Source organism: Pinus tabuliformis, chromosome X (assembly GCF_031772625.1).
Source record: "Pinus tabuliformis cultivar Carrire ecotype Pingquan chromosome X, CPIR1, whole genome shotgun sequence".
Classification (NCBI taxonomy): Eukaryota; Viridiplantae; Streptophyta; class Pinopsida; order Pinales; family Pinaceae; genus Pinus; species Pinus tabuliformis.
In genome coordinates, this window is record NC_142308.1 from 735,441,404 (window position 1) to 735,513,492 (window position 72,089).

General features: G+C 35.2%; 1 pseudogene; it reads left to right on the forward strand.

Moving 5' to 3' along the window:
• Positions 1 to 1,949: 1,949 nt before the first annotated feature.
• LOC149142027 (GABA transporter 1-like) lies at positions 1,950 to 39,064 on the forward strand (annotated as a pseudogene).
• The last annotated feature ends 33,025 nt before the right edge of the window (positions 39,065 to 72,089 follow it).

Consider the following 72,089-nt stretch of genomic DNA (forward strand, 5'->3'; position numbering starts at 1 on the left):
CTTTTAATAAAAATGGAAAATATCTCATAACTTTATTAAAAAAATTATACATGCGAAACTTCTCTTTGATAATCCATTTCCTCCTTTGTTTGTTTATACGCTTAGATACCCGGCTGTCCTACAGATACTCACAGGGAGGGACTAATCCAATGGGAAGCACTCTTCGAACCTATCCTCAGTGAGTGCATGAACCTATGGTCGATGCATGAAGCTCTGGTACGTCGGTACATGAATGAAGCTCCTTTCAGTGCAGCAATTAGCTCTAGCTAGTCAGTGCAGCAGCCCCCTCCACCGTAATTTTTAATTAATGACCATCATAATTATTAATTAATAAAATATTTTAAAATTTTACTCTAAAATTAAAATAAAAGACAATTTCTAACATTTTTGTCAAACTTGCTTTTAAAATTGGAGTCATCTAACCAGGCTCAAGAAATCTTGTGGAAACAGTGTTTGAATAATATTTTTGATGATGGAAATAAATTCAGCCCATCAAAAATGCCTAGGACATCTAAAATTTTGAAGTTCAACAATCAATACTATCAACCTGTTGTGTTAACCACCCTTTCTATACTACTTCACTTACAAAACTTACTCATTGCCCTTCCAAACCATTTGCTTGAGGAATCTTAGTGGGTAGGCACTATTTCTTTCTCTTGTTGGGCCGGGCGAAGCCCGGGATACCATTGATTCTTTCTTACAGCGCGACTGGTGGATCATAACCTTACCCGATAGGGTTAACTAATACTGGGACTATGCTTATGGGAGGACCTAATCTCACAATGTTCCTGGGATAACTTTGATTTACAAAAATTTTTACTAAATTTTTTCTAAATATAATCGGAATTTCTATAACTTTAGGATCAACTCCTCGGCGGTTAGACTACGCGCATAAAATTACTTGGCAAAAGATACACGGTAGATAAATGATATTAAATATACCCATGGTCCTATCCTAGTTGGGACATCTCTACATTTGACTTGAATTTTTAAATGGTAGTTCAAATATTCAAAAATATAATATTGGAATATACAGCTCACCGTATTCTTGGACCGTATCGGTGGAAGGCAAGCTCTGAAGAAAGATAAAAGGCCACGACTCCGATCCTCCCACCCTCTCTTTTCCTTGGTAAACTGTTTGCTCTCTCCTTTGAACAAGGATTAACGCAACCGGCCGAATCTTGAGATGTTGAAGTTGGAGTTTTGGGCAGAAAAACTATATGGAATCGTTGTCCTTCTCTCACTTCATTCGCATCTTTACTCGTAAAAAGATGGATACCTCCGCTTTCATATACCACCCGCATATTAAGTCACTATCTGCCCGGATACGTGAGAGAATCTAATTTATTTTTATTTTAAAAGAAATTTGTATTTTAGTAAATTTGAGATTTAATTTGTGTGTATATCTAATAAAAAATTATTATAAATAAAATTAATAACTATCAAAATTTAAAGCCAAAATATACGGATAATAAATTGACTATTTGATTTGATTTTAATTTTAATTTTTAATTCAACATTTTTTAATGTATTGTGACACTTAAACATGAATTTATTAAATCTCGACTTATTAAATTAACAAGATGAATATAATAATTAATTTAATGCTTTTATAGATGAAATTATAATATCTCTACCCTACAAGTTAGCAGGATGAACAATTAATTTAATGGTTTTAGACATGAAATTATAATATCCCTACTCTACTAAGGTGGATGAGTATAATAATTAATTTAATGGTTCCAGCGAAATGGAGTGTATAGAATAGTTCTGGTATATTCAATTGGACATAAAACTCAATTCAGTATTTCCATAGAACAATAGATTCTCTAGACGATCTCTATGACACTGTCTTTTTTCAGTTTTGTGGAATTTCTGGGGTTGATGGAAGTTTATAGATACTGAAAAAGAATAGAACATTCGATTCTGGGGGGGAATAACTTCAAACAATGACGATGGGAAACGTTGCAGAATCGGGAGGATTGAGAAACGGCAATACTGAAATGGGATCAATGGATTTCCCGAAAATGAGTTGAGCAAATTTGGAAGGTCCCAAAGGTGATCCCTTGATCCTTTAAAAGTGTCAAGTGTTTTTCCAAAGGTCTGTTTTCTGGTTTTTTTTTGAGTGTACATTTCCATGGCTGAAAACATTAAATAACAAATTATGTTTATATTTACTGTGCAGGGAATTCGTTACATGCCGGTTACCATTTGACTACAGCCATAGCAGCACCGGCCCTGCTGAGTCTGCCATTTGCATTTGCAGCATTGGGATGGTTTGGGGGGATTGCGTGTCTCATGGTTGGAGCTGCCGTCACTTTTTATTCATACAATCTTCTATCCTTGGTGTTGGAACGCCTGGAATCGGAAGGCAATCGCCACCTCCGTTTCAGAGACATGGCCAGAGACATTCTAGGTTTATTACTTATTGACCATCATAGCCCTTTTCTAATTTGTTAGAACCCTCGCATGGAACTTTCATCTATTAAATAGACCATGCGTTTCTTCTTTGGCGCAGGACCCCGATGGGCTTGTTTGACAGTGGCACCGATGCAATTCGCAGTTTGCTTGGGTGCTGTCATTGGCTGCATTCTGCTTGGGGGTCAGAGCTTGAAGGTTTTTCTCTCGATTCTGCCCTAAAGACCTTAATTTTGGCTACCATTTGCTGGACGTTATATGATGAGAAATAAAACCCCCTGTTCATGTACAACAATGGTAGATTTCCACAGGCTTTACGGAACTCGAATCATTAACTAAACCAAACAGATTTTCCTGAATCAAAGCTAAATTAATCTGTAACATTAATGGACTTTCTGCTAACCGTTTGGCATATGTTTGTGAATGTGTGCAGTTCATCTACTTGATTTATCATCCAAATGGAGTGATGAAGCTGTATGAATTCATCATCATATTCGGGATTGTCATGTTATTCTTGTCCCATATGCCATCTTTCCATTTTCTTCGCCGCTTAAACTTGCTTTCCGTGATTTGGGCTTGCTATACAGCTTATGTGTGGTTGGGGGATCCAGTCATGCAGGTTGGTTGTTAATGACTCATCTGCCATCCCTGGGATAAATATGCCTACATAACTTGGTGTTTTTTTCACGCACAAGACATTCAAAACTGAAGGCAGAAAAGGATTATTCTTTCACTGGTAGCAGTGTCAGCGAGGTCTTTGGAGGTCTTTGGAGCCTTCAATTCTGTAGCAATTATTGCAACAACATATGGTAATGGGGTTATTCCAGAGATCCAAGTCTGCTACACTCATTTTTATACATTATTTATTCCACCACATTTAGAATTCTAGATAAGTTTTGTTTTGTGTTTTTTCTTTTTTTAAATACTATATACAGTACCTACCGTGTAAAATATAACTATTGTTAGTAAACAAATAGGGCATTATGGGATTGTTTGGAGTCATGCTTTATCATTCATTAAAATTATGGTAAAGAGTACGAAACAATGGAAACTTTGAAACGGGCACTGATATTGTTACCCGTTAAAATGATTTGATTTTGAAAAAGGTTATGTAGAACACACATGTTTTTTTAGATCATAGTTTTTGGCACTTTAATTTTTTTATATACATTACGTTTTAGAATGGTAGTGATTTTCAAGCTGATCTAAAAAAGTGGTAATTGTGCATCAGATTTTTTTTAAAAGGACCTATTTTTTAGTTTATTAAATGTAAATAATTTTTTTGTAAATTTAATAATTTTTGAAGTGATTGTTTTCTTCATATTTTATTGTTTTTATTTTAATATAGAAGGTCAATATTTTGAATTTAGATATTCCACCTATTTATACATCTTTAATTAATTTTTCAATTCATATAAAATATTTTTTTCTAAAAAACAATATTTTTTAACAATGGACATAAAAATAACCATTTTTAACATAAACATAACTAAAAAAACTATATGTTTTGATAATTTTTTTGCTAGAATCGATATGTCAAATTTTAACTGAAAATGGTTAAATAATAGTTTTTTTAATGAATTTCGTGTCAAAAAAACAATAATAATCATTTTTTTTAAAAGTAATGATCAACTTAAAAATTAATGCGAAAATCACATATTACAAATATTGAACGAATGTTCCCATGATCGGAATCGAATAACTACTGCCCCACTGCCCATGGGGGTGGCTATCCGATTCTCGAAATAGCCACCCCCTCGCCACCTGTGGGTGTGGCCGAGCGGTGGCTATCTCAGAATCAGATAGCCACTACCTGGCCAACCCCACGGGTCGCTCGACGGTGGCTATCTCATTCCGAGAATCGAATAGCCACCCTTATGGGCAACTAAGCGATGGCTATTTGATTCCGAGAATTGGATAGCGACCTCCATGGCCATTCAGGTGATGGCTATTTGATTTCGAGAATCGGATAGCCACCCCCACGGTGGTCGAACGATGGCAATTCGATTTTGAGAATCAGATAACTACCCCCACTTGTGGCCACGCGGTGGCTATCTGATTCTTGGAATCAGAGAACCACCCCCTGATCGCCCTTGAGGTAGATATTCGATTCTCAGAATCGAATAGCCACCACGCACAAGCAGCTCACCCATAGCTATCCGATTCCGAGAATCAAATAGCCACTGCCCAACCCCGTGGGGGTGGCTAGGAAGTGGCTATTCGATTCTCAAATCGAATAGCCATCCCCGTGGGGGTGGTGGCCCATAAAATTGTTTTTTTTTAAATAAAAAAAAAATTCTGTTATATATCTATATATATTTTGTTATATATATATATATATATATATATATATAGATATATATATATTAAATGTTTTTGTTTTTTATTTTATATATATTTGTAAAATAGATATATTTTAAATATTTTAAATGTTATTTAAAAAATATCAAAAATATATTTAGGTTTTTTTTTTTTTTTTTAATGTTTTTTTGAAAATGATGTTTAATTGGAAAATATGTATTTTTTAAAAATTTTAATTGTTTTTTGGGTTTTAATTTTATTTTTAATTTCAGCATATTTTTGTTTTTTAAGGTTTTTTGAAAATGCTTTTAATCTTAATTTTTCTAGTCTTTTAATTTTGTTTTTTTTTTTTTTTTCTAGTTTGTTTTTAATTTAATTTAATTTTTTTAGTTTTTCTTAATGTTTTTTTTAAATTTCCTATTTTTACTTAATTTTATAGTTTTTTTATTCTATTTTTTTTCCCAATTTTTTTTATGATTTACCACATTAAAAAAATGTTAGTTTTTTGAAAATACCTTTTTCTTATTATTTATTTCTTTAAATTTTTTTGTTCTTATATTTTATAGGTCAATTTTGTTTTTTTTTTTAACATTTTTATGATTGATTTTTTTTTTAATTTTATGTTTTGTTTTTAATATATATTTTTATTTATGTTTTGGTATTTTTTTTAACTTTTTTTTGTGTTTTTTTTGTTGTTTTTATTTTTAATTTTATGTTTTCATTATTTTTTTGAAATTTTAATGTTTTTCTGAGAGAATAAAATTTTTTACACTATTATTTGAAAATGTTGAAAATTTACCCAAAAAAAGAAAAAGTGTTATTCTAGCATCAACACTTTTCCTTTTGAGTGTTTTTTGCACAATTTTTGTCCATAAATATTTGGTTTTACTTGCATTTTTTTTAAATGTTTAAAATTAAGCCTAAAAAAATCCATTTTTCCATTACTAGCACTTTTCATTTTCAGGCTGCTTTGTTCACAATTTTGTACAAAAAAATTCATTTTCACTATCATTTTTAAAACATGTTCAAAATTTACACTTAAAAAAATCATGATTGTAATATACACACTTTTCGTTTTTAACAATGTTTTATTTTTTTTGAAAGTTTTTTTTAGGTTAACAATGATTAACCTGATTTTTTTAATGGAAAAAGGTGAATGCCTTATAGTGTTTTAAGACCTTAAATGTAAATGCCTCCTATACCGAGGTTGTTAGACTAAGGCGGGATTTATGTTCGTAGACTGCCAAACAGATCCATAACAGTGTGATTGGGCGATTGGCTCACGAGTCATGGTGTACTCACACAGTGATCCATTTCCGTAGTGGCCTTAAATCTGTTAATCTTTTTCTTGTTCGCTCAGCGAATCCCCGCAGGGTAAGGCAAAGTGAACCCCCTCAGGCTCAGGCTCAGGCTAAGCGTTGGCGAAGAGGAATTGGCCTCCACGATTGGAACAGTGGATGTCAATGGTGATGGGTAAGTGGATCCTCACCAGTTCGTTACATTGTAGGAATTAATGAGTCGTAAACCGGGCAAGAAGAAGACGCAAAAGGCGGATCAAGAAGATGCGGATTTGGCCGAGGCATTCAACATTTTCGAGGAGAATAGTCACTGTTTGGTAACCGTGGAAGAGCTCCAGGCGGTGCTCAAGTCCCCCAGTGTCAAGGAAGGCCGAGCGATTGGGGAGTGCAAGAAGATGATACAGAAAGTTGATAAAGATTGTGATGGGATGGTCCATTATATGGAGTTTAAAGAGATGATGAGCACGGGATTTGGGAGAAATTAACTTTAGAATTTCATCTGTGCTGATAAAGATTACATCACTTAATGTGAAAAGTTTCCTTCAACGTACAAACCAAACCAAAACTACTTTAAATCATTCTATGATTATTTTAGAGGCGGAGTGTGTGGCAATTTCAGTTTAACTGGTTGGTGTATTCTTTCTTGTATATATCCAGTTTTTGAGGAATGTATTTTCACTGTATATATACAGTTACCCACAAGTGTATCGTTCCCTGCTCGAAGAGTTATGTTCAGTACTAGTTTGATTGAGCTTTAAAACACAACTTTGATTGTCACTCAGATCAGAACCATTCGATCTCCATCCCAAACATTTGTTAAACACCCAGCCTCTCCTTGTCAGGTTCGTCCTTTCTGTCGCCTTGGCTACCTCTCAACCGTGTGAAATGCGATATAGTTAGTGCCTCTTATTGGTGAAGAATTTTAAATCTCAGGTGCATAGCCGCTCTGAGGTCTTTTTATGGACTCTCAAATATTTGTTCCATTAATGCTTCACTTTCATTTCTTTTGACCGTGATCTACATGGCTTAGATGCGAGAAATCCCAGCCAACATTGATAAAAGAAATGTAAATAGTTGCCTGCAACAATCTCAATGGGCGTAGAATCTCTTTTTCTGAGAAGAAAATTTGGATGCCTGCCCTATAGGAGATGAGGAGATTTCAAGTTTTGTTTACATCAAACTCAAGACTCGCTAGCAAACCTTATACAGTTAAATATGGGAAATGGAGACAAATGGCTTACAGCTTAAAGCTATTATGATATAAACATTAAAACCTCTTTTGATATAAACATTTAAACCTCTTTTGTCACTTTAAAAGCTAAAAAATATTCCAGTTTGGTCAAACTTTCTCCATCCTACTAAAAACATTTTAGTTTTATTTTATAAATATTAATGATTCATGCTGGGTTAGTAAACCAGAATTTTCCAAATGGGCTTCTTGAATTAAATGAGAATCAAATTTATTTCAATTTCACAGTTGAGTATGAACTCTTGGTTCATTTTCCTCAATTTCAAAATTTCAATGGCCTTTTTTGATCATTCTTACCTAGATGAAAAGCGACCTTTGAAATATTTTGTCTTGAATCATTGTCATTCTTTTTATCTTAAAAATAAGCTTGAAAACATCTCGGTAAAGCAGCCATTCATATTTCTCATTATTCATTTCTCTTCCAATTATTTTAGTAAACACATTTGAATTGTAATCTGCTCATTATGCATTTCTCTTCCAATTATTTTAGTAAAGACATTTGAATTTTAATCTGCTGTTATCAATATTAGCAAGATTTTGTTGAACTTCAATTTAAATACGAATGGGAGCGGTAAAAATATATAAAAATTAATAGTTAAAATAAATATTAAATATTAAAATAAATTAAATATTTAGAAAACAAAATGCTTGAATTCACTTGTATTAATTTAAAATATTTGTTAAATATTTTAAGAATTATATTATTTAAAAAAAACAGTTGCTAGAAACACATAAACTGTTTTTTTATAATATATGTCTGTATATATGTATGTTAGACTCTATAAATGTGCATAAGTAAAAGTTAGATTGTATAAATATGCATATATGGATGTTGGCTTCCATATATTTATATATATACGAATGTGATTTCAATATATAATTACGTATAAGATTTTCTTTCCATTAATGCATCCATATATGTGCATGCACAACAACCTATACATATATCTATATTTGTAAATGTGTATTTACAAAATTGCACATATACAAAGGCTAGTGTTTGTTTATGTGAATAGATTGATACCCATTTCTATAATTACATATTTATATAAGCATGCTTTCATAAATGCACACATACAAAAGATTATATACTGATATATCTAGAAATGAAAGCATTATGAACAAATAATTATATTATTAAAAAAAAAGTAGATTAAAATATTTTTAAAGATAAAATAACTAAAATATAATAAAAATGACAAATTGCTAGTGCAAATAATATATCTAGAAATGAAAGCATTATGAACAAATATAAAAAGTATTATAATAAAAATAATTATATTATTAAAAAAAAAGTGGATTAAAATATTTTTAAAGATAAAATAACTAAAATATAATAAAAATAACAAATTGTTAGTGCAAATCTTATTTTTGAAAGGGGAAAATGTATAAATATAAAATGATAGGTTTTATATATATATATAATTAATTAATTTAGAATTTAGAATTTTAACCATTTTATAATAAAAATACTTCTAATGTTTTTATAAGTTTAATAAAATAAATAAAATAACATTTTTATAATAATTAATTTATAAAAAAATAAAATACTTTAAAATTTTGGATAAATAGATGTCAAGATAAAGTGATTATTTTGCCCCAATTACAAGCACACTCACTTTAATTTCATAAAAGTAAGAATAAAATTAATTATAATACAATTTTTTTAAAGTATAACACTTTATGTGGATACCACAATATTATGATAAGATTGATTATTTAAAAAATAGTTATGTTAAAATGTATTTTTCCTAATTAATTATTTATGTGTAAAGTTTAGTCAAATTAGGGATGCACACCTTGTAGGTGAGTCAACCTATCATCCATCCTAGCTCCAGAAGATATAGTAATAATGAATAGTTATAATAAATTTTAAGATAGTATTATTAGTAGTGAGTTGTTTTAATTATTTATATTGATTTTTTTTAGTGATTATTTATTTATTCTCTAACTTTTTAGGTGAATATAATATTATTCATCTCTATCTTGATGATGAACTATAAGTGATTCTAAAAGCATCAACCTTGAAATTTCTATGTGATTTTTCCAAAAGTGACTTGATATATGATCATAAATCACAGAAGCTTGCATCCTAAGTTAAATTGAATTTAAATGGAATAAGAATAGTGTTAAATCTATATTTCAATTATTATACCAAATATTTATTTTAAAAATATTATGATTTAAATAGAATTATTATAAAGTTAATCACATTTTAATGATGATTAATGAAAATGTTAACTTTTATTAAAATGATTTATTTTAGAGTTATTTTATATATTTTTAATAATAAAATAGGTCTTTCCAACTATTACATTGAATCTTTATATTAAAATATTATGATTTGAATATACTTTTTATAAAATTAATCATATTCCAATGATGAATAAGGTAAAATGTTAACCTTTATTGAAATGATTTAGTTTATGGTTGAGTTGCATATTTTTAATAATAAAAGGAATAAAAAATGTCACCAATGGTTAAGGTAGAATGTTTTCTTAAAGAAAAAAGTTTGTTTTCATGCTTTTATGAAAAGAATAATAAAAGATGCCTTTATAAGTATGTCTTATCCCATAACGTGTTTAGAGTATGCGGAGGAAAATGTGAAGGCTTGATAGATATTCTTTGAAGTCATTTTTCAAATAAATCATTTATTTAATGTAATGAGAAATAAATAAGGTGTCATATTAATGTGGAGGAAAATGTGAAAGCTCGATAGATATTCTTTGAAGTCATTTTTTTATTTAACGTAATGAGAAATAAATAAGGTGTCATTATTTTAGAAATAACAGGTTTAAATATAATTTGTAAAACATTAAATGATATGAATTTAGGAAATGTATAGAAATTACTTTCATAATCTACCATTCCATGACAAGTAGTTTTGGTCATAACAATGGGACATTGTTAAATTAAAGGGAACATACTCACTTTTAAACGAGGAGGGAAGCAATGTTTATCTAAAATAATGATAGAAGATAGTCATGCTTAAGTTAGGAAGGAACTCAGAACACACTCTTTTACTTCATATGGAATAGAGCGAAAGCACCGATGCATCACACTTTGAAGGGTTTAGCTTTATTTAACTATGATACAATGCCTTTATCATTAAATATGGATTTGGAACATAAGAAATCTGCAACACAAGGACATAAACGAAGAAGGTAGTTAAGTTGATAGTTAACCGAGAAAGAAGAGCAAGGAGAAGAAGAGTAAGAAGAAGGATGGAGGACTTATATCGCTTAATGGAGGCCTCACTTCTACATATATCGGGAATGATTCGAGGAAATCACTCCTCCAAGACACCTAAGAGAGACTCGAGAAGAGATCCCTCCTCCGAGACACCTCAAATAGAATCAAAAAGTGAACCCTCCTCCAACTCCATGTTGATCTCATCCATATTCTTGCCTATAAACAAAGCTAAGTCGACGTAGGATGTTTTTTTATTTTACAATCATCTTCTATAGATCCTAGAGATAGCAACAGTGGTGGTGCAAATTTTTTGTTCCCTTCAAAAGGTTGAGACCCATTTCATTCACCGAATTGCAGGTTGGGGAAGTCCACTGCGATTGGGTAGTCTATGGAACACTTTGCGCGAAGGTGTACAAGATGTGCATTGTCAGGACTTTTCTCGACAATGAAAATGGTCTTGCAACTTGGTTTGAAATTTACGATGCAATTCCTCCCCAAGTGGACATCAAGAAGCTTTACCTTATGGGTGCCAAGGTGGCCATCAAACAACCCTATATAAAGATATCCAATGATGATGGCTTCACCATCCACATGGACAACCTCGATAACATTGTGAATCTCATGACTGAGAAGGGGAAGCCAACTGAGAGCCTGTTGCATCTAGATTTGGAGGACTTGAGAGAAGAAAGAAACATATGCTTCAGAGAACAAAGTTAGTTCACGACAACCGAGCATTATACAAAACACATTGGCACCACTCTACTTCAAATTAGAACTCCTCCATTTCCAATGCTAATAATCATATCATTAATGGCCTTTTGTGTTCTTACTCTAACAGGACAAAGACGTGGTTGTAGATAAAATAATTGAAATGGGAATTGGAGGATTCAAATGAGGCCCTTCGAATCGATGCTAACCATCTAAAAGAACTCTACAAGAAAGGTGGGGCTCTACTTAAGTTGAGGCATTATAGTGCACCATGCAAATGTTGGAAGCATGAGAAAAGGACTAAAAGTGGGAAGACATAAATAAAAAAGTCACTAGGTTGGTGTGTAGGAATTGGGGCTTCAATTGCAAGTGTCAAAGATGCATTTGGAGCACTCTCTCAAGACATCCCTGAAGCACATAATTACTACACAGTTTGAGCAAATGCATGACCAAGAAGAGGATTAATTGATGGCTAAAAGGTATAGTAAAAAACCCTTTGATCTAGATCTTTTGGCATGCATAGAATTCACAAGGATTTTTATAGAGGCAAAGAGGTTCACTGAGAGATCCCAACTATTAGAAGAAGAGATTAATTGGATTCGTGCACCCTTTATGACTACATATTTCAGAAGAGCACAGTCCAAATGCTTCACTCCTATGATGTTCAATAAATCCTTTCCCTCTTATCAGAAGCTTATGGAGTTCATTTCACTATCTCATGGAAATCAAACTCAAACAGAGTGGGTGGGTGAATTCAAAATGTAAAATATGGGCAGGAAAATTCAAATTTAGTTGGACCTTTGACTTAATTCAAAATATATAACTCATCGCACACATAAATATCATATGAGGTAGTTTGGATCCATCCTCAACATGGTTGATCCATTTTCCATAAGCCATGCCATGGATGATGAACGTCAAGTATTGTCTAGTTGTAGTGTCCCAATCAGTGCATGGCAGATATAAATGGCAGGACAAACACATTGACACCCCTTGAATATTTATTAGGAGCTATATTTTTTTTACCATCAAGTTGTGTGCAACTTGTTTTTATTAGTCATAAAACCTTTGTTGAAATTAAGTGTAGGCAAACCAACTATGTACATGACCAAGGGTGTCATATCATTTTTCAATGCATTACCTTTCTTTATTACTACACCAACATGTACACATTCATCATGGTGGTGAAATTGTAATGTGTATGTAATTATTTTTCATTCATATGCGTATTACTTGATATTGGTGATGTGTCTTTGGAAAGGGATCATGCTTGTGGTTGTTTCACTTCATTCTTATACATAGAGTGAGCTAATCACTCCAATTTGGAATTGGATTAGAAATTGATGACCATGACCTAGGACTAATTAATCTTGTTTTGTTCCTTGAACAAACATGTATAAAATAAGACTCTTAATCAATGTCATGATGTCAACTCCAAGTCGACATGTTTAATATGTAGGATGTTCAATCTACATGTCTCACATGGAAGACATTCCTTCTATTTTAAGAGCCACAAAGGGAAAGTTTGGATAGGTCTCTCTTATTGTATGATTTTAGCAACCTCCCTATCATTAAAAGTGACTCAATGCTCAAAATACTAGAGAAGGATATGCGATTCAACTAATTTCATATATGGTATAAATGTAGATATTTCGTATATGCATAACTTCTGTATATGCACATATCTTATGTATATACACATTCTTTCATATATGTGCAACTTTTGTATACGCACTTACGTATATGTGCATATATAAAAGTAGCATATATACACAAGATATGTGCATATACATATGTTGTGCATATATGGATATCTTGTGCATATATGGAAGATATGCAATACAAAAGATATGCATATATAAAAATTTTGCGACTTCCGTATATGCACATCTTTCGTATATGCAGATATATTCCATATATTTAAAAATTCCATATATGTGAAACTTTTGTATATGCACATATCTTCCATAAATGCACAACTTTCGTTTAGATGCACATCGTTTTTATATGCGCAACTTCTGTATATACACATATCTTCTGTATATTTGCATATATTTTGTATATGCAGATCCTTGTGCACAACTTCATCTTTCATATATACACTACTTCCATATATGCATATATTTTATGTATATGCACAACTTCGATATATACACATATACAAAAGTTTCCTATATACAAAAGATATGCGATACAAAAGGTGCACATATATAGAAGTTGTGTAACTTCTATAGATGCACATCTTTTATATATGCACGTCTTTTATATATACACAATTTTCGTATATGCGCATATCCTATATATGTGTGCATCTTCCGTATATGTGCATATAGAGAAGTTGCGCATATACGGTAGATGCGCATATATGGAAGATATTCACATATATGAATGTTGTGCATTTACAAAGGATGTACACGTATACAAAAGTTGTGCATATATCATGGTTGTCATATATGCAAATTAATGAAGTTGTGGGAAACTTCCATATATGTGTAGTTTTTGTATTTGTGCATATAGGGAAGTCACACATATATAAAATATATGTGCATATACGGAAGTTACACATATATGATATATGTGCATATATGGAAAATGTGCGCATATATGGAAGTTGTGCATATATGGATGATATGTTCATATATGAAAGTTGTGTAGAACTTAGTGTCTATTTAAGCGCAAATTCTGTATATGCACATATCTGTCATATATGTACAAACAAATATTTTCATATACAAAAGTTAGGTATATACAGAGGTTGTGTATGTACAGTGGCTGGAGTTGCACCTAAATTATGTATATGCACAAATTTTGTTTATGTGCATCTACCGTATATACATAAATTTCATATATGTGCAGATACGGAAGTTGTGAATATGCAGAAGGTTTGCACTAGTTCAACCTTAGTATATGCACAACTTTCATATATGTGCATATCTTCCATATATATGCAAACTCTATATATGCACATATATGAAAGTTGTGCATATATGAAAGATATGTGCATATATGGAAGTATGAGATACAAAATATATGCATATATAGAAGTTGTGCGACTTTTGTATATACATATGTTTTATATATGTGCATGCCTTATGTATATGCTTTTGTATGTGGACATGTCTTTTGTTTATGCGTTTCTTTTATATATGTGCATATATTCTGTATATACGAATATCTGGAAGTTGCACATATACATAAATTATGCATATACAAAAGAAATGTGCATATACAAAAGTTATGCATACATGGAGAATGTTGTATTTACATATTATGGAAGTTCTGCATAGTTTCATGCATTTAATTTTAGTTTCAAGTTACTAGGAGTTTTGATCTGGAACAAAACCAAGTCAATATGTCTTTTCTATGACAATCAAGTTTTTTCTAAAATTAGGAAAGAATACAACATTTTATGGGAGTATCAAACACAGTGATGTATTTTGCCATCATCAGCTTCATTGTGTGATATATCTCTCACAGACTCTCTTTTAAGGGATTCTTTGGTTGTGTTTCCCATCTTCTAGTCTTGGAAAAACTTAGCGTTTTATATCACTGTACCTTTGTCACGGTCTTATACATATGCTATGATATTATACTTGTGTAGGTTTCTTTCTTCATGAATGGAATTTTATGTAATATCCCCTTATTCGATAATGTTGCTTTAGTCATTGTGTGGATAAAAATGGCAACGGATCCATAATGATACTTTGGATATATGATTGTAAATAACTATTTTCTTATTAATAAAAAAAATATATTGAAGGAAACCTATGCACATGGAGAAGACACTCGAGAATGAGATGGGATAAAATATTCATGATAAGCATTTTAGAAGACTCTAGATAATACTAAGGGGGAGAGAGAAAAATCCCTTAGCAATGCTTAGCTACAGAAAGATGCTAAGCCAGTTTCATTTAAAGCACAACAGGAAAAAAAGGTGAGATTTAAAGGCAAAGGCCTAGGAAAGAAAGTAATAAAGCTCATAAAAATTGGGACGTCATTGAAATGGAAACAGTATCATGAAGAAGGGTAATAATTACCCATAGGGAGAATCCAAGAAGGTTGTTGATTCTCTGGACAAACAATCTCGGCTCGGGGCATACTGGAAGGAAGTTCATGGTTGGGGGGTCGATGTCTTGCTCTCATTAGGGGAGTTTTGAGGCCTAAAATGGGCCTCCTAAGGAAAGTATAAAATAATAGTGGAAATAATAAAATAAGATTACATTGCATCATCAAGTTTTAGAGGGAAAGAGGAAAAAAACTTTTTCAACTCGTATTTTAAACTTATGTGTTGATGGGTTTACTCAAATTTCAAGCGACAACACTCTTTGGATGCAAAATTTGATTCCTTATCCAAGGAGTACCCATGTTTCATACTTATGATGGAACCTCCTACATGAAAAATGAGAAATACATGAAAAACGTGATTGCAATCACTTGTTTCATGTACTTCTCATTTTTAGTGTAGCAAGGTCCATCGAATGTAGCAACATGCGTACTCATTGGATCAGGAATTAAATTTTGCATGCAACGAGTACTCCCACTAAAAATTTGAGTAAACCCTTAGAGAGATAAGTTGAAAATAAGAGTTGAAAAGGTAGTTTTATTATTTTATTATTTTTTAATTTATTTACCTTTTTACTCCAAAAATAGTGAATCATCCCCCATGGTTGAAATCATCATCTTGAATCTGGTTCTTATAAACTTTATTTTGGCCTATTGGTTCTTATAAAGTTTATTTTGGTTGTACATTTTTCTTAGGAGGCCTATTTTAGAACTCAAAATTCCCCTTATCACTGCATGTTCCACAGTGAACATGACTACAAGTTGTTGGTTAGATCTGTGAATGTTAATTAATTTAGTCATTTCTTTTACTGAAATTTAAGTAGTGTAGATTGAAGATAAGATCGGTGAATGTTAATTAATCTAGTCATTTCTTTTACTGAAAATTAAGAAATGCAAATTAAAGATAAGATCAATGAATGTTAATTAATTTAGTCATTTCTTTTACTGAGAATTAAGTAGTGCAGATTGAAGATAAGATCTCTGAGTGTTAAGGAATTTAGTTATTTCTCTTATTGAAATTTAAGCAGTACAAATTTTAGATTAGATGTTTAAATGCTAAGGAGTATATGCAACTCCCTTCTTGAAACTTAAGCATCATAGAATTAAGGATAGTTCTGTGGATGTGAATAGGAAATTGTTTCAGATTCTATTTGATCGTAGAAATTGCTAGCTATTATAATTGGTTACTAATATAGAAGCTAATAAGAAGAATTGTTAATTGTACTCTGATTAAGGTATATGCAACTGTGGTATGGATTGAATGCATTATATATAAAAGAATTTGTGTAACTAGTAATAATAATAATAATAATAACAATATATATAATTATGGATGGGAGATATATAAGCCTTCTACTGTGTGCAAACCCTGTAGAGAAGGAGGAAAGCATGAACCGAGTTCAATTTGGTGCACACAGAACTTTAGTAGAGAGAGAGAGAGAGAGTTTGTTATAGCTAAACATAATTGCAAGGAGTGCATTCGACTTAGAAGTTGTGAGGACGCTAGGCCAACATGTTAGGAACTTGGTCATAAGTAACAGACAAAAAAGATTATGAATAACAAAGACTAGATAGATGATGTAATTAAAATTCTTTCATATGATAAGGGTGAAAAGTGGTATGCATTTTAGAACTGTGCATGAACCTAACCACCATACAACGCATGATGTAGGAAATACGACCACGTAAAGTGAGTATAAAAAATGCTGGCATATTTTAGGAGTATATCCTGGCATAGATATAGAACTATTTATTTACGCAAGCTTGTATAGGCATAGCATAGTCCATCGAGATTTTTCTTATGCGATGATCAACCCATGTCGATAGTCAGTGCACACTTTCATTGATAGTCTCTCACTTTTTTTTTGTGATTGTGCTTTAATTTTGGTGAGTTTTCCAAACTGTCGCTTTTGCGTGTCTTCACTTTCGTGAATGTCGCTTTCATGTTTTTTATTGTCACCTTCACTTTATTTCATCCTAATTAGTGTCTTTTTCATTTTATCTTGGCTTTGGCATGTGTTTTTTTCACCGTTGTTCGCAAATTACAAGTGTCATTCACACTTTTATCTTTATATAGAAAATGTTGTCTTTTGGCATGGGAAGTGTCGCTTATCATGTTAAGTGGATTTTTGGCTTGTTTCAAGGGCTAAATTTAGTGTTGATACGTCCCTCTATTCACGTAGATATTGTTTACACTCATTCCCAAAGTTTTATGCATTGTCTCACAAGTGTCGTCACTGTCATCGCAAAGCGTATGTTTAGTGTCACACTTACAGAAAGTCGTTGCAATGTCATTTCATTGAGGGAAGTATGTTGTTCATGTAATCCAAGTGATCAATGTTGTGTATTCAAATTTTCTAAGTGTGTGATGACACTCAAATTTTTTCCTTGTTTACTTTGATCTCACTGATTACACTCTTAGCCTCATCTAGAAAATCCACTTCGAGGCAACTTGACTTCACTTAGCCCTCTTGAATTGTACATTGCATAGTCTCAATCCTCAAGCCTTGACCTTGCCTTTTAGAAATGTGCATTGTGTAGTCATAGTGCCCAACCTCGACCCTTGAGCCCTAGAACTACGTAATTTTCTTCCTCCCAGACAGTCTTAACTACGCACTATGTAGTGTCAAGCCTAAAGCTTCCAACATGACACCTTGAGCTGTGTAACTATGTAATCCTTGAGGCTATTCTACCTCCATAACTATGCATTGGGAAAATTCAAGCCTCAATCTTGACCTCTTGAGTCCCCTAACTATGCAATACCTCTACGCAGACCTCCAGAAATGCGCATTGAATAGTCTCAAGGCTCAAGGCTCCAGCCTGAGTCCTTGAGTCCCTCAACTACATAGTCCTTTGACCCTAGCCATATTGAATTGCGCATTGTGTAGTCTCAAGCCTCAGTCCCAAAATGTGGCCTCTAGAACTATGCAATCCCTGAGTCAGGAAATCAACCAATCACCATTTCCAGTTCTTAAAAGTGATTGCATGAAGCATCATAGACTATGGTTTTATTGAACTGATGTCGTCTTGTCATGAGTGGATTGCAGTCACAGGTATTCTATTATTTCATGACATGATGATGATGAAGGAGATGGAGAAGGAGACAATGATAGAATACACCTAATGAGCTAAAGAGATAAGATGATGGAAAGGCGAGAAGATGAAGGAACATTGGATCATAACAAAAGACCAAAGATCGAGACCACATGAAGACTCCATATGATTCAAAACCCTTTGGAGGGAAGATTTGAATAGAAAAGAATATCTTTCATTAAGATGAAGTGTTGGATACATATCTTATTGAAGAAAAAACAACAAGAGGAACAACTCAACACTACCACCTTCTCATGAAGTCCATATTTTCATTTTCAAGTTGTGACCTATGCAAGTGTCAACATAATTCCATGTGTGTCCATGTGTCTTGCCACATCTCTTGTGGATGTAATGATGTAAACATCACAAGTACAAGACAAAATGTAATGTAAATTGGAAGTCTGAGAGTCATCCATAGAATGTGAAAAGTCATCTCGAAAGTTGAAATGTCACAAGAAGTCAAACAATCTTGAGGGTAGCGAAAGGGTCACAAGGAAGGTGATGGATCACCACGTGTTATATATACACACCCATTGCTCATGTAAAGGAATTTTCACCTTGTCTCCGCCTAATTGGAATTAGAGAGGAAGATAGTTGTTTCATAGGAGCTAGTGACTGCTCTAATGCTTCACTATTGAGGGTAATGGTGTTCATTGTCTTAATGTATCTTGGATGTTTTACTTGATTCAAAAGCTTGTTGAGCCAACATGCTTTCATGCATATGTCATGAATATTGTAAGACCATTCTTTGAATGTTTGCAATGTATGTTGTTTTCATATGTACTAAGGAAATTAAACTATTTCGGTGGCTTTGGTAATTATCTTATTGAAGGTGTGTTGTATTTTCTTTAATGATCTGTATTACAAACTTGAAGGTTTATTGAGATTTTGGAAGACTTTTTTATGTGTTTTAGGCAAATGGAAAAATTTGAAAAAGTAGATAAATTAATGGCTTTTAAACTCAGTTTGCAGCATAATGGGTCGGGGTTCTATGGAACCTTGGGTTGGGGCTAAGCTCAAGCCCTATTCTCCTTTTCATCCGTGATCTCATGGGTGTAAGGTGACTGGGGGCTAGGGGCTTAGCCTTAGTCCCATTCCCCAATGGTCAAACGTTCAAAGTTTAAATAGCGTTGGAGAGCTATAGAGGTTAAGAAATGCCTGCAATGCTCTGGTGAGGTGCTAATATGTCTTGTGATAGGTCTGGTGTTTGATCCCCATGGAGGTGAGTTCGAGCCATAAAAAAAAGTTAGTCAACCTCGAGGTGCCACGTGGCAACCCGTGATTCGGCCACATGGAATGCTATAATTTATCCAACACATCATTCAACAACCAATCAAATATTGACATTTCCAAACCAATCCAATCAGGCCAAATGGTAGCCCACCATTGGCCCGAAAAACACAGTAAACCTGTCCAGTTAGCAGTCTTGCACTTCAACTTGCAAAAATTTCCCTGTTTGTGAAAACGATCAAAACATGATATCTGGAGCATACAATATTGATTTTGAGCGATACAAGTTGCATTGGATTTAGGTTAGTGAGATCTACATTTTGGTCCTAGTTTCGAGCACTTTTGAACACTTTAATTTCTCAACACTTCACTAATCCCTTGGATCATTTAACGATTGTTGCTTCCTTGTGAACTATTTCACTAGTTGATCAATGACTCATTCATATGTATATGCTCTTGTGCCTTTTATAGATTAGTACTATTACTTGTATTTGAAGGGCCCACTTTTATCTTCCCTATTCGATAGAATGACCTTGATACTTTCCATAGCTGAACATTTCACAAGGCATCCTCACTTCCTGATCCAATAATACCTATGTATTACTCTCTTGTGTTGAACTTTGTATCCATGGAAAATCTACAAGGATACATAGCAGCCGAGTCGATACTCCAGATGGGGCTCCTACTCCAAATTTCATGAGGTCTAATTGGTACTTCACATTAGGGAGACCCCCTTTGCTGATGAATTTCCAACACCATTAACAGAACCATCAAGTTATTCATAATGAAATCACAGTATGTCACTTACATATGGACAAATAAAGAGCATACACCATTATTAACTCTTAAGTACTTAATGTACTCTTATTTAGATAAAGTAAATTAGTTATTAGTATTGAATGACATTACTGAAAATTAGATTGGCATCCTCCCTTTATGCTTAGCCTAAAAAATACACCAAGCTTATCTATAGATTTGAAAATTTATTTTGTCATAATCAATTGGTGGAGATGTTTTCATTATGGCTATTTTGTTAAAGATTTGGAGTTCAACCTCTTCATCTTCTACAAGTTGTCTAATGACATATCATTAGATAAGATAATATAGGACAATATTATTGATGTTTGACAAATGACCATAAAAGTAAGGTCAATTAGACGAGAGAGAGAGTACAACCAGTGTGAATACAATGTGATAGTGTCAGCACAACTCTTAGAAAATTCCATGCATGAAGAAAGAAACCTACAAAAGTATAATATCAGAATATATGCATAAGATCTGTTACCACCCAAACTAGAAGGGGACCTAAAAGGGGTTCTTAAGAGGGAAATTTTTAGGTCTAGGGAAACTACGAAGGCTTAACCCACTGTCATCACACCTAATCTCCCTGCTCTTTACATAATTTCATGGATGGTGGGAGTCTCGGTATTGTAGGGATCACTTTGTAAAGTAGATGTCAATGGAGAGGTGAGCAGTGACCCTAAAAACCCTTTCCCAAGGATGGAATGAGGAATGGAACTTGCTTGTTCTTTGGGAAATGGACTTGGTCCACTAGGTGTAAGGGTTAAGGATTGGAGGGTTGAGGCAGAAAGGATAGGATTATAAATGATTTTCTCAATCCCTATAATCCTTGGAAACTTGGATTCCCAAATGGTCCTTGAAAAATAGTCTTTATTGAGAAGTGGGACCATACACGATAAAGTGGATCCAGCTCAGGTTCGGGGATGGAATGTAGTAGTCAATGATGTTCCTATCATGGACAAGGTGAGGGGAAAGGACCAAGCAAGGGTATTTACTTCAAAATGTTGAATTGATCGTATTGAGGTCTAGCCTTGGGGATGCCTAAGAAAATGCCGGTCCTAAAGTTAGGGCTTGATATTACTAGAGATTCCATTGTCGAAATGGCCTCAAATTTGGAGGAGAGGGAGGGGTCCCACCAACACAATAGCCTAGAGGAGATCAAAATTTTTCCTTGTGCCAATTACCAGGAAATTGAGGCCCTAGGTAACCCACCAGGGCTAGACTCAGGAAAGAAGTGAAAAATGGTTAAAAATGGGGTTTAAATGATCACACTTTTTGTGCAATCAGTGCCTAGTTCACTTGGGGATATGGAGTCAGGATAATGATGAGTAAGAACTTGGTTTCTTGATCAAGGAGGCCTAGAAAGTCAACTTCGTCCAATGTTGAGAAAAAAAAAAGTGACCTTTAAGCAGTTATTCTTCAAAGAAAATGAAACAATATTCTCGAGATAAATAAATCTCTAGGACATTTCATTCATATAACATTGGACCATACATTAAATTAGCTAAAACATGCTCAATTCCACATTTTGATAATGCGACAACTAGCCCTAATTTTAGCAGTATGCAACAATGAGAATAATAGAATCAAAATTTATTTACAACGTTATAGATTATATCCAAACATCATATCATTTTCTCAATAAGGCTCTAGGACAAGAGAAATAACCCAAATCCATACATCAAAATTCATCCATCTCCAAAAATATCCACCAAGGAAAAAGTACGAAAATTCAATATGATTAGAGAGATCCCAAGTTAAGTGATGATACAAATTAATGTATCTGACATTAATATATAGCCTCCTAAGGAGTTTGAATTATCCTATGGGCCCCTAATGATAAAATAATGTGCAAATAATAACCCATAATGGTGACAAGCCCACCATACTAGCTCATAATGTAAAAACAAGCTTCACAAGGGGCCAAATAATGATGTGTGCATGTCACAAGGCCCTCCAAAGGTACAATAACATTCTAAAGTTCCATATTGAGGAATAAATTCCTCGAAATATGATGGATAAGGTGATGGCCCCTTGTTCTTCAAGTAGTACACCTATGGTGCTTTCGATGGGTATGATGGCACATCAATGACCCCATGGGTCTCCATATGAATCAGAGATATTTGTAGATCCTCTTAATAGTCCACGTGGTGGAATGAATGCTTCCATGACATCGTATAAGTGTTGGGACACCTGCCCAGAGTGTGGGACTCCTGTGGGGGCTTGTTGGACATAGTGTACTAATCATGCCACCATCGTCCCAAAAGTGGATCGCTAGTAGTTTATGAACATCAATGAAGATTTGTGGAGTGATTTCTGTTGCCTTGGAGGCCCATGGCTCTCTATGCACACTCGGCATGTACAAGTGTGGAACTATGGGGGTCAGGATCCCATATAGGGAAGCCAAACCAAAATGGAAACCACTTGCAATCTTGCATAAGATCCAATGCATCCCCTAGACTTCCAGTATAATCAATTATTACAATAACTAGGTTAAGGAGATTAAAAACCATGGATAACCAAGTGGGCACTTCATAATGGCATGCCCTTCCGTAGTGGGCTTTGGAATTGCTAGTATCTCCAAACTCCAAAGGGGGTTAGCCAAGTAGCTTATTCGGTGGTTTCAACCCATAGAGGGGATAGTATGTCCAAGTTACACCCTTCTAATGGGGTGGAAAGTGACAAATATGTGAGATTGAATAGGGAATGAGAGGAGCAGCCCTAGGCCACAAAATGGGGCATAGGGGTAGATAGATAAGGGGAAGAAAGCACCTAGGTATATAATGTATAGGAGGGAGTAGTCATGGTACATGAGGTTCCTCGAACTTTATTTTTGCACCCTTCTTTATATGCCTTTTTCCTTTTGTGACATTGATTTAATTAATTGCTCAGGGATCAACAGACAAGAGCATGATGTGTATAATATAGCAATGATTACCCCTTTTGAGGTTGGGTGGCTCATTGCCCTCCAAGGGTTGGGACAATCATGAGTTCCTGAAGTATAAAGGAGGCTCATTTAGGGCCTATGGAACCAAGGTGATAGTCATGGATGGGGTAGAGCTCATGTGTCAGATTTTTCCCGCATGATAATTATTATTGTCGTGGTCATCTTTTGCATTTTATGGTACAATTTCCTGTGAAATGTGGCCAATTATGCTTTTTCTTCTTTTTTAGTTGCTTCAACCTCTGGGTCATCATTCTAGGCTTGACCCAAGGTGGGGGAAAAGGGGAAAGGGAGCCTAGCCCTATGTGGACCCAAAATGGGAATGTGGACCCAGGTGGGAAAATGATGAATGGGGGTTATAGTGAGTGGAAAGAGCGTAGTATGTGCAAGTAAAGGAGCAGGACCAAGTACCCAAAGTCAGGGTTTCCCAAGTAGTACCACCCTAGAACTAAATGTCCAATAAAGGATATTCCGTGGGACTAAGGTCCAAGTGAAATAACCAAAAGATATCAAGGAGAGAAGAGTACAAACTAAGCCTAATCTTTCCACCAAATCCCCCCATCAATCCATATGCAAAGGTATCCATGTTAAGTAAACTCAATACTCAATTATCAAATGAAAAGACATACCTTTAGATTTGGGAGGCCCATATTCAAACATACGATCAATACAGTTGGGTGAGGAACCACATCGCTGACTTAGGTGGCAGAGAAAAGGCAAAACGAGCTAGTAGGAGGCATCAAGGGGGTGTCGATTATTGGTTGAGGTTCGTCATGGAGAAAAATTTCTCCTATCGATATCACCCATGAGGTGGTGGGTAACAAGTTCGTGACAAAGGTACAATGATATAAACCACTGAGTTTGTCCAAGACTAGAAGATGGGAAACACAACCAAAGAATCCCTTAAAAGAGAGTTTGTGAGAGAGATATATCAGACAATGAAGTTGATGGTGGCACAATACATCGCTATGTTTGGTGCTCCCATAAACATTTCATTCTTTCCTAATATTAGAAAAAACTTAATTCTCATAGAAAAGACATATTGAAACTAAAACTAAATACACAAAACTATGTGCAACTTCCGTAATATGTATCTACAACAGTCTCTAATGCATAACTTTCGTATCTACACATTTATTTTGTATATACACATATCTTGCGTATATGGGCAATTTCTATATACGTGCATATACTATTTATATGCATATATTTTCTGTGTATGCGCATAAACTATATATGTGCAACTTCCAGATATTCGTATATACATAATATATGCGCATATACAGAAGAAGCGTATAAACAAAAGATATGTGCATATATAGAAGACATGCACATATACAAAACATATGCATATACAAAAGTCACACAACTTCTATATATGCATATATTTTATATCACATACCTTCCATAAATGTGCAACTTCCATATATGCACAAATTTCATATATGTGCATATATAGAGGTTGCACATATATGGAAAATATGTACATATACAAAAGTTGTGCATATACGATGGTTAAACTAGTGCAAACCTTCTCCACATGCTTAAATAGCGTATATGCACATATATGGAAAATATGTACATATACAAAAGTTGTGCATATACGATGGTTGAACTAGTGCAGACCTTCTCCACATGCTTAAATAGCGTATATGCACATATATGAAAGTTATATATGTATGGTAGATGCAAATATACAGAAGCTGTACATATACATAATTTATGTGCAACTTCAGCCATTGTATATGTGCAACCTTTGTATATACGTAACTTCTATATATGAAAATATCCATTTGTACATATACGACATATATGTGCATATATAGAACATGTGAATATACAGAAGTTGCGCTTAAATAGACACTGAAGTTTCGCACAACTTTCATATATGCACACATCATCCATATATGCACAACTTCCACATATGCACACATTTTCCGTATATGCGCAACTTCTGTATATGCACATATATTTTATATATGTGTAACTTTCATATATGCACATATATTTTGTATATGTGTGACTTCCCTATATGCACAAATACAGAAACTGCACATATACGGAAGTTTCCCACAACTTCATTAATATGCATATATGACAACCTCCATATATGCACAAATTTTGTATATGTGTACATCCTTTGTATATGCACAATATTTTTATGTGAATATCTTCCGTATATGCGCATCTACTATATATGCGCAACTTCTCTATATGCACATATACAGAAGATGCACATATAGATATGATATGCGCATATATGAAAATTGTGTATATATGAAAGACATGTCCATATACAAAAGATGTGCATCTATAGAAGTCACACAAATTATATATATGTGCATCTTTTGCATCACATATCTTTTGTATATAGGAAACTTTTGTATATGTGCATATTATTTTTATTTGCAAAACGTTTGTATATGTGTATATACGGAAGTTGTGCACAATCAGAAAATATGTGCATATACAGAAGAAATGTATATATGAAAGTTGAAGTTGTGCACAAGTATGTGCATATACAGAAGATATGCACATATATAGAAGATATGCGTATATATAGAAGTTGTGTATATAAAAATATGTGTATACAAATGAAAGTTGTGCATATATGGAAGATATGTGCGTATACGGAAATTGTGCATATATGGAAGTTTCACATAGACAAAAGTTGCACATATATGGAAGATATGTGCATATACAGAAGTTGTACATATATGGAAGATATGTGCATATACAAAAGATGTGTATATACAGAAGCCACAATTCTTTTATATATGCATATCTTTTCTATCGCATATCTCCATATATGCACAACATCTGTATATGCACATACCTTGTGATCCAAATTTAAATAGGAACAAAACAAATTATAGTTATAACTATAGATACAGAGAGGTAGAAAAAAGAACACTTCATTTCATTAATATCAAATACTAAAATATGCTTACAAACATAATGGAAATAAGATGAGCTCTGGCGATGATAGCTTATCTCTGAGAAGAGATGTGGCACCTACATGCCTCTGAATTGTGTTACAATGAGGCTGAAGGCCTATTTATTATTAAGAAACAATTAAAAAACCTAAACATTCAAAAAATTATACCTAGAAGATGAAACACCAAACTATGGGCCCCATTGGGGTAAGTTGGTACATCAACTTCCTGGGGTCCTAACTTTGGCATATGATTTCTGTTTGACTCATACAGTACCTCATTAGAAATATCTATCCGAGGAGTACAGCTGATGACAACAAATAATGAGTTGAAAACTCATATTTCCAATGGTGGTTTTCCCAAAAAAACGTCATTTAGGGCCTCAAAATGGATCCGGAAGTTCAGGACCTAAAAAACTACCAAAAATAGTAAACTGTGCTACAATTAAGGAAACTAAAAAACTGAAAGAAACAATGGTGGGGGTCCAAGTGGAATAGGTAGGTGGCCACCAATATCCACCTGGATCATTCGTCCCCCCTTAGGAACCAATGGTACCGATTGCATTGAGTTTCTCCATGACATGAGGAAACTTCTCCTGAACTCGGTCCATGGTGAGCCACTTGCCCTAGTAAAGGAGTTGGCTACTTTGACAGCTCGATATAGTTGAATACTTTGTTGTCGGGTATTCTTGATCTATGTGTCCATGATCTGATCATTTGTGTCTTGTTCCATGTAGTTTGGGTTTAACTATGTTGGTGTGAGTTGTTCTGCAATGTCAAATGTGTACAACAATGGTGAAAAGTAGGGTCAAATGTGGTCCACATTGAACACTGGGTACAGAGCAAGGAATGGTGGAATATTGAGCTCGAAGGCATTGTCCCCTACTACCTTGGTGATGGTGTATGGACCATATCGTTGTGGGTGAAGCTTGCAGTGGGGCCTAGGGGGTGCTCCTTCTATAAATGTAGCCAAACTTTGTTGCCCACTTGGAAATTGTGTGGCACCCTATTCTGATTGTGTCGTTGCTTGTACTTAGTAGTGGCTGTGTCCAAGATTTCATGGATATATTAGTGGATGTGCTGAATGTGCTCAATGAAGTTGTTTGTCTTATTGGCTTTGAGCTGGACATGAGCCAAATATGCCTGTGTAGCTACAAATGGTATGGCCACATCAATGGGACATAGTGGCTGGAATTCCAAGCCCACCTGAAAAGGGTTGTGGCCAGTCGAGTTGTGGAGAGCCTGATTATAGTTGTGTTAGACATAGGGGAGGATATCATCCCATGTGTGTGGTTTCTTTGAGTTGTACATGCACATAATGTGTACGATCATTCTGTTGACAACCTATGTCTGGCCATCAATTTAGGGATGGAAAGTTGTGAACTTAGCGAGCTTGGTGTCTAGCATCGATGAGAGATTGGACCAAAATGTACTGAGGAAACTGTTGTCCCGATCTAAGATGATAGACTGTGGGATCCCAAAGTGTACCCACACTCATTCAACGAAGAGTTTAGTAATGGATTCTGCTATGATATTCTTCTTGCACACCTCCATAATGGTCATCTTTGAGAATCTGTCCACGACCACAAAAACATAGTCATTTCCATGCTTAGTATAAGGAAGGCCTGAAATGTAATCCATGGATATGGATTCCGAAGGTCAACTAGGGGTAGGAAGTGGAGGATAGAGGCCTTGCTTCTTGAAGGTTGGTTTGGAAATGGCACAAAAAGTGAAAGATCTAATGTTCATCCCGACATCTTGTCAAATATTCGGCCATTAGAAATTCTTTTGTAGTACTACCACTATTTTCTTAACCCCGAAATGTCTAGGGAACCAACCATAGTGCGCTTCCCAAATCATATTGGCATGCTCACTTGAAGGAACACAAATGTGTCCTAGGTGGCATAATAGTGCATCCTGGAGGTGAAAATTTGGCACTTGCTGACCCTCCAAGAGTGTCTCGTACATGTGGTCAAATTCTAGGTCATTTTTGTATAGAAGTGGTCAATTAGAAGTCTCGTGCCCACAAGAGTTGAGCACGATGGTTAACGCCATGATCAGGGGTTAGATGAGGTAGTCTGTGACATTATTTGTGTCATCCTTCTTATACTTGATATTCAAATGGAACTGTTGCAGGTATGTGGACCACTTCTGATGGCGAGCATTCTGCAACTTCCCTTGCCTCTGTATACACTATAGGGGTTGGTGGTCTGTGTGGATGACCCTTTCCTTCCCCAAAATGTAATGCTTCCATTGTCGACAGGCCTACACAATGGAATACATTTCTTTGTCATAAGTGGGATACTTTCAGACTGTGTCTGAAAGTGTCTCACTGTGATATGCCACTAGATGCTCCTATTGAGTAGGGACTGCCCCAATAACATAGTCATAGACATTTGTTTTGATCTCAAATGGTTGTTGCAAGTTTGGTAATGTGAGCACTGGTGTAGAGCAGAGCTGATGTTTCAACTGTGTGAATGCCTTCTATTGAGATTCAAAACAAAATAATTTTTCTTTTGATCCTCCCTTGGTGACTTTACTCAAAGGCCAAGTGATATGAGAGAACCCCAACATGAACCTGCAGTTGAAATTAGCAAAACTTTGTCAGAGTAGTTGGGGCTGACCAATCCCAAATGACTTGGATCTTGGATGGATTCACATGCACCCCACATTCATCAATAATGTATCCTAGATACTGAACTTGGGTCATGCCAAAACTGTATTTCTCCAAATTGGCACACAACTTGTGTTGCCACAATGTTTGGAGAACCTCTCGGATGTGATGGAGGTGCTCTTCCCAACTCTTGCTTAAGGTCAAGATGTCATCCAAGTATACCACTACAAATGAGTTGGTGAATGGTCGCAAGATGTCATCCATCAGCCTCATGAAGGTTGTAGGAGCATTCGTCAACCTGAAAGGCATAACCAACCATTATAAAAGGCCCTCTTTAGCTTTGAAGGCAATCTTCCACACATTGGAGGGTTTGATTTGGTGATATCCAGACTTCAAGTTGATCTTGCTGAAATATTTCCCCCCTTGAGTTGGTCCAAAAGGTCATCAATCCATGGGATCGAATGCCTATTCCCGACAGTGATCTTGTTCAGTGCCCAATATTCAATACATAGTCTCCAAGCCCCATACTTCTTCTATACTAATAGGATCAAGCTCCCACAGAACGATGAACTCGACACGATGTGACCTTTCTACATCAGCTCCTGAATCTGCCTCTTGATTTCATCTTTCTCCATAACAGAGTACGATAGATGGGTCCATTGGGCAATGACGCACCTGGAGTCAGATCGATGGAGTGCTTGACTTGACAGTGCAAAGGCACCCCTGTGAGGGAGGTGAAGATGTCCTCGTACTCCTCCACAACCTTGTCCATCTGTTGTTGTCATGCCACCATCTTCTTCTTTCCATGAGGGCATAACATCAAGAAAACAAATTTCCCGGTTTTGGAAATGAGCTTATGACATTGTTTTGCAATAACCAGAGATATGGTGGTAGGCGGTGCTACCTCTGGTATCCTCTACAACTCATTTTCCATGTTAACAATAACAAGTTGAGGCCTTGAATCATACATGGAATGTTGCTTCCACAAGTATGGTTGGCCTAATAATACATCAAAAACATCAAGAGGAGCAACATCACAAAATACCTCATCCATGAAGGGCTTGATGCTGTATGGAAGGCGACACTGCTTTGTGACACGAAGATCCCATCCTTGGTTAAGCCACTTGATGGTGTATGGTTGTGGGTGTGATGTGGTCAATAAGCCCAACCGCTTCATGACCTCCACAATTAGCATACGAAAATAATTTCTCACCGTGTTTTTAGTTTTGTTTCTATTCAATTCAAATTTATAGTGCAAAAATTTTGCGTCTTTAATTTTAGCTCGTTCATGAAACAGTTTCAAAATTAAAAAAAAAAAAAATAACAAACATTTTATTTTAAATCAAAAATATATTTTATTTGTAAATAAAAAAGAAAAACTAACTTATCAGTAAAATAAATATTAAAAAAATTAAAACACACAAGTAACAAAACACTACACTGAATTCTTCTAAAAAATTATATATAAATACCAACCTCCAGAATTAACATTATTTTTTTGAAAGAAACATTTAAACTTAATATGTTATTTTACAATTAATTGAAACCTTTTGGATATCGATAAGAAAATGGCCAATGCAATAAACGCTAGACACAAGTTCTCCAACATTTAGTAGAAAACTTTTATCATAACTGTAAAATAATGTTAAAAAAATAATGACTTTTTTAGTTGTCTTTGGTGTGATTTTTTTGCAAGTTTTTAGTGTAGGACTTTTTTGTTTAATTTCTCTAATATCTTGTAAGAATTTAGTGAAATGACAAGTTTGATGGGTAACTGTGTGCAATCGAAGTGCCCTAGAGGTTTTCAAAGTTGCTGAATCCATATATACAGTTAAAAAAAACTAGTTTAAATAACACAAATCAAGATTTCACCTCAAATTTTTCCACATATTAAAGCTACAGAAAGACTAAAAAAACACACTAAAACCAACTCCGTTTTATATATATATATATAGATATATATATAAATATATATATATATATATATATATATATATATATATATATATAATTTGTAATATAAATTTATGTCAAATTATAATTTAAAAAATATTATTTTTAAATATATAAATAAATTTAAATTTTTAAATTATCTAATTATACAACTCAAATTTAATTCTTAAAAAAATATTAATTAAAATTATAAATGATAAAAAGCCAACCGTAATATAGAAAATAAACTACAACATTTCATTTAAAATGATTACAACGCTGAGGAAAAAAAAGGAGGAAGAGGAAGTCATCAAACCGACTTCGAATTACGTAAAATTCAACATTCTAGATGGAAGCGTGAGTGCTCTGGGTCCCAACGCCTCAACTGTTTACGCTTGACAAAGTGTTGCTGCTAACAATATTCCTAATCAAATTTCCCCTTTTCGGTGATCAGCAGAATGCCTATCAATTCCTATAGTTGTCAGGAAAGAAAGTTGCATCCGCTTTCCTTAAATCTCTATCTTTAGTTTAATTGGAAGACAATGTAGCCTCTATGGTTGGAGTAAAAAAAAATTAATCTCAAACCTATGTTACATGAACTAATTCTGTGCTTCGTTATAACTACTACGGTAAATACGAATAAATTGATTTAGGAGTATATCCATATTAATTTTTAATATATTTTCATCCCTTTTTGATCTTAGAGCTTAATATCTGTAATTTATATTTCTAAAAATTTCTACCATATTTTTTGAATTTCTTTTATTTTCAGTGCAAATAAACGCCAACTTAAACTAATGCTTGGCCCTGATTCCCACGCTCATAATTATGTTCTGCAGGCAACACTATCCCCTCCTGTTTCTCGCAAAATGTTCAAAGGCTTGTGCATATGCTACAAAGTGGTTATATCAACATTTTTCTCGGTGGCAGTATCCGGTTACTAGGTGTTAGCGCTTGAAATTTCACCTCAGGCTGAGAAAGGTAAACTCCAAGGAAACATCAAACCACTTAGCCTCGTAGCTAGCCCTATGGGGCAGGAGAGGGCTCTCTCCGGTCTATCTCGATAGGGATATTCAACGGGCGAGATAACCAATGAGCAAACACTGATTTTAGGCTAGTAAACTGATAAAAAGGTTTGATTTTGGGATTTTTAGGGTTTTGGTGGAAAATTGGGGAAAGGCAATTCTGGGTGCGGGGATTGGACATAGTTTTTGCAGGGGGTTCTTTGGGGCAAGGTAGGAGACTGTATTGATGCCTTTGAATTAAGTGAATGGATAGGAATGACCGGTGAGGGGCTAAAGAGAGCAAGAAACCTTCAAGAGTTCTCTTTAGACAGATGAAAACATAAATATTAAGCAAACTTAAAAGCAGAGCATGGCAATCATGAATTCTACTTTAACACTTCATTTGCCTAATTTGCAGAAGGAAAATTAAGAATATGAATCACATAACAAACTTACAATTACAAAGAGAAACACACCATCAATACATGTAACCACAGGAATCCCAAAAAGGACTGCAAAACCCTGGTCTTTCTTCCTTTGCCAAAATTGCAGAGATACAATGAGTAATACAATAGAAGCTTTCTCCCTCAGGAGTCCAACCAAGAAAATGACCAAGAAAGTACATAATATAGGCAATCTAACATCTTTCCTTGCCTCTAGGGGTCGAGCTCACTATACTAGGAGTTGTTTCAACCAATTCTAAATTGAGCACTAAAAACTAGGCAGTCAAAACAACTTGCCTCTATAAACTAGGAAACCAATTCATTCATTAAATTTTTGCCTATCACATGAAAGAATCTTCTAGAAGAGATAAATAAGTGTCAAAATATCATAAAGTTACATCATTTACAACAAGGAGGATCAAGATTCACTCAAAAAAGTCAAATCCAGTCAAAACTGCGTTTTGCTGAGCTGTAGGTGGATTTCTGTGAAAAACGGCCCAACAGGTCGCGCCCTAATCCTCAACAGGTCGCGCTACGTTGGAGCTGCTTTTGAGGCACGTCCAGGTGTCCAAATGAGGCAAAAGTGGGCTTTTTGGAAAGGTCTGGATGTCTACTTTCCAACCCAAGTATAATTTCTGCATTTGGTGGCCATTTTCCCCTCCATAATTGCAATCTCCCAAGACTGCTTCCTGTGTGTCAAAAAGGTGGCAGAAAGTCATTTTTTGCTTGTTTTTTGACCTTGTGGAGGCTCAAAACTTGATGAAATCTCTTGGTAATTGCTGAGCAGGTGTATCTTTGCATGAAAAATCATGCTGAGTTTTCCCGAAATGGAGTTGCCCATCGAATAGGTCGCGCGCGACGTGCGACCTGTTGGGGAGGAAAACCTGTTTTTTGCCCAAAAATTCACAATTGACAAAATTTTCTCCAAATTTCTTGAAATTTGGGCTGGGAGTCCCCAATCAAGTACCCTGCTCAATCAAAGAGGCTTTGGCCAAAATTTGGAGTGGATCGGGCCTTTTCCGTCGTTTTAGTGCCTTGGCCAACCTGCTTGGATCTAACGATTGTATTTTTGACATTTCTCTAAAACCATGACACCTGTGCAAAACGTGAAGGAGGTTTTTCTTCCTCGGCCTGTTGTGGACAAAAACCTCTCTCAGTTTTCCAAAATTCATCTTTGATTTCTCTGAAACATCTTTTGAGTGAAACTTATCCCGATGTGTGGAACAAGGGATTTTGTCGAAATGAAGCGAAATGAAGGGGATAAGGGGCTTCTAAATTCTTGAGGAAATTTTTGGGAGTAGGGAGGAATGTTAGGAAGCAGGGGAAAGTGGAATCTTAGAGATTGAGTGAGGGGAAGGGGTCCAAAAGGGCAAAACACAGGCCCAACCTAGAAAATTGCCAGGTTGTAGCAAGAAGCTAGGGTTTGTGGAAAAATGAGGAATTTGGGGGATTTCAGTGATGGGAAGTGTTTGATAAGGTACATGAAAGATAGGGGAAGGTGTATGAACATCTGGATACAAGTTTTGCTAGTGTTTTGACCATCCAAGAGAAATTAGCTTTCAAAACCCTAGGAGAGGGAAATGACCTTGCCTAGGCGTAACTGAAGCATGAACAAGGTGTAAAATGACTCATTAGACACTGAGATGATAATGAAAACCCTATGAATGATGATAGACTCAGCTGAATAGTGACATAGATTTGCATTTGGGCAATTTTAGAAGGAGTGAAAGCAAACCCTAGACCTAATGCATAGTGACCAAATTTTGCTTGAAGACTCACTGAAATGACAAAATTTGACCTTGACACTTCAAAATCACTTTGTAAGAGCACGTTTGATCACTGGAGGAAGGCTGGAAAGACTGACACTAACATTGGCTCCAATGGGGATGGTAGCTCCTTGGAGGTGCCAAGAACCGCAGATCTCTGTAAGAGCTAGACAGTGCCTTCATCCATTGGGCGATGGAGTCATTATTTGACAAACAATACAAGACTTTGACTCGTTTATTGACTGAAACTTGATTCAAACCGACTCAATTATGAAACCTACATGACTGAAAACTGACTCACAAATGACTCATGACTGACTTAACTAAACAAGAACTTACAAAGTTTATTGAAGGGCAGCAGTCCATCAAGATTTGAAATCATGATGACAACCACTTGTGCTTCTTACAAGATAATATACCATCAAACTATATCAAAATTCCAATGCAACCAATCAAGCAGATGCCTTCTTGATTGATTCTCCTGATCAGATCTTCTGGTCAACAATGAATACTGGTAACTGGGCATCCAAAAATATAGTCGACCATATTCTCTTTCATCACTGAATACTGCAATAATCACCTTCACTGCTAACTGTAACAAATCCGCCATTGGATCCTGGAAAACATGAAGACTTGACATTGCCACCTCCTCCTATAAGAACAAGGTATCCTTTGTTTCAAATTCTGATCTGCCCTCATCATGTGCTTCAGAAAGAGTATGTTCCTGGTCCTCAAAAAATTCTGAACAAGTAGTTGAGCAAATCTCCTCTTGAAATAACATTTCAAAACATGAGACATATGAGGAAGAATCTGAAAGGTAATCCTGTATGCTATGATCTTCTGTAGTCTGGCAATATGGTAGGTCATCTTCATATGATATCACAACCAGATTATCAAGTTCCTTATTACATTCTTCAATATTATCAAGCACGATATTATCATTTACATCGTCTACCACAAATTCACTCAAAGAAACTTTTTCACTTGCTTGAGCAAAGATCTCACCTTGCTGTTCATGAACATCTGAATCCAAAACTCTGTCTATGATATCAACAGTAGAGCTCTCTTTAATGGGCTTCAGCACAAGATATTCATGGTCATCATAATCTAAATGTTGTTCTGAAGTAGTTGTCCTAACATTATCACATTCTGCAATCTGGTCTTCTTCTGTGGGCAGATCTGAAACAAGCTCTTCTCTTTCATCATCTTCCACTATATGACCATCTTCAGCCTGTTGATCTTAATTCCGCTGCAAAATGTCCTGATCATCTTGATGGGAATTCTCTAAGTTTTCTTTATGCTGCTGAAATGGATTCTCATACAGAGCCTCCATGATCTCAACATCCATAAAATTATCATCTTCATAATATTTCTCAAGGCTTTCAATAAAAGTTGAATCATGTTTGCAACAGTCATGAACTAAATTTAATGATGGATAAGATGCTTGATATCTTTCAATAAACAAGGCATGAAAATCCTTTAAACAGTAAATACAGGCCTGCGGCAAATTTTCATACCAGGATTGAGCTGCACCTTCCAGAGTGGCCAAGAATATCTTCATCAAGCAATCTTCAGGAAAATCAACCTTCAACTTGCGAGTATGCATATGAAATCTAACTAGATGTAAAGCAACATCCTTCTTACCATCATATTTAAATGTAGGCAGATTCCTTGACCAATCTAGCTTCGGAATTTTATTTGGAAAACCAGGGATGTGATCTCGGCTTAAGGGAGCATATCTTCTTGAAATCCGATCCATCTTGAAAATCTCAAAGCTAATAGTCTTCCTGCAGTGAAGTCACCATGAAGCATTGGTCTCTGGAGTTTTCAGTGAAGGAGTCGCCAGTGAATGATTTCAGCCTTATCAGTGTCTGATCGTTGTCCACTATCAACAATCAGATCTGAACTTGATACATGTACTGGGGTAAAATGCAAATGAAGTGCTGTATTCACAAGCTCACGGAGATTGACTGAAGCAGCGTTTATCTACTTCCGCTTATGCAAAGCAAAAGCGTTTCGAAGGCTACCTGGCATAACTTCAGGCTCCGTCTAAGACTTATGACACAAACACATCAATCAACAGACAAATTTGTTCTCCCCAGTATGGTCGCCAATATGTTAGTGCTTGAAATTTCACCTCAGGCTGAGAAAGGTAAACTCCAAGGCAACATCAAACCACTTAGCCTCGTAGCTAGCCCTACGGGGCAGGAGAGGGCTCTCTCTGGTCTATCTCGATAGGTATCTTCAACGGGCGAGATAACCAATGAGGAAACACTGATTTTATGCTAGTAAACTGATAAAAAGGTTTGATTTTGGGATTTTTAGGGTTTTGGTGGAAAATTGGGGAAAGGCAATTCTGGGTGCGGGGATTGGACACAGTTTTTGCAGGGGGTTCTTTGGGGCAAGGTAGGAGACTGTATTGATGCCTTTGAATTAAGTGAATGGATAGGAATGACCGGTGAGGGGCTAAAGAGAGCAAGAAACCTTCAAGAGTTCTCTTTAGATAGATGAAAACATAAATATTAAGCAAACTTAAAAGCAGAGCATGGCAATCATGAATTCTACTTTAACACTTCATTTGCCTAATTTGCAGAAGGAAAAGTAAGAAGATGAATCACATAACAAACTTACAATTACAAAGAGAAACACACCATCAATACATGTAACCACAGGAATCCCAAAAAGGACTGCAAAACCCTGGTCTTTCTTCCTTTGCCAAAATTGCAGAGATACAATGAGTAATACAATAGAAGCTTTCTACCTCAAGAGTCCAACCATGAAAATGACCAAGAAAGTACATAATATAGGCAATATAACATCTTTCCTTGCCTCTAGGGGTCGAGCTCATATCCTGGGAGCTGTTTCAACCAATTCTAAACTGAGAACTAAAAACTAGGCAGTCAAAACAACTTGCCTCTATAAACTAGGAAACCAATTCATTCATTAAATTTTTGCCTATCACATGAAAGAATCTTCTAGAAGAGATAAATAAGTGTCAAAATATCATAAAGTTACATCATTTACAACAAGGAGGATCAAAATTCACTCAAAAAAGTCAAATCCAGTCAAAACTGCGTTTTGCTGAGCTGTAGGTGGATTTCTGTGAAAAACTGCCCAATAGGTCGCGCTACTTTGGAGCTACTTTTGAGGCACTTCCAGGTGTCCAAATGAGGAAAAAGTGGGCTTGTTGGAAATTTCTGGATGTCTAATTTCCAACCCAAGTGGAATTTCTGAATTTGGTGGCCATTTGCCCCTCCAAAATTGCAATCTCCCAAGACGGCTTCCTGTGTGTCAAAAAGGTGGCAGAAAGTCATTTTTTGCTTGTTTTTTGACCTTCTGGAGGCTCAAAACTTGATGAAATCTCTTGGTAATTGCTGAGCAAGTGTATCTTTGCATGACAAATGCAAAAATGTTGAGTTTTCCCGAAATGGAGTTGCCCATCGAAAAGGTCGCGCGCGGCGCGCGACCTGTTGGGGAGGAAAACCTGTTTTTTGCCCAAAAATTCACAATTGACAAAATTTTCTCCAAATTTCTTGAAATTTGGGCTGGGAGTCCCCAATCAAGTACCCTGCTCAATCAAAGAGGCTTTGGCCAAAATTTGGAGTGGATCGGGCCTTTTCCGTCGTTTTAGTGCCTTGGCCAAACTCCTTGGATCTAACGATTGTATTTTTGACATTTCTCTAAAACCATGACACCTGTGCAAAAAGTGAAGGAGGTTTTTCTTCCTTGGCCTGTTGTGGAAAAAAACCTCTCTCAGTTTTCCAAGATTCATCTTTGATTTCTCTGAAACATCTTTTGAGTGAAACTTATCCCGATGTGTGGAACAAGGGATTTTGTCGAAATGAAGCGAAATGAAGGGGATAAGGGGCTTCTAAATTCTTGAGGAAATTTTTGGGAGTAGGGAGGAATGTTAGGAAGCAGGGGAAAGTTGAATATCAGAGATTGAGTGAGGGGAAGGGGTCCAAAAGGGAAAAACACAGGCCCAACCTAGAAAATTGCCAGGTTGTAGCAAGAAGCTAGGGTTTGTGGAAAAATGAGGAATTTGGGGGATCTCAGTGATGGGAAGTGTTTGATAAGGCACATGAAAGATAGGGGAAGGTGTATGAATATCTGGATACAGTTTTTTCTAGTGTTTTGACCATCCAAGAGAAATTAGCTTTCAAAACCCTAGGAGAGGGAAATGACCTTGCCTAGGCGTAACTGAAGCATGAACAAGGTGTAAAATGACTCATTAGACACTAAGATGATAATGAAAACCCTATGAATGATGATAGACTCAGCTGAATAGTGACATAGATTGGCATTTGGGCAATTTTAGAAGGAGTGAAAGCAAACCCTAAACCTAATGCCTAGTGACCAAATTTTGCTTGAAGACTCACTGAAATGACAAAATTTGACCTTGACACTTCAAAATCACTTTGTAAGAGCACGTTTGATCACTGGAGGAAGGCTGGAAAGACTGACACTAACACTAGGCATTCGGCAACCGGGCAGCGGGCAACATTTTCAACAACTTTGCTCCTATTGTAGAGCCCTCTCTTGTTCCTAATTGGCTTCTCGTCACTGGAAAAATTTGCGTTCTCCTTCAATTATTTGCAGTTGCCTTGGTATATAACATTCTATCCATTAATTTACATGTTTTATCAAAATTCCATAATCTTAGACTTTATCTTGAGTTAATCTTATATCTCTTACAATGGGCAATGCATCTCCTTGATTACGAGGAGAAGCTAATCAGCAATGTTGGACATTAGTTCCTGCAAAGGGACACCGTGTATATAATTCTGAATGCTTGGCACTGATTCCCATACTCATATTATGTTTGCAGGCAACATTATCCCCTCCTGTTTCTGGCAAAATGCTCAAAGGCTTGTGCATATGCTACACAGTGGTTATATCAACATCTTTCTCGGTGGCAGTATCGGGTTACTGGGCATTCGGCAACCGGGGAGCGGGCAACATATTCAACAACTTTGCTCCTACTGGAAAGCCCTCTCTTGTTCCTAATTGGCTGCTCTTCACAGGAAAAATTTTGTGTTCTCCTCTAATTATTCGCAGTTGCCTTGGTATATAACATTCTATCCTACTTTCTGAAAAAATATAACATCCTATCCATTCAATGATAAAAAAAGATGGTATGCTTGGGCATGTGATAATGAAGGGAGGGCATGTTTCAGGTATATTCATAGCCCGCATTTGAATTTTTGGAGGGAAAATTGGGAGATACAAACAATGGAATGTTTTCTCAACGCAATCTCATACCAAGACTGTTTCTACGCTCAATATATGTAAGCGTGGCCAATGTAATTTCCACAATGCTACCATTTTTTTGTTGGGAATTTCTGATAATTCCAAATAAGAATGAACAGAGAATAATGTTTTGTTTTTAACACAGAGAAAAAACTAAAATTGTTTTGTGAAGACAGAGTTTCACACATGCACAAAGAAAACTTGTATTCATTAACAATATAACTGTTACAAAAAAAGGTCTTCCTCTAAGAGATGGATTAACACAAGAACGCTTCAGATGTAGTTCCAAAAGAAATTTCACTCTGTCTCTGCTTGAAAATTGCCATTGTTGTGTGTAAATTTTTTTCTCTTTTTTCTTACATTCATTGCTGCGTATTTTATTGCATATTCTTACAACTAAAAAAAATGACATTACACTTTTCTTGTATCATAAGAAAAACGACTCTCGTAATTAATAAAAATAATTTTTTTACCTACATTTACCAATCGTAGTAAATTTCATTAATTACTTCGCTGATCCAATTGGTCCTACGTCTGCCACCAATATCTTTTGTGCTCTTCCCTGCATGTACAGTCTAGTCAACTGAGGTCTGTACGAATGGATGGGACTCTGTACGAATTCTTCAGGAGTAACTTGTTTCCTCCCTTCCATTCCAAGCATGGAGATCAGTGCATCCATTGAAAGCCTGCCAATCCAATCAGATGGTTGACGGCAAATCGCATGGCCCTTTTTTACTGAACTTTACGCGTCGGGGAAGGCTGTATTAACAAAACCATTCAAAACACGTGTCAGCTGATGAATGTGCTCGCTGCCCCCTCGAGAAATAACACCATTTGGCAAAAACAGTGCGGGGAATCCTCAGACGGTTTTCCAAACAAAACGCTGTAGTTGAAAGTAATGTTTCAACACTCCCCTTTAATTTCAACTGCTCAGTTATCAGTCATACCCAGACACTTCTTCAAAAACTCAAAACTTTTCTGTCCCAATGGTTTGGTCAGAATATCTGCAACTTGCTCCTAAGTTCTGCAGTATTCTAAAACAATTTCTCCATTGTTTCCTAGTTCCCTGATGTAATGAAACTTTGTGTCAATGTGTTTAGTTCTCTTATGAAACACAAAATTCTTGGATATTACAATAGCTGAGCTATTGTCACAAAAAATCACAGTTCCTTTTGCTTGCTCTTGGCATAAACTCCTTAACATCCTTCTCATCCAAATTGCTTGACACGTTGTTGTTGTAGCTACCACATATTCTGCCTCTGCTGTAGACAACGCTACAATAGGCTATTTTTTAGAAGCCCATGAAATGGCTCCTGAACCCATGTGAAAAACATAGCAGGATGTGCTTTCCCGATCATCTACGCTTCCAGCCCAATCACTATCATTGTATCCAATTAAATCTGAACATTCTGAAGCAGTATATAAAATGCCAAACCTTTTAGTACCTTTAACATACCTCAGAATCCTTTTTGCTACCTGCCAATGTGCTTCTTTTGGCCTCTCCATGAATCTGGAAATCAAACTAACAACATGCATTATATCCGGCCTAGTTGTAGTCAGCCAACTATGCTCTTGTACAAACTAGGATCAAATTCCTTGTTGTTTTTCTCTTTGATGAGTTTTAATCCCATCACTGTGGGAGTGATTGCTGCTTTGCTCTCCTACATATTAAATCTTTCCAACACTTCATTAACATAATTCGCTTGTGAGATAAAAATCCCATTTCCATTTTGTTCTACTTCTATTCCTAAGAAATATATCAGCAAACCCATGTCAGTCATTTCAAATTCTTCTTTCATGACTATTTTGAAATTTTCAATAAGATAATCATCATTACTTGTGAAAATAACATCATCAACATATAACACAACAATTAGTAATTTACCATCCTTTTCTTTGATGTAGAGAGTGGGTTCTCCCTCACACTTTTCAAATCCATTTTCCAGCAGATAGGAATCTATCCTACTGTACCATGCTCTTGGTGCTTGCTTCAGCCCATAAAGAGCTTTCTTCAATCTGCACACTTTGTGCTCTTGGTCTTTCTTTTCATAGCCTAGAGGTTGTTTAATGTAAACCTCTTCCATTAACACTCCATTTAAGAATGCTGACTTCACGTCCATTTGGTAAACTTTCCACTTGTTTTGTGTTGTTATGGACAGCACTGCTCTCACGGTTTCCATTCTAGCAACCGGTGGAAAAGTTTCCTCATAGTCTCTCCCATACTGCTGCTTATATCCTTTGACAACAAGTCTTGCCTTGTGTCTTTCGATTTTGTCTTCAGCATTACTCTTGGTCTTGTAGACCCATTTAACTCCAATGAATTCTTTTCCTTTTGGTAGTTCAACTAAATCCCATGTCTTGTTTCTTTCTATGGCATTGATCTCCTCATCCATAGCTTCTATCTATTTCCCATCCTTAATTGCTTCTTCGAAATGAACAGGGTCATCAACATGACAATATAAAACAAACAAAGAGTTCATACCTTCATTTGTTTCCTCTTGTTCATAAATGTCACTTCAATTTCTGAACTTCTTACCTCTCTCATTTGGCGTATAAGTGCTTGAAGAAGCACTTGAATTTCCTCCTTGTGGTGTGCTTGGAGAAGCACTTTCATTTCTCCTCAAGGGTGTCTCTTGCTGCCCTTGTGTTGGTGCTGTTGTTTGGGGATGTATTTCAGTTATCTCCTTATCATCTTCATCATGAGACAAAGAGTTTTTAACTTTCACTATCTTCTCTATGCTTCCATCCCAAGCTTCCTCCTCAATAAACTGAACATCTCTACTCACAATAAGCTTCTTGGTGGATGGGTTATACAACCTATAAGCTTTGGATTCCTCACTATATCTAACGAAAATACATTTCTCCCCTTTGCTGTCCAACTTCTTCCTTAGTTGATCTGGAATGTGTGCATAAGCCACACATCCAAAAACTTTCATGTGGGTGACTCCTTGCTTTGTCCCATTCCATGCTTCTTCCGGCACTATGTTCATGACTCCTTTTGTAGGGCATCTATTCAAAATGTACACTACACGGTGTACAGCTTCAGCCCAATAATAATTTGGCAAATGCTTTGCCTTTAACATACTCCTCGCCATATCCATGATTGTCCTATTCTTCCTTTCGACAACTCCATTTTGTTGTGGAGTGTACCTAGTGGTAAACTGCTTATGAATTCCATTTTCTCTACAAAAACGTAGAAATTACTTGGAGATATACTCACCTCCTCTATCAGTTCTTATAACTTTGATATGCAGCCCACTTTGGTTTTTTACAAGTGCCTTGAAATTTCAAAACCTTTCAAACACTTCACTTTTGTTCTTCAGGAAACAAACCCAAGTTTTTCTAGTAAAATCATCAATAAATGTTAGCATATAGTGGCTACCTGCAAGTGATGGAGTTTGCATCGGTCCACATAAATCTGAGTGGACAATCTCTAAGGGCGCTTTTTCCCTTATGATTTTCCCAGATGGAAAACTTTCACTCTGTTGTTTCCCCAAGATACAACCTTCACAAAGGCTGTTCGTTTCTCTATCAATGGTAATCCTCTTACCATTCCTTTTCTATTTGACAAGTTAAGACCTCCAAAGTTGAGATGTCCAAATCTCAAGTGCCACAACCAATTTTCATCTTTTGGTTTGCTTTGGAAAGCCTCTTGTGTCACTGCTGTTATTTCTTCTCCATTTTTTAAATCTTCTTTCATTTTGAGAGGGAACACCCTGTTCCTTGTCACCTTCACTTCAGCAATACATTGTTTACTGGGTGTTTTATCCATGATGGTGCATACATCATCCATAAAGAAAACATTGTACCACTTTTGAATAAGCCTTCCAATACTTATGAGATTACATTTCATTCCAGGAACATAATAAACATTTGCTATGGTTTTCTTTTCACCTTTATTTGTTAAGACATTTACTTCTCCTTTTCCCATAACAGAAACTTTATTATCAGTTCTTAGTGTGACTTGTGACTTCACGCTCTGATCTAACATAGAGAACAGGGCTACATTTCCTGTCATATGGTTACTGCAACCGAAGTCTAAAAACCATACATCTTCACTCTTTTCTTCAGTCTGTTGGGTCCCAATAATACTAGTGATTACCCCATTACTATTGTAGTTATACCCCTTATTTATATTGTTGTGCCCCTATTACCCCCATATTGTTATTTCTGTGCCCCATAGAATCCCTCTATTGTTATTTTTGTGGCTTTATATTATTATTGTTAGGTCGGCTGGATTACATGGTGACTCCTTAGACTCCTATATATAGAAAGGAGGTTTTGTCATTTGTATCATCCAAGAATTGTTCATTTATGTAATGTAAAGGAGGTTTCCCCCTCGAAGAGGCTGAATTCTAAGTCGTGGATCTCTCTTTTCTATCTTTTTGTGAGCTGGTTTCATAACATTTGGTATCAGAGCTTTGGGATTCTAGGGTTTCGCTGCTCCAAACAGGTCATCGTGGCATTTTCGCTATAACTTGTTTTCTGTGATGTTTCAGAAGTCGCAAAAAAAACCCATTTGAGAAGACTTGGCGCTGAACCTTGGGTCCAAATTTCAAAGCTTTTAGCGTGATATTTTCGGAGATATGATCTGAGGAAGTTGGCCTTTCTGCAGACTCCTGAATTACATTCAAAACAGGTGACCTGGGGAAAATTGTCATAACTCTTTCTCTGAGGATCGGATTGAAATTTCGTAAAAAGGTACAGAAAGAGGACGGACTGTAGTTTCTTGTGGGTGAGTTTCAGATTCAAAGGTTGAAACAGTGACTCGTGGAACGTCGTACAAGTTCGCTCTACTGAACCAGTCTAAAAGCAAGTCACTGTGGGAGATTTCACATAACTCTTTCTTGGAGAATCCAATTTGGCTCAGACTTGTGGCATTGGAAAGAGGACGCAGAAGGCTACTACAGATAGCAATTTCAGAATTGGATGATCCGAAATTACAGAGATACATCAGATTCAATATCAGGCTTCTATAAAGTGAAAAAAGGTGTGTAGTTTTTTTTAAATTTTTGTGTAAGCTTGGTTAAACAGGAATTCAAAGGGCATAGTAAAGCATTATTATCGGTAACTGATGCCCCGAGGAAAGAAAATGCAAACACCTAGTAAGGAACCTGAAAGCTCTAGCATGACTCATGAAGAAGAGGAAGAAATGCTACATGATATATCAAAATTACAAGAACAAGTGCAACAAATGTCACGCTCACAAAAGCTAACAGAAGCTAAGATAAGTGGTGTGGAATCTAAGATAAATGGCGTGGAATCTAAGGTAAATGGCGTGGAATCTAAGATAAAGGGCATGGAAGCTAAGATGGATGGCATGGACGCTAAAATTGATGGCATGGATGATAAGATGGATGAATTGAAAAAGTTGCTACAAGAAAGGGTCACTAATGGTGAAAAGGTAGTAAAGGAAACTCATGATGAGAACAAAAGAAATGTTAATCATGATTCCATAGACTCTAATGTTGGATCGAAGACTCACCATGTTCCAAAAATCGATATGAGGAAGTTTGATGGCAAGGATCCCGCCACATGGATATTACAGATGGAGCAATTCTTCGATCTCAATAATGTGCAAAACCCACAAAAGGTACGTACGACAACTTTATATTTGGAACCAAATCAGTTTGTATGGTATCAATGGCTTTGTTCTCGTAAACAATTTATCACTTGGGCAATTTTTACGGAAGAATTGATAGCACATTATGAGGATACAAAAAGCAACACTTTTTTTAGCCAATTGATAAGTCTCAAACAAAAGGGTTCAATAATGGAGCACATTGAGGAGTTCCAAAAATTGAACATAAGGGTAAAAGATATTCCAGAGGAGCATAGGATTGATGTGTTCATAGGGTCTTTAAAGGATAATATCCAACATGATGTGCGCCTTTGGGAACCTGATTCATTAGAGAAGGCATTCAGGTTAGCAAGAAAAATGGAAAGAAAAATTATGGCAACTAGGAAGCATACCGTTCACAACTATAAAGACGGAAGTGTTGTTGCCCATAGTCTTCCACAACCTACAAGGTTGACACCACAACAATTGGAAGAAAAAAGAGAAAAAGGGCTTTGTTACAATTGTGATAGCAAATACACAAAAGGTCATAAGTGTGGTGAGAAGAAATTATTCTACATAGATTGTGAAGAGGAAGAAGAAAAGGAGCAAGAAAGGTCAAAAGAAGAGGATATATTCCAGGAACAAAGCCTAGATGAAGAACAAATAAATCCGACCATATCTTGTAATGCATTGGCGGAATTACCACTCCTCAAACCATCAAGATAGAAGGACAAATCAAGAAAAAAAGGTAATAGTGTTGATTGATTCAGGAAGCACCCACAATTTTATTCATTGTAGGGTAGCAAAAGAATTGAATTGCTTCCTATATCCAGCACCAGAGTGTCAAGTGATGATTGCAAATGGAGGAACAATAAATTGCTCTGGAAAGTGCCATAATATCAAGCTATCCATGGGAGAATATGTATTGACTAGCCCAATGCTTTCCATTCCAATGGGAGGTGCAGATGTTGTACTAGGAGTCCAATGGCTACAATCCTTGGGTACAATAGCTTTTAATTTTCAAGAAATTTTCATCAAATTTTCTTCGGAAGGAAAGGAAGTTGAATTAAGGGGTATTGCAGGGAAACCAGGAAAGATAATCAGCTCTAATGGTATGAAAAAGCTTCTAAAAAAGGAGCAAAGAGGTGTAATTGCACAATTATGTTCGCTAGATGTTTCCACATTGGAATCATCTATTTCTCCAGATCTCCAAAAAGTCTTGGACAATCATTCCAAGGTATTTGAGACTCCCAAGGGTCTCCCACCTATGCGTGATCATGATCATGCTATTCATCTGATTCCAGGAAGTGTTCCTCCAAACATCAGGCCGTACAGATATCCCTATGTCCAAAAAAGTGAAATTGAACGTATGGTTGCAGAAATGCTAGAGGCTGGTATAATTCAACCAGTCAAAGTTCTTTCTCAGCTCCAGTAGTATTGGTGCACAAGAAGGATGGATCATGGCGCATGTGTCCAGATTATAGGGAGCTCAACAAGCTCACTATTAAAGATAAGTTCCCCATTCCTGTTATTGATGAATTACTGGATGAATTGCATGGATCAATTTACTTCACCAAGTTGGATCTTCGTTCGGGATATCATCAAATCAGAATGAAGATTGAAGACATTCCAAAAACGGCATTTAGAACTCATGAGGGTCATTATGAATTTTTGGTCATGCCTTTTGGCCTTACCAATGCACCTTCAACATTTCAAGGTTTGATGAATTCAATTTTCAAACCATCCTTAGAAAATTTGTGTTAGTATTTTTTGATGATATACTAATCTACAGCAAGTCTTGGAAGGATCATGTTGAACATGTTGACAGGGTGCTACAACTATTGGAGGAGAAACAATTATATGCAAAAAGATCCAAATGTTTCTTTGGAGTCCAGGAGGTGGAATATTTGGGTCATATTGTATCTCATGAAGGAGTTAAGGTAGACCCTAGCAAAATTAAAGCCATTAAGGAATGGAAAATCCCCACATCCATAAAGCATCTGCGAGGATTTCTTGGGTTGACAGGGTATTATCGCAAGTTTGTTAAGAATTATGGGAGAATAGCAGCACCTCTAACAACATTATTGAAGAAAGATTCATTTTCATGGACTCCGGAAGCAACAAAGGCCTTTGAAAATCTTAAAGAGGCAATGTGCCAAGCACCAGTCTTAGCTACACCGGACTTCACAAAAACCTTTATTGTGGAATGTGATGCTTCAGGAAATGGAATTGGTGCTGTTCTAATGCAAGATGAAAGACCCATTGCTTTTGAAAGTCGTCCAATCAAGGGAAAGTTTTTAAGAAAAGCTATTTATGAGAAGGAAATGTTGGCAATACTCCATGCACTTAAGAAATGGCGACCCTACCTAATGGGAAGACACTTCAAGGTAAAAACGGATCATGATAGCCTTAAATACTTTTTAGAACAAAGATTATCCTCTGAAGAGCAACAAAAGTGGGTCACAAAGATGTTGGGTTATGACTTTGAAATCATCTACAAAAAAGGGAAGCAAAATGTGGTGGCAGATGCACTCTCAAGAAAGGATGAGGATGTGGAAGCATTGTTGTGTGCCATTTCTATTATCCAACCAGATTGGATAAACGAAGCAAGGGAGGAATGGAAGAATGACGAAGAAGTATGGGCACTTATTCGAAAGATACAACAAGATTCTAGTACTTCTGATACATTTAGCTGGAAAAATGATTCGTTATGGTACAAAGATCGCTTATACCTCTGTAAGAATTCCCAGCTAAAACAAAAGATTCTTATGGAATTGCACACTTCTCCCTTAGGAGGGCACTCAGGATTTTTAAAAACTTACCACAGGGTTAAGAAGGAATTTTTTGGGATGGCCTTAAATCAGATATTCAAAAGTTTGTGGCAGAATGTTTGGTTTGCCAGCAAAATAAAGTTGAAACAATTAAGACACCGGGTCTATTACAACCTTTATCCATTCCAGGCCAACGTTGGGAGGAGGTTTCAATGGATTTTATCACAGGTTTACCCAAGTCTGAGGGAAAGAGTGTCATCATGGTGGTAGTTGACAGACTTACCAAGTATGCACACTTTTGTGCATTATCACATCCATTTAAAGCCAGTACAGTTTCTACTGCATTTATGGAAACAGTTCAAAAGCTACATGGAAACCCAAAGATTATTGTAAGTGACAGAGATCCCATTTTCACTGGAAATTTTTGGACAGAATTATTTTCTTGTCTTGGTACTCAGTTAGCTCATAGCTCATCTTATCATCCTCAATCTGATGGGCAAACTGAGATAGTAAACAAATGTTTGGAAGGATATCTTCGTTGCTTTGTATCTGATAAACAGACACAATGGGTCAAATGGTTGCCTCTGGCTGAATGGTGGTATAACACTTCCTTCCATACAGCAACAAAAATGACCCCATTTATGGCACTTTATGGGTATCAACCACCATCCATCACATCATATTTAAGAGAAAATTCTAAGGTTCAGGCAGTGGAACATCACATCAAACATCAACAACAAGTCCTCCAACTCTTAAAGGATAACCTCGTGTTGGCACAAAATAGAATGAAACAACAGGCAGATCAACATCGCAGTGAAAGAAGTTTTGAAGTAGGTGATTGGGTATTCCTACGGCTACAACCATATAAGCAAATGTCCCTAAAGCAAGCTAAGAAGGATAATAAATTGTCACCAAAGTATTATGGTCCATACAAGGTGTTGCAAAAGATTGGTACTATGGCATACAAATTGGAGCTTCCTGCAGCTTCTCGATTGCACCCAGTCTTCCATGTTTCATGTTTAAAGAAGGTTATAGGTGACAAGCTTCCAATTCAAACAATATTGCCAGAACTTGATGAGGAAGGAAAAATTATATTGGAACCAGAAGCAGTCACAGAAACAAGAACTCGACAGCTACGAAATCGATCAATTTCAGAGTATCTTATCAAGTGGAAGAACTTATCCGCTGAAGATTCCACATGGGAGGATGAGAATTTTATGCAGAAGTATCCAGAACTACTCAAGCGTTGAGGACAACACTTTTTTTGAAGGAGAGGGGCATGTTGGGTCCCTATAATACTAGTGATTACCCCATTACTATTGTAGTTATACCCCTTATTTATATTGTTGTGCCCCTATTACCCCCATATTGTTATTTCTGTGCCCCATAGAATCCCTCTATTGTTATTTTTGTGGCTTTATATTATTATTGTTAGGTCGGCTGGATTACATGGTGACTCCTTAGACTCCTATATATAGAAAGGAGGTTTTGTCATTTGTATCATCCAAGAATTGTTCATTTATGTAATGTAAAGGAGGTTGCCCCCTCGAAGAGGCTGAATTTTAAGTCGTGGATCTCTCTTTTCTATCTTTTTGTGAGCTGGTTTCATAACACAGTCATATTGTAGGCTAAAAACAAATTATCTTGGCTGATATTTTCTCTAGTGAAATTTGCACTAGTTATATTACTCATATCATGCTGCTTCTTCCTACATTCATTTGCATAATGCCGATATTTTTTACAATAATGACATTGGACATTGGATTTATCATACCTTTGTCATTGAGCATGATGTTGTCCACTTTGTTGGCTACTGCCTTGGCTTTGGTTCTAATTTGGATTGTTGCCTCTTCCTTGAGCATTTGCTGGACTGTTTCTTCCACCTCTGTTTTGGCTTCTGCCTCTTCCTCTCTTGTTTCCTCTACTTTGACCTCTTCCTCTTCCAAATAACATCTAGGTCTTAAAGGCATGTTCTAGAGATGAGTTTTCATTCCTACTCAATCTCTTCTTGTGTTATCAGTGATGCATGTAGTTCATCAACTAAGAAGTTTTTGAGATCCTTTGTCTTTTCTATGGTGGTGACAATCACATCAAACCTTGAGGGTAGGATCCTCAATAGTTTCTCCACAATCCTCCTTTCTTCAAGAATCTCTCCATGAGACCTTATCTGTGTGACCAGACCAATCACATGTGTGAAGAATGAGTCAATATTATCTGACTCCTTCATGCAGAGAGTCTCAAAATCTCTTCTCAGCAACTATAGTTTTGTTGTCTTCACTTTCTCCATGCCTTGATAGACTATCTTGAGAGTTTTCCATGCTTCTTTGGATCTCTTGGTTGCTGCTATCCTTGGAAACACACTCTCATGCACTTCTTGATACAAAAAGTAGAAGGCTTTAAAATCATTCTTCTTATTTCTCTTTAACAGATATTTCTATGCTTGAGTTAAATTATTAAACTCATTTTCATCTATTGGTTCTTCAAAACCATCCTCAACAAATTCCCATAAGTCTTGGGAAGCAAGCAAAACTCTCATAGTTATTTCCCAATAGTCATAGTTTTTTCCATTAAATTGTGGGAGCTGAGTATTACAGATACCCATGCTAGTTCTGGCTCCAGCCATTCTTGCACTCTTAACTATGCTTTAAAATACTTGACTGTGTATTTAAAATAGCTAACTGTCCTCAATAGTAACACAAAAACTAACTTGAGAAATACCTTGGATTCTTTCTTGACTGAGTCTTCACTCTGCTGGAGAAGCTGCTGCAGCAAGAAATCCTTCCTTCAACTTATTTGACACCTTTAAAGAGCCTGGACAAGCTCTGATACCATGTTGGGAATTTCTGATATTTCCAAACAAGAATGAACAGAGAATAATGCTTTGTTTTTAACACAGAGAAAAAACTAAAATTGTTTTCTGAAGAAAGAGTTTCACACATGCACAAAGAAAACTTGTATTCATTAACAATACTGACTGTTACAAGAAAAGGTCTTCCTCTAACAGAGGGATTAACACAAGAACACTTCAGATGCAGTTCCAAAAGAAATTTCTCTGTCTCTGCTTGCAAATTGCCACGGCTGTGTGTAAATTTTTTTCTCTTTTTTCTTACATTCGTGTTGCTGTGTATTTCATTGCATATTCTTACAACTAAAAAAAATTGACATTACAATTTTCTTGTATCATAAGAAAAACGACTCCCATAATTAATAAAAATAATTTTTTTACCTACATTTACCAATCGTAATAAATTTCATTAATTACTTCGCTGATCCAGGTGGTCCTATGTCTGCCACCAATATCTTCCGTGCTCTTCCGTGCATCAAGATTGTACTGTGTAGTCAACTGAGGTCTGTACGAATGGGTGGGACTCTGTACGAATTCTTCAGGAGTAACTTGCTTCCTCCCTCCCATTCTAAGCATGGAGATCAATGCATCCATTGAAAGCCTGCCAATCCAATCGGATGGTTGACGGTAAATCACACGACGCTTTCTTACTGAACTTTATGCACCAGGGAAGGTTGTATTAACAAAACCACTTAGAACACATTTCAGCTGATGAATGTGCTCGCTGCCCCCTCGAGAAATACCACCATTCGACAAAAACAGTGCGGGGAATCCTCAAGCGGTTTTCCAAACAAAACGCTGCAGTTGAAATTATGTTTTGACATTTTTGGAGACATCAACGGAGTGATTGGTGCATTTGGGTTCATGCCCTTGGACTTTGTTTTTCCTTTACTCTTTTACAACATAACATTCAAGCCTTCAAAGAAGAGTTTATTTTCTGGATCAACACCCTCATAGCTCTCATTTTTTCAATTTTATGTGTGTTGGGTTGCATTGCAGCGATTCACCAAATCTCCATTGATGCTAATAGTTACAAGCTATTCGCAAACGTATGAACTTGTACATTCATCGGTGGCATCATACTTTCCACCCATTCTATTTCGGTCTTCCCTGAATCTTATCTAAATACAGTACAATATCCTACTTGGCAGCTCTGGTTACAATAAACTTCCGACATTTTACTTTTTAAATATCACAAATTAGTTTTCAAGCACTTTTTTTTTTATAAAGTTTGGACTTTCTAGTTTCCAAAGCAATATCTCTCAGATTAATTGAGAGGGATTATTTTTTAATATTCTTTTAATTAATTAATATATATATATAATATATATATATATATATATATATATATATTATATATATATATATAATATATATTGGTTCACTAATGTAAAGGGAATTTGAACAACTGATTTTTTCATAAAGAGTATCTTAAGATGATATCCATTAACCATGAATTCAAAGTCCTTGTTACATTCATTGGTACTAATGATTGATTTTTAATTACAACCATTAACGATTGTTGGTTTACATCTTATCTAGGATATATAGATATATATATAATATATATATATATATATATATATATATATATATAAACTCTATATTCTTCCCCAAAAAAAAGAAAATCTTTAATATTTTCTTGTCTTTATTGTCTTTTTTATCTTGTTCTTTTTCTGCATCTACTTGTACCTCATCCACTGTTAATTGACTTTTATGTTGATCACTATCAGATAAAAAATAACATCTTTGTTTCTTTCATCTTTTATAGCTTCAACAACTTACATAGTTTCCTTTATATTTTATGTTCATTCTTTTGTTGTAGTTATGTTACCTTTCCATAGCCACTTCCATTTCCATCATACTTGGGCTTTGCAAGCCACTCTTCAAAACAAGTTAATTTAACCTCATAAGGAAATTCAACTTTCATTGCTAGGTTCTTCTCATAATTTCATCATCTTCACATCAATTTCATCTTTCATCTTCTACACATGTATGTACACTATAGGATAAAATTTTTGCATAATGTTAATACTCTTATTCTGCTTATGTATCTTTTACACATGTATATATGCAATAGGATTCATTTTTTGCATCATGTTAATACTCTCATTGTGCTTATGTACGCTCTTCTATATAGTTTCCTATTATTTCTATGATATCAAAATATTTGCAGCCCCTGCTACAAAGGTCACTTCACCAACACTTGTAATGATTTGCAACTCAATCGATGTTGTTTTCCCTTTAACTATAAGTCATTTCCAGAATATTCCAAATCTCTTTGAATGTGGTTGTTGCTACAATATTGGGAAGAATGTTGTCATCCAAACTTTATTGAAAGAGAAGCAATGTTTTTGTGCATCATCATTCCTATTCACAAAAGATGGTCATTTTTATCTTATGCCATAGCCTCATAGACCACGTGAATTGATGTTTCATCAAACCCATTCGAAACAATGTTCCATATATCATCTATTTTTATGGTTCTCATTCAAACAACCCAAAATTCACAATTTTTACCAACCAAAATAAGTGGTATCGAACCAAAACGATACTAATAAATGGTGGCACATAAGAACCACCAAGTGTCACATCTCTTCATAGAAACAAAAAACATTTACCATAGCATAAATAAGCATTATAGAAATTTCTTTAATTATTAAGAAATAATGTACCGGTACTACATGGTGGTTTAAACAACCACTTCATACATATTATGTGTTATCATTTACTTTTTGATTAATGTCATTATGATATACATTTCACATATAATTTGAGTTATGATATTCATAATCCTAACTTTTATGACTTTGGATCCCCAATCCCAAGGGATTGTGGGAGCGATCTTTTGGATACTTTGTGATGTTGTCCAGTGGTTCGTCACTTTATGGGTAAGGGTGCCCCATCAATGATTCTCCATGTCTTCACTTCATCGGATGGTCACGAGCGATTCCCTTAACCCCTTTGTCTGGTGCACCCTCAGGCATTTTCAACATTTTCTTCTCTGTTTGGCAGAGCTGCTTTGCTTCGACTCTGGCTCATGGCTTCGTGGTTTCTCTTTGGTTCGCGCCTACCTCTTCTTGTTGTTGACTTTACCTACTGTGTTCAGTTGCATTACCTCCGTGGCTACTATTTGATTTGTTTAGTTCTTTTGACGACGTTGGAGTTTCTTCATGGAGGGTTTTCACACGGCTTCCCCACTCAGGTATCATGCTGCATCTTTTGTTCTTGCATCCTTTAGTGATTTCAGTCATTGTTAGCTTTTGTTCTCTAATAATATGTTTTGCTTTACATTTGTGACCACCAAGGGTTTCCAGCAGCGAGCGAATGACCTTTTTAGGTCAAAACCCTTCCTTGATGTGTCGGACCATAGGTTTACAGTCTTAGGGTTGCTTCCTATCTCTGGGTAATGTGAAAGACATTCGGAAAATTTGCTTGGTTTGCAGAGCTCAAGTTTTTAAGTGTTTAATGGCCTGTCCCGCCTGTTATGGAACTATTCATAGAACTTGTTAATAGTGCTCACGTATTTTGAATTATATAGTAGAGTATAGGCGTCTATGGCACTATTTTTTCCCGGCTCTGCTCCTGTACCATTGTTATTTTGTTAATTAAATTTCTGGGTTTGCATACCCGAAATGGGTATTGGTTTTCTTTGGAAATCAAGATGTAATTTAATTGTTGACATTCTATGTATGGATGGTTTTAATTATCCAAGCTTCTGAGCCTTGTATGTTTATCTATTATCTAGATATACATGATGGAAGTTTTTCTTTTAATTTTTTTCTTGGCATAGTTTTGTGTTTTGCATGATTTCATAAGGTTCTTTTATGGTTGACTCGGCCTGCTTAGGTATAACAAAGCCATTTAAATTAGTCAGCCAATTTCTTATTATTTGGTATTTTTTTGAAAGTTTTGTCGTGATTCACAGTTAAATTTCGTATTCAAAACTGTTATGTAGTTGGGGTTTACCCAAACCTCATCACGAATTTACTCTATGTGTTTTTCCTAATGTTAATGCTGCAACATAACATAATAGACTTAACTTTTCCAACAATTTTCATATATATATATATATATATATATATATATATATATATATATATATATATATATATATATATATATATATCTTGAGTTATATCCTGGTTTCTCTACGATAATTCCCACTTGGTGTTTGTAGTAAATTCTCGTTATTTTACCTTATTTCTGAAAGTAATTTTATTTCTAGTTTTCCCTTTTAAAGGTGCCTTTAAGCTAGATTAACTACAGGCTTCAGTCTATCGACTTTGCCTTTTCTTTTCATAACTAAAGGGAATGGATTGTTATAAACCCTACAATGGTACTTTCCCTATCTAGAATGTTTGCACTCATGCTGTTTCTTTTCTAAAGAATGTAATTACCTTGTTAGAAGGTTTCCTAATAGTGTCGTTATTTTCATAGGGTTTCTTTCTTGTCTATCCTCTGTACTTAAAGATTTATACCTAATGAATTTCTAGATTATTTTATAGTTTTTCCTTTGTGTTCTCTTGTTAAAACGGTTATACATACACTACTGGGCAGCTAATAAGAAAAATATTTCTAAAGGCTGATGTCAGATTTCTCCTGTAATAACCCATCTATCTCTTTCAACAAAAAATCAGAGGTCTAATTTAGACATTATATTTCATGTTTCGAAGTTCTAGATAGAGTTCCTACTGTAATAACCCATCTACTACTTTCACGCAGAAATTAGAGTTCTAGATACTTATCTGGTTATATAGATTTCCACTATTGTGCTCCTCGACCAGAATCAACTATAAGTTGGCAAGTTTCCTCCCAACCACGAGACTCAGTTTCAGGCCAAATTCTTCCCCCAAGTTGTCGCTCACATGATAGATGCTTTCCTATAAGACTATGAGTCTTAACATTTACAAATATCTGGTCTTAACCAAACTTAGCTCCTAAATCGTCTAATCTATCAGCACAGAAACATCTCCTTTATACTTCTCCTTGCTTCATCTCAGGTACCAATACCCTCTTGATCTCTTCTTGGAGAATTAATCTTCAAGGAAGTAGTTAGGGATAGGTAACTGCCTATCCTAACTACTTTGAGATGTGAGAGTTACAAGATTTGTTATCACTCAAACATTTGTTTCATGTATAACTTAATTAAAATATTAAATGCATAAATTTAAATAATAATAATAGTATCCAGTTTTGTTTTACAGCGGTAAATAAATATTTACAATCACTGGGGACATCACATCTTCCCCCTAAGATTAAACATCGTCCCGATGTTTATGTGCTGCAAATAAATCTGGAAAAGTCTCTCTCATAACTTTTTCATCCTCCCAGGTGGCCTCCTCCGGCCCAAAGTACTTCTATTTCACTTTAACCTGGGTGATAACTCATTTCTGCAACATTACTTCTTTCCGATCGAGTATAAGGAGAGGTTTGACCAAGAACTCACTTTCCTGTTCGACCTACATGCAAGAAAAAATTTAGTCAGTTCTTTTCGTTTAGTAACTTTATGTTGACATATTTATTGAAATTAAATTACCTGTATATCTTTCCAATTGATTATATGCTTAGGATCATATATATATATATATATATATATATATATATATATATATATATATATATATATATATATATATAGGTAACACAGAACACGGAAAACATTGTGCATACGTATGTGGCTAGGCAAGGCGAGCTGGTAAGCCACTAGTCCGATTCAATCCAGGATTTGGAAAGTACCACAAAATCAAGGTGCCAATTTAACACATCCGCTCCATTATAATGTACTCTTCTTGGCTCGTACACACACGTAAACATGATATCCAATTTGAAATTCCTCGAAACTCTTCTTTCGATTAGCAAAGTTCTTTTGTCAGTCATTTGCGGCCTTTAAATTGGAACACACTTTTTTGACCATCTCCTCCATTTCTTTTAACATGTCTGGTCCTAACATCAATTTATCCTATAGCCCTGCCCAACTTGAAGATGTCCTGCACTTGCATCCATATAATACTTCAAACGGGCTCATTTGTAGCGATGTATGGTAGTCATTGTTATAAGAAAATTCTACCAAATGTATGTAATCCTCCCATTTGGATGACTGTTGCATTACATAAGTTCACAACATATCTTACACTACTTGATTTAATCATTTGGTCTGTCCATTCTTTTGAGGGTGGAAAGCAGTGTTGAATTGTAGCTGTGTGCCTAAACCTTTCAATAAAGCTTTCGAGAAAGCTGATGTAAATTTTACATCACGATAAAAAATTATGACTTTCGGTAATCCATGTAATCTAAAAATGGTTTGCATGAATATGTTAGCAATTTTTACAGCGTTGTAGGTTGACTGTACCGGTATGAGGTGATCAAATTTTCTCAACTTACCCATTACCACCATTATCGAATCATTCTTCTTTTTCGACTTAGGAAGTCGTGTAATAAAATCAATGGAAATGGTTTCCCACTTCCATTCCAGAATGAGCAATGGATGCAGCAATCATGTTGGGTGTCAGTGTTCCACTTTCAGTTGCTGACATTCTAGACAGCAAGCCAAATACGCAGCTACTTCCTTCTTCATACTAGGCCAGAGATATTCCTTTCTAAGTACAGTAATTAGCTTTTGGTATCCAGGGTGGCCTGCATACAAAATTTTATGATATTCGTCCAAAGTTAAGTCGTTAATATTTTTCTGGTTAGGTACGTACATTCTCCCTTTATAAATAATCATACCTTCCTGATTTATCTCATATCCCAGCTGTTGTTCATTGTTGTTTTAAATTTTAGCTTGCTACCATAAAAATTGGTATTTTGGATAAAGCTTGGCTGCCTCTTTGATCAGCTCATTAAAGGTAGTTCGCATCTCACTGAAAGAGACCTCGTAGATATATTGTACCTTCTGACTTAAGGCACCCATAACCCGGTTCTCCTTACCTTTCAAGTTCTTGTTTTTGAAATCAAATCCACTTAAAAAGTCACCCAACGAGCTTGCCTAGCATTCTGAGTGGGCTTCTTAAAATCGTTAGTTAAACTATGATGATCAATCATTAAGAGAAATTTCTTACCCATCAAGTAATGTCGCCACATATTTAATGCATAAATGATGGCTGATAGCTCTAAGTCATAGGTTGAATATTTTTTCTCATGCTCCTTAAGTTTCCTAGACTCATAAGAAATCACTCTACACTCCTGCATTAGCATGCCACCAACACCTTCGTTGTTGGCATCGGTACAAACCACATAGTCTTTATTTGGGTCTGTAATTCTTAAAATAGGTGCAGTGGTAAGTAAATGCTTAAGGCAATCAAAACTCTTTTGACACTCCATAGTCCACTTAAATTTTTTCCTTTCTTTTGTAAAGAGGTAACAGGGTATGATACCCTAGAAAATCCTTCAACAAATTGCTTGTAGTATCTAGCTAGACCCATGAATGACCTTATATCCACCACGTCCTTTGGGACTAGCCATTCCATTATAGTTTTTATCTTCTCTGGGTCCACAACAATTCCATCCTTGGTAATGATATGTCCTAGATATTGGATCTATTCTTTAAAGAAATCACATTTGTTATATTTAGCATACAGTTGATGTTCTCTGATAGTTTGCAAAAATATCCTAAGATGTTCTTTATGTTCTTCTATACTCCGAGAGTAAGTAATATATCATCGATAAAAATCAACACAAATATATCCAAATACTGATGGAATATACTGTTCATTTGACATATGAAGGTTGCAGGAGCATTAGTTAGCCCAAAGGGTAATGCAACGAACTCGCAATGTCCATAACGAGTTATAAAAGATGTTTTAGCTATGTCTTCTTACTTAATTCTAATATGATGGTAACCCGAATGAAGGTCAATATTTGAAAACATGGCTACACCACTCACCTGATCAAACAACTCATGTATACGAGGTAAAGGGTATTTATTTTTGATGGTCAATTTATTTAATTGGTGGTAATTCATGCACATTTGCACGGTTCCATCTTTCTTTTCAACGAAAAGCACTGGGACTCCCCAAGGTGATATACTTGGGAAAATGTACTTTTTATCAACTAGTTCTTGTAACTACATTTTTAATTCTGTCAACTCTGGTATAATCATGCGATAAGGTGCTTGGGATACTGGAGCAGGTCCCAGAATCAACTCAATGGTGAAGTATATATCTCTTTTTAGAGGAAGTCCTAGAATCTCCTCAGGAAATATGTCCAGAAAATTTTTTATTACAGGTATATTTTCTAAAGAAACAAATTTTTCTTTTGAATTAGCATATCCTACCTATATCGCATAGATTTGACATCTTTTTCTGATACACTTTGCTAACTAAGAGGTTATCACTCGTGTTAATTTTAGAGGTCTTAATATGCCTTGAATTTCCTACCTCTTTCCCTCTTCATCCATATAGCTAATAGCTTTTGTTTTACAGTTAGTGAGGGGCCAATGCTTTTTCAACCAATCCATGCCTATTAGGATATCATATGATCCTAGGGGAAATACACTCAGGTCTACCACAAGAGACTAACCTGCTATTTTTAAGGAGTAGTTGCTCACCTTGGCCAACACTCTTCTTTTTGCCCCCGTGGCTAGCTATACTAACCAAGGACTCTTAAACTTAACAGCTTGCAAATAACATTGTTCTACTATCTTAGGGAAAATATAACTCAAAGTAGCTCCTGGGTCAATTAAAATAGTTATAGTTCGGTTGAAGATTTTACCTCCAAATTCCACCATGGTTGGATGATATTCTTCTTGGTGGTCTTCTTTGGTAGCATTGATTTTTGGAATCATTTTGGCCACTTCTCCTATAGTTGATTCTTCCTGAATCTATGGAATTTGATAAGTTCCCTTGCGATTGGGACAGTTTTTGACATAATGTTGTCCTCCACATCCCCAACACTGTACCGGGTGTCTTGCTTCTATTTCTATTTCAGTACTGCCTGACTGCTCATTAGTTTTAGACTCATTTGGAGGTCTAAATCTGGATTGATTTCTATTCATATTTATGTTTGCTTGCCCTTTATGGGGTCCCTTGTTGATTATGGCTTTATTTCCATTGCTTCCAGTAGGAAACTTAATTCCCTTTTTATCAACCCATATTTCCCCACAACTCCCTTTCACCTGTTTTGTTGATAACATATCCGAGCTTTTCATATAACTTCGTCCATGGTATTTGGGTTATCGAACTTGAGATGCTCTTTCATGAACAACAGAAGGCTATTGATAAATCATTGCACCTTTTCCTTTTCCTCCCATATGTAAGGAACATATCAAAGTAAGGACATAATTTGTTTTATGAACTCATACATAAATAGCTAACCCAATCAAAGATCGTGAAACTCTTTTTCCTTTTCATCATAAAATATTTCGGTTAAGTATTTTTCCTTAAAACACCTTTGAAATTTTCCCAAGTTATGCTCTGCTCGCTCACTCCGCGCATAGTCTTCACTTCTTCCCACTAGAGGGTGGCCTTTTGCTAGAGCTAGAAGATGACCAAGCGAGCTTGTAAGTTATGATCATATTCATACAGTTGAAAGTATTTATTCATATTAATAAGCTAGGCTTTAGCTGCCTCTTCCTATTCACCATCAAAGAGGGGTGGTTTTATTTCCAAAATTCTCCTTGCAGTTCTATCTTTTGTATTTTTTACGTTTTGTGTTCTGAAGCATTATCATATTTCTCTTCCTGATTTTCTTCTCCTCCTTTCATCCCTAAATACTCTATTCGAAGTTATTGTTCACCAGTCATGTTCCCGTGCTCTGGGATGGGAATTGGCAGTCACTGATTATGTTTATCAAACAGACTCTTGATAATATTTTCCTGCTCCTGCATCAATCTTTCATTATCTGCTCACAACCAAGCCATCTCATTCTTTAGTTCTTACACAATTTCCAAGATTGCAGTCTTGCTATTGTGTGGTTCTTCTGGCAATTGTACCCACACCTCAGGATTGATTTCTTGAAAAGATGTAAGTCCTATTCCTGTCATGAATCAATGAGGTGTAATCCCAATCCTCCTCATGCTGGATGTTTTTCTTTCTTTCTCTGTGCAAATCACAAACACTGTTAATCATCTATTTCCACAGGTCTCAGCGTTGTCACTTGAGTGCTTTGATACCACTTGTCACATCTCTTCATAGAAACAAAAAATAAATTACCATAGCACAAATAAGCATTATAAAAATTTCTTTAATTATTAGGAAATAATGTACCGGTACTACATGGTGGTTTAAACACCCACTTCATACATATTACGTGTTATCATTTACTTTTCGATTAATGTCATTATGGTATACATTTCACGTATAATTTGATTTATGATTTTCATAATTCTAACTTTTTTGACTTTAGATTCCCCAATCCCAAGGGATAGCGGGAGTGATCTTCTGGATATTTTGTGATGATGTCCAATTGTTCATCACTTTATGGGTAAGGGTGCCCATCGACGATTCTCCATGTCTTCACTTCATCGGACGGTCATGAGCGATTCACTTAGCCCCTTTGTCCAGTGCACCCTCAGGCATTTTTGACATTTCCTTCTTTGTTCGACAGAGCTACTATGCTCTGGCTCTAGCTCTTGGCTTCATGCTTCCTCTCTAGTTCGCCCCTACCTTTGATTGTTGTTGACATTACCTACCCTACTCAATTGCATTACCTTCATGGATTCTAGATGATTTGTTTAGTTCTTTAGACGGTTATGGAGTTTCTTCATGGAGGGTTTTCACACGGCTTCCCCACTTAGGTATCATGTTGCATCTTTTGTTCTTTCATGCTTTCATTATTTCAGTCATTTTTAGCTATTGTTCTCTAATAGTATGTTTTATTTTACATTTTCAATCACCAAGGGTTTCCAGCAGCGAGCGGATGGCCTTTTTAGGTCAAAACCTTTCCTTGTTGTGCCAGACCGTGGGTTTACAGTCTCACGGTTGCTTCCTATCTCCGAGTAATGTGAAAGGCATTCAGAAAATTTTCTTGGTTTGCAGATCTCAAGTTTTTAAGGGTTTAATGGCGTGTCTCTCCTGTTATGGAACTATTCATAGAACTTGTTAATAGTGCTCATGTATTTTTAATTCCAGAGTAGAGTATAGGCGTCTATGGCACTATTTTTCCTCGGCGCTACCCCTGTACCATCGTTATTTTGTTAATTAAAATTCCAGGTTTGCATGCCTGAAATGGGTGCTGGTTTTCTTTAGAAATAAAGATGTAATTTAACTGTTGACATTCTATGGACAAATGGTTTTAATTTTCTGAGCTTCTAAGCCTTATATGTTTATCTATTATCTAGATATACATGATGGAAGTTTTTCTTTTAATTTTCTTCTTGGCATAGTTTTGTGTTTTGCATAATTTTGTAAGGTTCTTTTATGGTTGACTCGGTCTGCTTGGGTATAACAGAGCCATTTAAATTAGTCAGTCAATTTCTTATTATTTGGTATTTGTGCATAATTTTTGTCGTGCTTCACAGTTAAAATTTGTATTCAAAACTGTTATGCAGTTGGGGTTTTGGGGTTTACCCAAACCTCATCATGAATTTACTCTATGCATTTTTTCTAATGTTAATGCTGCAACATAACGTAATAGACTTAACTTTTCCAACAATTTTCATATATCTTGAGTTATGTCTTGCTTTCATTGTGATAATTTCCACATGGTGTTTGTAGTAAATTCTCATCATTTTACCTTATTTTTGAAAGTAATTTTATTTCAAGTTTTCCCTTTTTAATGATGCCTTTAAGCTAGATTAACTACAGGCTTTAGTATGTCGAATTTGCCTTTTATTTTCATAACTAAAGGGAATGGATGGTTATAAACCCTACAATGATATTTTCCCTATCTGGAATGTTTGCACTCATGCCATTTCTTTTCTAAAAAAATGTAATTACCTTGTGAGAAGGTTTCCTAACAATGTCATTATTTTCAGAGGGTTTCTTACTTGTCTATCCTCCATACTTAAAGATTTATACCTAATGAATTTATATATTCTTTTACAGTTTTTCCTCTATGTTCTTTTATTAAAAAGGTTACACACACACACTACTGTGCAGCTAATAAGAAAAATGTGTCTAAAGTATGACATGAGATTTCTCCTATAATAACCCATCTATCACTTTTAACAAAAAATCAGAGTTCTAATTTAGACAGTATATTTCATGTTTCAGAGTTCTAGATAGGGTTCCTACTATAATAACCCATCTACTACTTTCAAGTAGAAATCATAGCTCTAGACACTTATCTGTTTTTGTAGATTTCCACTGTTGTGCTCCTGGACTAGAATCAAATACAAGGTTACAAGTTTCCTCCCAACCATGAGACTCACTTTCAGGCCAAAGTCTTCCCCCGAGCTGTTTCTCACATGAAAAATGCTTTCCTGTAAGACTATCAATCTTAACATTTAGAGCTATCTGGTCTTAACCATACTTAGCTCCTGAACCGTCTGACATATCAACATGGAAACATCTCCTTTGTCCTTCTTCTTACTTCATCTCAGTTACCAATATCCTCATGATCTTCTTGGAGAATTAAACTTCAAGGAAGTAGTTAGGGATAGGTAACTACCTATCCTAACTACTTTGACATGTGAGAGTTACAAGATTTGTTATCACTAAAACATTTGTTTCATGCATAACTTCATTAAAATATTAAATGTATAAATTTAAATAATAATAATAATATCCATTTTTTTTATTGTGGTAAATAAATATTTACGGAGGAGATGGTCAAACAAGTACATTCCAATTTAAACACTGCACAAGACTAACAAAAGAACTTTGTTGATTGAAATAGGAATTTTCGAGAATTTCAAATTGGCGATCATGTTGATGTCCTTGTACGAGGCAAGAAGAGTACATTACAGTGGAGCGGATGTGCTAAATTGGCACCCTGATTTTGTGGTCCTTTCCAGATTCTGGCTCAAATCAGACCTGTGGCTTACCAAATCGCCTTGCCCAACCACATACGCGTGCACAATGTTTTCCATGTTTATGTGTTAAAAATATATATATATATATATATATCTAGATATATATATATATAATATATATATATATATATATATATATATATATGATCCTAAGCATATAATCAATTGGCAAGATATACAGGTAATTTCATTTTAATAAATATGTCAAGACAAAGTTACTAAAGGAAAAGCATTGACTAAATTTTTTCTTGTGTGTAGGCCGAACTAGAAGGTGAGTTCTCGGTCGAACCTCTCATTATACTCGATCGTAGAGAAGTAATGATGCAGAAATGAGTTATCACCCAGGTTAAATTGCAATGGAAATACTTTGGGCTGTAGGAGGCCACTTGAGAGGATGAACTAGTTATGAGGGAGACTTGTCCAGATCTATTCGCAGCAAAAAAACATTGGGACAATGTTTAATCTTGGGGGGGAAGATGTGATGTCCCCAGTGATTGTAAATATTTATTTACCGTAGTAAAACAAAACTGGATATTATTATTATTATTTAAATTTATACATTTAAGTTTTGAATTAAGTTATGCATGAAAAAATGTTTGAGTGATAACAAATCTTGTAACTCTCACATGTCAAAGTAGTTAGGATAGGAAATTACCTATCCCTAACTACTTCCTTGAAGATTAATTCTCCAAGAAGAGATCAAGAGGGTATTGGTACCTGAGATGAAGCAAGGAGAAGGACAAAGGAGATGTCTCTGTGCTAATATTTCATATGGTTCAGGAGATAAGACTGGTTAAGACCAGATAGTTGTAAATGTTAAGGCTGATAGTCTTACAGGAAAGCATATGTCATGTGAACAACAACTCTGGGGAGACTTCGGCCTGAAAGAGAGTCTCATGGTTGGGAGGAAACTTGTCAACTTATAGTTGATTCTGGTTGAGGAGGACAACAGTGGAAATCTACAAAACGAGATAAGTATCTAGAACTCTGATTTCTGCTTGAAAGTAGTAGATGGGTTATTATAGTAGGAACCCTATCTAGAACTCTTAAACATGTAATATATTGTCTAAATTAGAACTCTGATTTTCTGTTGAAAGTGATAGATGGGTTATTACATGATAAATCTCATGTCAGACATTAGACATATTTTTCTTATTAGCTGCCATTAGTCTGTGTGTAACCTTTTTAACAAAAAAACATGGAGGAAAAACTGTAAAATAATCTGGAAATTCATTAGGTATAAATATTTATGTACGGAGGATAGACAAGTAAGAAACCCTTTGAAAATAATGACACTATTAGGAAACCTTCTGACAAGGTAATTACATGTTTTAGAAAAGAAACAACATGAGTGCAAACGTTCCAGATAGGGAAAGTACCATTGTAGGGTTTATAACTATCCATTCCCTTTAGTTATGAAAAGAAAAGGCAAAGTCGACACACTCAATCCTACGGTTAATCTAGCTTAAAGGCACCTTTAAAAAGGGAAAACTCAAAATAAATTACTTTAAAAAATAAGGTAAAATAATGAGAATTTACTACAAACACCATGCTAGAATTATCGCAGAGAAACCAAGATATATCTCAAGATATATATATATATATATATATATATATATATATATATATATATATATATATATATATATATATGAAAACAGTTGGAAAAGTTAAGTCTATTACATTATGTTGCAGAATTAACATTAGGAGAAAACACATAGAGTGAATTCATGATGAGGTTTGGGTACACCCCAAAACTCCAACTATTGTTGTTTTTTTTTTCCTAATACTCATTACTCATTTTTTGAAATCCTTAAATCAGGTAGAAATATGACCAAAATCCCCTTTCATTAATATATTTTTTTTCTTTTACCTTATTTATCTCTATTTTCTATTTTATTTATTTTATTTCCATTGGTTCATTTAGTTTCTTAATTCAAAATATCATAAAAGTTTAAAATATATATCTCACATCTAAAATTTATTATTATTATTATTTTTCATTTCTTCGAATTTCCGCTTTTAACACCATTTATAAATTTGAGTCCCTAATTTGGGTTATTTGAAATCTTTTCATATTCATCTAAAAGGTTGGATTTTGTTTAAATTTCATTGAAAAATGGACCAAGACTTGGTGTTAGTAAAGAAAGAAAGTAGGCGCTGGCCTCCCTACATCCTTGTGGCGAACCTGTGGTGGCATTTGGAACCTTTCTCAAAGCATTAAAGCTTCCATCTCCCTATATTCTCAGTTAGTATAATTAGGAAAGAAGTAATTTTCCCATCATCCACACACCATTTATTTTAATACAAGGAACAAACATCACATAGTGTCATTAGGGGAATTGTAAAGGATCACCGCATATATACATCAATTCACACTTTTTATAATCACAGTTTCTCTTGCATATACATTTGCCACACACTCTAAGCTCACTTAAACTTTTATAAAGGGTATCCTCTTTCTAGAATCTTTGTATTAGTTTATTTTAGCTTACATTTTGTTGCACACCCTAAGTGAATAAAATCCTTTCTAAAATAAACCTTAACCTGAACACTATAAATTCCCCATAGGGGCCACAAGATGATTTATATTTCAGGCTAGGACCCCAATGAAAGGAAGCACATAATTCATCATGGTTTTTTGCTTTTGTTTTGTTTTGTTTTGTTTTTTTTTTATATTGAAACATGGAAAGTTATCTTTTAGGGAGATTAACTTCCTACATCATCCAATAGAAAATCTAGTACATGGAAAGAAACCCATGAAGGGGGTAAGGCTTAGGTCACGAATTATCACAAACATTCATGTTGTTTCCTGACACGTGGTAAGGGTTCTACGTCCAAAACTAACAACCAAAAGGTTAGATTCATCCATTCCCACTGGATGTACGTAACTTAGTGGCCAAATCTTAGGGCATCTTTCCCTATAGGTTAAGGTGCGGGGGCAGTTAAACCTCAGGTGGTCTTAGTCAAACTACTGGAATCATTTCCAACTCTTTCAGGGTGCAGCCCTAGTACATCAAGCCACTATAACTCTCTCCATACATTGGTTGGTTTTTTGGCTGTTGGAAGTGTCGCAGTGACATTTATGACGTGGCCCCAATACCCTATTCTAAAATACTCATAGGCCCAGTTACTACTTGAGCGGAAGGATGTTAGGTATTTAGGAAATTTTCTCATACACAAAACCTCACAATTTTTTTTTCTTGATTGTTTCACACATTAGAATTAAATGGAAAATTAACCATTTTTCTTTTGCTTTGTCTTATATATGTAATTCATTTGGTTTTCCTAAAGAAAATATATGTGTTCAAGTGTGCTTGCAGATGCAACAACCTCAGGTGTCATTGAATTATTTCCTTTCTTTCCAACTGATTTATTTCTTAGAACAAAACACTTTTCATTAGTTACAAGTTTCATTGGGATTATATCATCTTGAGGTGCCTCCTACATACAATTCACATCACCATGAAAATTATTTTTTCGAATATAAAAGTAAATCTCTTATGTATTAAAGGATTCATACTCATGATTTGACCCATCAAAAAATGAGGTTAATTGAAGTGTCCTAACCTATAAAGGATTCTTTGACTAAGAAGGAATTATTTTACCTTTCATCATATTCTGAATCATCGTTTTTGTTGACACGTGTACTGATACTTTTACTAGTACAATATTCTTCGACCCATCCTTCCATGGGCTCGAAACCATTTTCTTTCATGTTTTAACTTTGAACCCTTGGTCCATGTAAACTTCCGCTACCTAGCTACCAAGTCTTAACTCGTTTTTCATTTAAGTTTTCCCTAGGGTTTGTGACTAGAACCCTAGGGTTTCCAAATTGATTTTTAACTAAGATGTCATGTTATGCCAATACATAAGTTTGATACATCATGACTAACATCAACAAGATACCATTTGTTGTTATTTTAAATCTCTCATATTTGACGAAACTTACAAATGATCCCATTGCTAATAGTCAACAATTCGCCCCCATGCCAACCAAGTTACCATTGGACATCCCTAAATTCAAAGGAAAATAAGGGGAATATCCAACAAATCATAGCATAACGTTCCACCTATGGTGATTTCTTAAATAAACATGTGTAGATGTACTATTCACTTATCTTATGATGGTGATTCACTTGACTTAAAAGTATATCTTGTATTCCACTATGTAGTGATGGAAATTGAGCAACCAGATGAGGAAGAAAATTTGACCTATTAAGCTAATCAACCACATGATGATCAAGATGTTCCCTATCAAGTTGATCAACCACTAGAGGAATGAAATTTTCTGTATCAAGCTGATCAAATGTCACTAAGGGAAAAATATGTGTCATATCAAGCTAATCAACCATTAGAGGAAGAATAGTTTCCCTATCATTTTTATCAACCACCAGAAGAATAGGTTGTTTCCTGTCAAGTTTATAGGATAACAAGGAGTTGCAGTGGTTTGGAAAGGGGTGGAAAGTTTGTAAAAAAATTAGATGCAAGTGCAATAGAGGACCTTGGGGAGCCTATCCCTACTCACATTGTTAGAGATAATTTCAATAGCATCATTCGAAAATATTTTGAGAAACATTAAGTTGTTGCACAACCTTAGATACTACATGGGTTGATCAAACATATGAAACTAAAACACGCCACAAAGCAGTTGGGTGTAAAACATGTTAAAAGCAGGAAGACATGTAAGGATGTCACTAAAAATATATCAAAGGCATTCACTATGTTTGGGAAATCAAGAAAACTTGATGTTTGAGCTACATGTAGGGCAATTACAACTACTATTGTTGAATCAAGTACATCAAGGCAACAAAAGTTTGCAACAACGTGAAAATTTCTCCATTTCTTGGGAAATACATTGCACAAAGGATACCAAATTCAAGGTTTTTGTAAATTAAAATGATGAATCTACTTGTTCGGCTCTTATCACCAGACAACCCTACCAAGACATGCCTACATCAGGAATCATAGAACTTGTGATAGAGCTTTGGGAGAGCCATTCCTATGCTATTTAAGATAAAAATCATGTCATATGACATTGCATAGCTAAAGGTGAGTATGTATATCCCACTAAGCATGTTGTAGAAATGACAGAAGTTACACTATTTGAGGAATTTCAGGCTAGTAATCACCATGTGAAGATATCCATAAGGATGTTTTAAAAATTGAAACCATGGTTTATTAGGACTAGTACAATCCATGAAACGTGTTGTTTTCGTTATCCTATTGAATTGCAGCTTCATTATGACACTTTCTGGGAATTTTAAAAGAAGAATTGTTATGATGACCTTCCTTCTCTTAGAATGCATTATTTTGTTTCATCAATATTATGTAGAAAGGAGCCAAAAGAGTTGTTTTACAACAAAATATGTATAGGTGGGAGAAGATGCATTGAATGTTGTGATTTGGTATTGTTCTATAGGAACTTTATTATTGATCCCAACCAATATGGGATGTCATATGCCACAGTCACATGGAAACAATATGAGTATGTCATGGGAAATAAACCATCTTCTTCAACTCTGGCGTCTAGGAGGATCAACTATGATGAGGATGAGATTCCAATTTCACAATTCACAAAGGTGTTTCAGAACCAGATATATAAATATATCTAAACTCTCATAGGTACAAGTGTTAAGCTTCTGAATTTAAGCATTATTTCAAAGTATTCCAACCAGGCACAATCTTATGAGTGATAGACTTTGTTGAGAATTACACATTTTCTCCTAAAATAGATATCTAGAGTGAGTACTATCACTCAGATCAAGTGTCCATTTTTGTACAGATATGAACAATTTCATCTTGACGATAGGGATAACAATGATGAGTCATATGATGTGATTAAAGAGTATCACTTTTACATCAGTGATGATCATCCACATGTCACATTTTTTGTGCAACATTGCTTTAACCTCATTTATGAATCATTAAAAAAGACATATCATTCAGAAAGCATTAGATATGGTCAGATGGTTATGCAAGGCAGTTCAGGTGAGTAGGTATTTTTTTTGGTTGAGCCAACTATGCAAGAAGAAAAAAATTCAATATACTTGGAGCTATTTTGAAATAGTACATGGAAAGGGTGAGCATGATGGTGTGGGTGCTTATGTGAAGAGAGAAGTTAGGAAGTACCAAATGAATCATGATGCAGATCAAATCAAATGAACACTAGAGGTGGTCAAATGATGTGAATCCCATTTAGGACATGAGGGTCATGAATATATTATGTCTGTGCACAGGTTATTTTGAAATGTGAAACTTGACAATGTGAATAGATTGATTCCTTGGTATTGTAATACAAACAATGGAATTACACTCAGTGCAGAGCAAATACATGGGGGAAATATTTTCCAACGAGACAAGAAAACTCACATGTTTTTGTGATTTTTTCATTGGTGTTGATAGATGTAGACTTGATCACTGTGAAAAACATGGGTATGTGAAAGGATGGAAATATGTCCCTCTTAATCCAAAGGGACCTCATCCAATTCCAATGTGGAAAGAGATACATGATGTAGGGTCCATCATTTCACTTGAGCATGATGAAGTCTTTGATCTTGTAAGTGAAGTTATGTGGCCAGTCTATCATTAATAGTTTCATCTATAAATTGAAATCTTTAACATATTTAACTAATAGATATCTTGTATTTTGGTTGTAGGTGATGTTTTTGTTGTCACTTACCCTTTGGGAAATGAAGAGAATGTGGCCTACTATTTGATGTAATGCACACATGTGAAAAGTAGGTTGGTGAGATTGTATGAAGATGGACAATTCACATACCAAATTTGTGACATGGTCGTGATGAGACATTCTTTTGAAAAGTTTATAAAAAAGCTTGATCACATCATTTATAGAGATTTTATGCCTGAATATGTATCTTGACAATGCAATCATCTAGTCATAGCAGCTCACATCAATCTCATAGAAATCAAAACAAAGAAAGGTGAACCAATGAGACTGAACATGACAAAATTAGACCATGAAAGTATTATGGAGACTTCCATTCCTATCGTCCATTTCATAGATGAGGATATGATGCAAATGGAAAGCCATAAAGTTGAGCCTATAACAAAAAAGTGTAATCTAATCTAGTATAAGATATCAACATATTGATTTTGTAATTTATAAAAGTGGCACTTGAATGCTTTTGTAATTTTGTAATTTTGAATAGAGAAATATTTCCTTATGGTCTAGGATGGATTCATAATGGTGTACATATATGTTATATAAGCTTTAGTTTCCTAGAGGTGCTTAAGCTTCTAAATTCCTCCAAATTTCAAGGAATTTAATTATTTTTAGGGATAGGACCCTTACGTGAACCCCATAGATCTAAAATTTAATTAAACCTTAGAATCAATAGGGATTTAGATTTAGATTTAATTAAAAAGAATTATATTAACTTTTTTAAATGTCTTGTATAGTATTCATGTTGAACATGGAAGAAAACGTATATATCTATATACATGGAATACATTTGGTTTCTAGAAAATCCATTTCAGTATCTAACACCCAAGTTGATATTATATAATTTTACTTAAAATGGAAATTCAACTATCTAGGTTATGAACAACATTGAAATATTTTTATGTTATTAATAAATGTCATGTGTTAGTTTGATATAAAGCATGGAAAGAGTTACACATGTGTTTCATAGTGGATGTAAAAGGTGATATATATGTGTGTGTGTGTGTGTGTGTGTGGTATATATATATATATATATATATATATATATATATATATATATAATGACTAGTATGCTCTTTTAGATAACCTCAAAAGAGATAAAATTGAATAAAACTTATTTGTAGTTTACATCTTCACATATTTTAAAATCATTGTAATTTAACATACATTGATTATGGACTAAAAGACACTTTTTGCAAGTTCAATATGAAATCGATGTACATCATCATATTTTAGTTCAAAGTATCAAAGTGACTTGCATCATAGTAAGATTGTACTTATTTCCTTAGTCTATGAAACTAAAAATCAAAATTGTTATTTTTTAAAATTCTACTTCTTGAATGTTCTTAATTGAAGGTGTTAAGATAAGGAATTGATTGAAATATTTAGATAGCCAAGTAAGTTAGGAAAGTTCATAAAATTATATAAAATTGTCTAAGAACATATCATTAATTGTTTTTTGGTATATTAAATTCCAATATGTATGACTTATATCATGTTATGACTAATCTCATGTAGATGATCTCAAAAGAAACAAAATTGAATAAAACTTATTTGTTGTTTACTTGTTGAAGACATCTTTTAAAATTGAATTTAAAACTTATTTCAATCCTATTTGTGTTTCTTAATTGAACCATGCTATATTTTAGTTCATTTTAAGTATCAAAGTGACTTGCATCATAGTCTAGGATTGCACTTATTTTCTTAGTCTATGAAGCAAGAAGTCAAAATTGTTATCTTTCCTAATAAAAGTTATACTACAATTTATTTATTTATTTTTTTTAACTAGCAAAATAATTGACAAATCCATAAACAAGATTAATATGTTGGGTATGGGTAATATTCTTTCTGCGACTCGCTGCACACATTGTACGTTGTGCAGGGTGCAGCGGGGGGGTCACATGTGTGGCAACAACACCATATTTTTTTTTATTCAGACCTAATAATAGTTGGGAAGAGAAAAAAAAGGTGGGTGGGCCCAAGGATGGGGGGCAGAGCCAAAGAAGGTTGGCGGACCCACCCATGGTTTTGTGCATGATGGTTTTTTTCCCATGGTAGTTTGTAGATCCGGTCAA